General features: G+C 33.7%; 2 protein-coding genes across 2 annotated transcripts; both read right to left on the bottom strand.

The window, feature by feature from the left end:
- Nucleotides 1-1,811: 1,811 nt before the first annotated feature.
- LOC133327169 (protein Skeletor, isoforms D/E-like) lies at nucleotides 1,812-2,717 on the bottom strand (the record flags this gene model as incomplete). Its single annotated transcript, XM_061535735.1, has 1 exon — nucleotides 1,812-2,717. A coding segment is annotated over exon 1 (906 nt), but the record flags the coding sequence as incomplete, so codon positions are not given.
- Nucleotides 2,718-2,784: 67 nt separating this feature from the next.
- LOC133327170 (protein Skeletor, isoforms B/C-like) lies at nucleotides 2,785-27,580 on the bottom strand. Its single transcript, XM_061535736.1, has 9 exons — nucleotides 27,492-27,580; nucleotides 16,747-16,896; nucleotides 16,283-16,633; nucleotides 15,789-16,048; nucleotides 7,834-7,933; nucleotides 3,691-4,473; nucleotides 3,432-3,625; nucleotides 2,991-3,377; nucleotides 2,785-2,860 (listed from the first exon to the last, which is right to left on the bottom strand). Exons 1-9 carry the CDS (start codon nucleotides 27,550-27,552, stop codon nucleotides 2,819-2,821), a joined length of 2,328 nt encoding a protein of 775 aa, XP_061391720.1. The 5' UTR covers nucleotides 27,553-27,580; the 3' UTR covers nucleotides 2,785-2,818.
- Nucleotides 27,581-53,357: the final 25,777 nt, after the last annotated feature.

The following is a 53,357-nucleotide window of genomic DNA, read 5'->3' as shown; positions in this document are numbered from 1 at the left end:
AACTTATTGGTGGCGTTTGGTATTAGAGAGTAGTAGTAGGTGGTGGTTTGGAGATGCTGGGATTATTATTTTTAGGTGGGTGACGGACCTATTTCAACTAAAAATAGAAAAAGAGAGATAGAAAAAAAAAACAAAAATTCGAAACTAATGCCTCTTGTGGTTTGTTTTTGGAGAATGTTGCAAGTTCATGTGAGTAAGTATGTAAATGAATGGGGGTGAGCGTGTTAGTAATGCACCGATCCGATCTATGATGTTTTGTATTTATTGTTATTTATCAATTGTAATTTTGTGGCACTGGGGCGTGAGGAGGAGGGTGAGGTTAGCGGAGCCGGTAATATGGCAGGATTTGCATTTTGTTGACTAACTGAGGCGGGGCTTAAATCGGGACTGAGTGGCGGTATTTCACCACGAAATGGTACAAATTGTGGTGTATTCCGTATAAGCTGTTCAAGTTTAGAAATTCCCCGGCCCTGATTGCGACCAAAGAAACGTGCCGAGGAATATTCTTCATCGTCCTCATTGCTGCCATCACTGCCTGCATCCAATTTGGGTGGTAAAACCAAAGAACTATCAACCACCGATTTACCATCATAGGTAATGACAGCCCCATTACTGGGTTTATCCGTTGGAGGAGGAGATCTACTATTATCGGGTGGCAAATAATAAGCCTCAATACGTTCGGCAGCTTGGGCCTCAGGTTCTCGGCCAAGATAATGGTCGTCTTCCTCGCCTTCATTCAAATCGAATAAATCCTCTATGTTATCCTTAGGCCCAAATTTGTGTTGTTGTTGTTCCTCTTCTTCATCCAGATCATCCTCATCGTCCATGCTGACATCATCCAAATGTTGATTGTTATAACGATTAAAGGGTTTTTGTGTTGGGGGAGTATTTTTTATAGTACTGGTACTGATAGTACTTGGGCTGCTGGTAGTTCGGGTTATTTCAGGTTTTGGACTAGATGGCGATTTTAATTTCAACGAATATTCCTTTTCATTGTTCATCAGTTCTTCATCTTCTTCTTCCTCGTTATCATATTGATTTCCATTTTCCTTATCGTCCCCTTCTTCTTCGTCAGTGTTTTTCTTCGTTTCCGTGTTAGAAGATTTATTCATTTTAATTTCCAATTGATTGGGCGCCACATTTGTCTTTGTCAATTTATGATGCAGTGGAACTAATGGAATCTCCTCCAGATTATTTTGTGAAGTTTCCTTGATTTCCAATTCCGCCTCCGTTTCATCCGAATCCTCATTAAGTATATCCTGCAGGGTGGCATTCCTAAGTTTAGCTGCCTCGGGTTTCAAACTTGATTTCAAATGTGAACTTATGGCTTGAGGTGGAGTATAAATGGGATCCTTTTGTGCCAAACTTGTAGGACTCTGTGATGTTTGTAACTGTAAGCCGGAAGATTTCCGAATAATTATTGTGGCATTGGTACTATCCGGTGGTGAGGGTATAAACATTGGTTCAAAATGCTGCGTCTGGGTATGCTGAGACTGGGCTGTAAGGAATAGAGTATCCGATTCCATGGCTTCATCAATTTCCAAACCAGGATCTTCTCTGCGATTTGCAATTTGTTCTACAACTTCGGGAGGTGGCATGGGTCCATCATGTCGTAGTATGGGTTTGAAACCACTTTCCACTACCACAGTATCGGGTTTGAAACCTTCATTTACGGCCGGTTTCATTGAGGCAATTTCAGCGGCTGAGGGTTCCTCCGCCACTTCATGGACATCAAAAGGACTCTTGAACACACCCACAGGATTTAGATCACTAACCATGGTGGGTGTAACAATTGTGGTGGAGGATATTAACAGGGGTATATCATAGGGTTTCACTTTTTCCACGGGATGTGGAATCTTTTGATGAGGCTTGATCTTCTCTCCATGCATTTTCGTAAGGAGAGGTTTTTGTAAGGATCCTTGTGGTGTTAAGTCGCCATATGGTACTGGTATAATGGGTTTCTTGTGATGTCCATCGGTCTTGCGATGACTGGTAAGTTCTGTGGGCTGGCCCAGTAGTAATACCGAGGCTGCCAATGGTTGTAGGGGAAAGGGATTTTCTTTGAAAAATGGTCTCAGCAGCGTGGGTACCGGTTTACGATAATGATTGACAATGACCGAGGGTTGAGGTATCGGACCATTACCATGCATCATCAAACCAACACCTCCTCCTCCTCCAAGGCTGCCAGGTGGATGTCTTGGCAAATGTTGTGGCAATATCGGCTTAGAACCTGGCAATTTCTTTAAAGGCCCTGGAAAAGGTCTTGGCCCTGGTAGTTTGACTGGATGAAAGATCGGTGCATTAAACGGTGGCCTTAAATACTCCGATAGACTAATGGTTTTCTGTGGAGGTAAATTACTGGTTAAATTGTGTGGGCCCAAATGGTGATGGGCCATGTGCAACTGTGTATTGGGGTTAAGGTGTTGTGTGGCCATTAGGGCCGGTGTCAATGGGTGTTTACTAATGGATAATGATGATGGTGCCGAAGCTAAGGATGGTGAAGATGATTGTGACTGTGCAGATGATGATGATGGTGATAATTGTGACTGTGCGGCGGATGATGATGATGGAGGTGAGTTATAATTGTTGCTATGTAAATTAGTTTCGCCATGCAAGGTCTCCGGTGCAGCTGTGGGTATGAACGGTGGCTGGGGTGGTGGTCCCAATGGTTTGGACTGGGAAGGTGGAGTCTTTACTTTTGGATGGTTGTTCAGCATCACCGGTCCCAGTGGTTGTTCACCTGGCTGCTCTCCACTCGCTGTTGGCGCCACCTGTTGTTGTTGGTGCTGTTGTTTCTGTTGCTGTTGATGTTTTTGCCTCAATATGCTATCCTCGAGAGCCTCAGCAGCGCGGATGCCATCTGAAATCAATTTAGTAATTTCCGTTGATTTGGTTATTTCAAATGATAATTTGGGCGGAGTTCCGTTCATATTGTGATTCTTAATTAAATCTGATTGGTGCTTTAACAAAAAATTTTCGTTGGGGCTGACCTTTGTTTCATGACGTATCGATTCTTCGGCCTCCAATTCATCATCCGCACGCACAGGAGCTGGTACACGTACCGAATGTTTTTGGGAAGCAGCGTAACGGGCATCATCACAACTATCGTGCACGTGGATCTTCCAACCGAGATAACGATGTGTAAAGCAGTGATAGTAGACGGTGTCGGGGGTATTGCGATCTGGTTTCCAGGTAATGACACCAGGCTCACCGGGATCACATTTAAGGGAAAGGGTACGTTGATAGGCACCGAAGGATTGATAATCATCGGCTGGGGGACCATCAACATCGGGTGTCCAGTTACATAGGCGACCAACACCTGTAGGTGTTACTTGGCCCGAACGTGAACGATGGACACCGGCAAAGATGCGAATATTCTGGAAAAAAATACCAACATTAATAATTTATTCTATCCGTGAAACTCATCCTACCTTCTTTTCTTCTTCCAACTTGTGTTCATAGCCACCGACGGGATCATCGGTAATGTAGAAGGGATGGTATTTGGCAGGGATATCAGGGTTATTGCCACCTTCCACCACAAAGGTGTAGGTCTTGCCACGAACCACATGGATTTCGGGAATCAAGAGGCCATTAATGTACCATGAAATACCCCAGCCAACGTGACCTTCAATAAAGAAAACCGGGAATTAGAAAATAACAACTTCAAAATGCCTCCTTTCACCTCCTTACCAGTTATTGCCGAATAACCATGTTTACCACCGGTGGGACCCATTTGCGCATAGAAAACACCATCCTCAGGTTCATAGCATTGAATGGGTGGTATTTCCCAGGCACCGACATCATTTGCCACAGGCTTAGGTGTGGGCACAGTTCTGCGTTGAGCCACTTGATTACCACCATTTTGAGTTCTACGGTTCGCACTCTGCAAAGCCTGGGCACGATTGTTATCATAGAATTCCTCTTCGGGTACAACTTGGCCATTTCCACTAGGTTTACCAGCTGCTGGATAACCCTTGCCCGGAGTTACACTATCCTCATCATCGTCAGCATCAGTACTGGGTTCCGGTGTGGTACCCTCTGGCGTGGGACAATTCCATGTTGGCTGACGTCCAAAATCAATATAATGTGTATGTTTATTGAAATGTGAATGGAAGGAAGTTTCATTGCGTTCATTTAGAGGTCCAATAGCCCAAACGATAGCTTCAAATCCATTACGGGAAATAGGTAAATCTAATTTATCGGTAGCATTCAATGATCGCTGATAGGTGACAATTGAATAGCCATTAACCATGGCAGCATTGAGTAGACGCACCGAATTGGTGTTGTCTTGGATATTTACATCGGGACATGAACCACGACGTCCAGAACATTGTGATTTATCGGTGAGATAATAATCGACAGCATAACCCTTGCCGGTGTCTTTTTCGACCCAACTAACCACAACATCGGAACCAATCATCACACTGCGATCTTTGTTGGGGGAAATACCGAAGGCCATGTAGTGATTATCCTCTGAAAATGAAAGGAAAATAAGAAAAGTTATTATTTTAATATTTTGAAGTTATTTGAATGTTTTGAGGTATCATTAATTGAAGACTCTGTAGTTTGGAAGCTCGGAAATATGGGATAAATAGAAAAAAACTATCGGGAGAAAAGGAGAGAGGAGAAACGTATTTGCTGAAAAAAAGAAAGAATAAGGAAAACATGAGCGGGACCAAATCGAGATGTGCAGGAGTCAGAACGAAGTCCGGAAATTTTACCAACGAGTAAAACAACAAACCGAAAGCTTCATCTCTACAGATACATCCTCCTGTAGAGATGAAGAAGGAAACCTGGTTACAGATACAGACATCGTGTTGAGGATCTGGAAGGAGCATTTGGAAAAACTTCTGGTATCAAATAGAAGCGGTGAAGAGGATACCCCAGAACCAATAATATATGACGGTATAGAGTGTATACCACCTATCCATGATGAGGTCAGAGTAGCAAATAATCGGCTGAAGAATAATAAAACAGCAGGTTCCGATGGATTACCAGCCGAACTATTAAAAGCCGTCTGATCAGGAGCATGCACCAACTGATTGGTACAATTTGTTTAGAGCAATACATGTACAATGATTGGAACCTCAGAATCCTGTGTCCTGTACACAGAAAAGAAGACAAAGCCGATATGTGCCAACTATAGAGGAATAAGTCTCCTATCCGTCGCATATAAAGTACTATCCAATGTGTTGTGTGAACGACTGAAGCAAAGGGCCGACGACTTTATTGGGCCATATCAATGCGACTTCAGACCTGGTAAATCCACCATTGACCAGATTTTCACTCTCTAAATCTTGGAAAAGACCCACGGAAAACATATCGACACATTCCAACTATTCGTCGACTATGAAGCCGCATTGGACAGAGTGTTTATTGCCATGTTTGCGTTCGACATTCCTGCAAAATTAATACGGCTATACAGGATAACTAATTGGCACAATGTCAGCAGTTAAAGTAGGAAATGACCTCTCGGAGTCCTTCAATACCGAACGAGGATTCAGACTAGTTGGCCAACAGATGCTTCTATGGTCTAAGTAAGCATTTTAGAAACAAGACCACCTCCCGCCAGACCAAACTCTCATTCTACAAGACGCTGATACTACCCGTGCTGTTATATGGATCTGAAGCATGGGTACTTGCGCGAGCAGATGAGACAGCTCTTGGAGTGTTTGAAAGTAAAATTATCTGAAAGATCTATGGGCTGATCTGCGTTGACGGTGCATATCGCTGCAGCGAAAACGTTGTGAGAATGGATGTGGATGCCCCAGATCAAAAGGCATATAAAAGCGAGCCTACCGATGGCTCACGCAGAAGGGGAAGGCCACGAATTAAATCCAGTTTGAAGAAAATATTTCGGATTATGGCACATCGGACATCGGCATTGTCAGACTATCGAGCTGCAGCGAAAACTTTTGTGAGAATGGATGTGGATGCCCCAGATCAAAAGGCATATAAGTCGACTTCAACTTTTTGACTTTTCAATGCAAAAATTCGATTAAGCGATTAGTTGAAAATCGATTCATATCTTAATGCTTAACAAACGGTATTATCACAGGCATGTTTACACAATGTTTGATGCATCCAGAACAGAAAGTGTAGATCTTGCGGGGAACTTTGGAACAATTCCGATGCCACCTTCTAGCTTTTGCAAACCTTCAGATCCAACTCTTGGGAAATGAATAGTAACCTAAATAACATGAGGGGGTATGAATGGAAAATACTGAAGGACTTCACTAAGAAGAGTATCTAGAATTATAGGTAGAACAAAATACAGTTTTTTCTAACTTGTTCCTTTCTAGAGCACACAACACTCCTTGATTGCCTTAAATGTATGTCCAACTGCCTGCCATGTGGTGGAGTTATTCACCTACCTATGAGGATAATTTTAATTTGTCGTTTATAAATGTATATTTCTATGCTTGTATTAATAGTTCCTACTTATATTTATCTTCTTTAAATTAATTAGTGGCCTATTTCCCAATTTCACTTATCCAATTTTGAGCTCGATTAATCCAATTTTTTTTACAAAAATTTCCTATTTATTGATACGGATTCATTATTTAATTAATTCCTAGTCTTATCTAAGAATTCCTTACACCACACTCATTTCATGTATTCTCTTATCAAGTCAAAATGTATCTCTTGATTGCAACCACATTCCATTCGACTCCCATTGTGGTGCCAAACACTGTGCCATGGCATACCGTAATAAGAATTCTTAAAAGGAAATCAGGTGTTTTATGGAGGCTATTATGACAACATCTCTATCATTAGTGGCTATATGGCCGGCTGGCTGACTGACTGGCTACTGGTTTTTCTGATTTTCGTGATGCAGGCCAGTTAGTCATTCAGTCATTGGTGTGCTGCTGCTGCTGTGCTAAACACACCAAGGGAATAAATGTGGTCATTCAGAGTGTTTGGTGGTTTAATTTACACATTCCGGTCGTTTGGTCACCAATAAGTATAAGGTGATACATGCTTCTGGTTTTTTGTTTGCTGCTTCAAGAAATACCATTTAGACGATTGCTGGTGTTACCATTAACTGTTAACTGTGTTAGTTGATGTTGTTGCTGTGGTGCAGTGTTAATCTGTTACGGTGATTTCTAGTTTCTAGTCAGTCATTGGTCAAATGGATGAAGGATGGTTCGATGGTTGTTATAACCTGTTAAATGAACAAAAATCTATTTGCTGAAGTTCAATAAACGGAGCAACAGTAGCAATAGATTGTTTCATTGGCACACTTTGGAATGTTGCTTTCAAGTTTGTTGCCATATTTTGCTGCAGGCAGGTAGGCAGCAGTAGTAGCAACAACTGCCACTGCCACAACTCTACAACATTCGTTGGCAATTCACCAATTATGGTGTGTGAAATAAATTGCAAGCAGTAGAAGAGGAATTTCGATACTTTCATTGGATTCATTTTACAGATGCTGATGATGTTTATCAATCTAGAATATGTATGTATGCGTGTGTTTGAAATGTTGTCAACTATGTGAGGAGGACTTGTTTTAATGGAATTTATTGAAAAGAGTAGCAGAGACAAAACTACTTTGTTACGACCAGTAGTCGTACTCGTATGGACTTATGTGACAGTGTGGCCAATATAAGGAATCCAGCTGTTATTTGGTTTTATAATATAAATTGAATTAATTCAAATTGGCAACAAATGCGTTAATTTTATTGTGTTAATTAATTAACACAAATTTGCCAATATATTTTATTGGACTTCAATTTGTTATAAAATGTTTTTTGTTTTATTTTTGCTATATATCAAGTATTGTGTAAGTATAAATTTAATATGGTGTTTAATATTATATCATTGTCAACTTACCCAATTTGGAAACCAATTGCACAACAATGCTATCACCAGCCATGGCCCAACGGACTTCAAATGCCAAATCGTCATATAATACTTCACAATTTAGTTTTGACTATAAGAAGTAATAATAAAGAAAAAATTAATTAGATATTGGAAAATATTCGAATATTATATAAAAAAGTTTTTAAAAAATTGGTCCAATTAAATGTTAGTAAACTACAATAAGATGAGTTAATAGTAAAGTAGAACCCATTGTGTAATTTGTGGAGAAGACAACCAGGTTACAGATAAGGCTAACTATAAAAACAAAAGACTTAAGACACATACTGCACCATACCTCATTATTTGTTCATTCAAACTTTATTTTTTTCATTAACATGGTACAAACGTCAAAGTTTGTATATTCTCAAGCACGAAGAACCAACGAAAGAAATAACAAATAAGGAAAGGATATTATATATATTATTTTTTATTACGGTAGCACACCTGCAAGGAATTTAATCTATAAGAAGCCCAATGTAATCCTTTATTGATAGTATCCTGCTACGATAGCATGTCCAGGCTCTGTTCTTGAGGTTATATGGAACGACGTTGAACTCAAAAATTGATGATTTTACTGCTATCGAAATTTGTTGATCAGTACGAACTGATCTCATCTATTTGTACTGAAGAGTTGCTTTTGTTTTGTCCAAACAAAAATTGAAAATTTTCCTCTCTAATGATTTCATTGTATATGTACAATATCATGTCGACGGGACAGATTATCATCTTTGGTGCACCATTGAAATGAAACCGGTCGAAATTAAATATGTGATCTGGATCTTACCACACGACATTGTAGACTTACTTCAGTGCCTATCTTGAAATTTAGTCGCAATCCGACAAATTTTGGGTGTTTGGTGAACCATATAAATTAAATTGTTCGAACATAGATATTGGAGCAATATCATTATATGTTTAATATGGTTCATCGTCCAAAATATAGTAATGATCGGACACTTCTTAGATATTTGCCGCAACAGTTAGTTAAAATCGATCGAAAATAAATATAAAAGCTATATCTAAATCTGAACCGAGTTCAACAAAAATTAATACGCGTCCTGTTAGGCTCTTGCTGCTACACTGTGCAAAATTCTCTCTCAATCGGACAAACGTGGAGTTTTTGGTGCACCATTTTGGTGATATCGGAGGAAAGTACAACTACAGTCGAAATCGTTTATAACAACATATTGGCTGTATCTAAATGTCCCGCCCTAAATCTAAATCTGAGCAGATTTTCACCAATTTTAATAGGGTTGATGCTTGGGCCAAATAAAAGATATTTTTACCAAATTTCATCTTATTTAAATCATGTCGGGTATAAAAACTAAATCCATTGAATTTTTAAGTAAAAAATGGTGTCCACTTATATAGGGAATTCGCGAGATGAAAACATTGCCCAAAATATATATCTAATGAAGCTCACAACCTCACGTTGGGCGCCATTAAAATGTCAGTTAATTGACTCCCACGAAACAAACCAGTTTTACCGCGTCAGTTGGTGTGGTCGACAGATATATACCATCTGCCTGTGACACTAATACTGACTCTTCTGGGTAGGTACCAGTGATGATGGACCTATATATCCGATTGTTGCGCTGAATCTAGGGATAGTACAACTATTTTAAAATGTTAGGTTTAGGCTAATAAAATATGTGAAAGTTATCTAAATGTGAATATATCCATAAACATGTCATTCGTTTGTTACAATGGGACAAAGGTATGAAAATCGACTACAAACAAATATCAATAGGTCATCCGTTGCGCTACGTCTGTACTTCTAGAAAACGCAAATACGTAATTCTATACTCAATTCTGTACGTTGTGCAAAATTTGATGTCAATCTGACTAACATGAGAAGTTTGATGTCCAATTTGCTTAAAATCGGGCGAAAATATATATGAACCGATTTCAACGAAACTAGTCACAGGTTAGGCTATACTAATTTCAGTACGTTTTGTTCCTATCAGATATAGATATATTGGTTAAATGATGCGTCAATTACTTAAAATCAATCTATAATATAAGTTGCTATATCTAAATCTTAACCGAATTTCACGAAACTTGGCACACATCATTCTGGACTAAATTCAGTACGCTATGTCAAATTTGGTGCAAATCGAAAGATATATAGGGACTTTGGTGCACCATTTGCCTGAAATCGGACGAAAATATATATGGGAGCTATATCTAAATCTGAACCGATTTTCCTAATAGGGTTCGTCCTTGGCCCAAGCAAATAAGCTGTGCCAAATTTCATCCGAATCGGATTATAAATGCGAACTGTACTTTGTTTACAATTTAACACCAACAGACGGACGGACGGATGGAGGAACGGACATGCATAAATCGACTCAGAAAGTGATTGTATGCATATTCTCGAAAGGAACCATGGGTCTATCTCGTTTCCTTTTGCCTGTTACAAACATATGCACAAAGACATAATACTCTGTACCACAGTGTGGTGAAGGGTATAATAAGATCTACATGAAATTCCCAAATTTCACAGGGGGTAGGTAGCAGTGGGAGTGGGGTTCCACCATCGATCTACGTTTGGTATAAAAATACCATGTATGTATACAGTGAGAATGTAATTGGACATTCCATGCACTAGATATTAGATTTAGACTTTTAAATTTCTACACTTTGCGGGATAGATTTCAGAGGAAATTGACCGATGAATTCTGACTTGATCTAAGTTCGGTTAAAGCATAACGTTGGACTAAATCGGATAATCAGTTTTATTGATATTTGATTTAAAAATTTTCAAAAGGGAGCCACCAGAGGGGTGAAAACGTCGTTATGATCGGTCGAAAGAACTCTTAATACCCTCAATGAGGTGGACATTCAAAGTACCTAAATCGATTGTGAATCTTATAAAATGATGGAAAGTGTTTGGTAGGAAGATTTAACACCCAATGAGAAGCTAAAATAATCAATTACAAATGTTTCCCCATGAATTATCAATTTTCTCATTTTAAAGGGGATTCCATTTTCGATATTAATTTTGTAGACTTGTTACATTGTATATAAGCGCTTGAAGACTTAGAGGATAAGAAAAAATCGAGTTTACTTGACGCTGACACAAAAAATCAGCAATATCTTAAGAGTTATAGGTTCGAATCCAATAAAATTTTTATTGAAACCGAGATCAGGGGGATTCCCATAATAATAAAGATAAAAAATATTTTTTTAGACTATGCCAGAAATTAATCTTCAATCTGACCAAATTTATAAAAAAAAAAATAAATTGGTAGTGTTATATGTTTGTGTATCCAAAGACATGGGTCATGGTCTCATAAAAACACATGTAAATCTAGATAGCACACAAACTAAACTCCAAAATAAGTTGTAGTTTTATGAAGATGTACAACATTAAAAAAATACAAACAAAAAACGAACAGTTAACAATAAATAAAATAAACATAAAAAGGTAACGTGTTAACAACATCAGCCACACAAGACAAACATAAAAGAAACAATCACTGCAATGGTGTGGAGGTGAATGTTTTGGATGGTATGGCGGATTGGTTGGTTGGTAATTTCTGTGCAAAGATGATCACCTTGACAATGTTTATTGCCAAAATAATTAAATTAAACTGCAATAAAAATTGAATACAGATATCAGCAAAATGTATGCGAATGCATGCACGAGGAATGACACCTTTTGAACAAACCTTGCGGCAGGTCGGATCATAAATAAGTCAAATAAAACTGAATACAAAAAAAATGAAACACAAATAACATGCAGATGCAAAACATAAAATGAAAAAGGCTTGGTTGTTAAAAACACACAAAAGATAATAGTGGTAATGGTTAGTTGATGTTGTCTTAACCGTGTTTACAATATGCAATACAATACGATGGCTATGATAATTAAGCTAATTGATAATTGCTTTAGCTATGGTGTAGTGTATTGTGTAGTATGCAATTTTGTGGCATGTATATTTTGTGTTTTGGGTGTCGGTGTGTAAAGGTGATGATGTTTTTTTAAATATTTTTTTTATGTTTTGAATAATACAAAAAATTTTGTTTTATATATAATTTTGATATCCAACTAGCTGCTATTGTTGTATGAAATTTGAATTTTAAAATTTTTAAATACAAAATGAAATAAATGTTTGGAAGAAAGAAAATAGAATTTTGTGTTTTTTTTTTTTTGCCAAAATGGAATTTTAGAAAAATATTTTTTGTTTGTTTTTCGAAAAGTAATGAACCGTAGGAAAAAAGTTTTGATTGTAGTTATTAGTAATAGTTTTTGAAATTTGTTTTAAAGCAGACAGGCATGTGGATGGGTGTTGAGAGGAAAGGCAAAAAAATGCAAGCAAGACATTTTTAATAGCAATTCTTATAATCTGTAATTGTGTATGTATCCCAATTTCCATGTGTGTATATATTTCACTTTGTATTTGAATTTTTTTATATATTTATATAAAGAAAAATTTCTTTTCAATTTCACCAACAATATGTGGCCTACATATGGCAACTCAAAATTATATATAAAACCTGTTTTTGCATATTCAAACACATTTTGTTAATCATTTTTTTAAATATTTTCTTTATTCATAAAAACAAGTTTTTTTTTTGTTTTTTACAAAGAAATTATAAAATAATTAACTTAAGTAGAACAAAATCTTAAACTATATAAAATATATATATATATATATTTTTTTTTTTTTGTGGTAGAATTTGGCTGAAGTATTTAAATAGAAAGGATAGAGGAAAGGAAGGAGTATAGACATTTGAACAAAAATTGAAGTTTTGGGAAGAGGGTGGAATTTTAATTGAGTAATAAGGACATTGCAGAAAAAACAAATATCGAAGATTTTTAAAATTTTTAGGAAAAGAACGGCCAATTCTCAATTTTTATGCATTTTCTATGAATTTACAAAATGTTCGTCAGAATTTAATTTAAGGATTTAGGTACTCCGAATATTGTTCGTTAAATTTAAATTATCCGAAGCGGCTGAAAAAATTTTGATTGTACACAGAAAAAACAAATAAAAAATTTTTAAAATTTTTAGACCGGAAATAACGGAATAACTGTTTAGTGTCATTTTCTATGAATTTATAAAAATACACGACTAATTTAAATATAACAGTATTATAGCTTTGTGTGGCTCATGATTTTATAATGTCCTAGACCAGGCATGCTCGGCCATACACGCTACCGTTACTGAGTGTCGATGGTTTAAAGCGCATTCTCTTTTTTCGTCAGTCGTTTTTAATGATGATTTCTCAGTTACACTCAGTACACTTACGCTCAATTTTGTTATGCCCACCACTGTCCTAGACCCATATTTTAGTAGTGTCGATCTAGGCATGTGTGCCTATAATTTGCAAACACGCTACAGGTTACAGTTATGGACCAATCGTCACGAAATTTTGCATATAGGTCCGGTTCTGACCAAAGAAAACCCCAATCGTTTTTTTGTAAAGATCGGTTACTATTTAGGGGATCAAATGGACGAAAAACTTTATTTTTTTCTGTTTTTCTGGTCAGCCTTAAAATTTTACACGGAGAAATTGATCTGACCAAGGAACAAACATGACTCTTTTAGGGATCCGTCCATATTTAGCGGTTCAAATGAACATTTTATTGGGTATATTTTTACCCCAGAAGGACAGTTGACAGTATATCCACAAGGAGTGATGTACGTACACGGATTCGAGTGTTATACTGAAAACATTACCACCATTACCCTACTAGAGGGCGGAAATGTCGCGATGATCGAATTAGTTGGATCTGACCAACTAATTCGAATGAATGTTTAACAACTGATCGGTAAAAAGAACCAAGACTTTGGTCTACTCCGGAAAACCATAATTTGGAAGAGATGCCAGGGTACGAGAGAGGTCTATTAACCTCTAATTGGTCAAGAGAGTGCAAACAAAAAGTTAGAGGTGAGTGGTGGTTATATAGGGTGTCGTATGGTCGGTTCCGCCCGAAAATAATATTTCGCCCACTTTTTTTATTAACTTTATAATTTTTCATAATTGTGACAATTTGAGGGGGAGGTAGCAGAGATGATGGACTGTATAACACAGAAAAATTTAATATTCACTTTATGTAAAGGTCCATCAGTAAGCGTTGACCGACTGGTACCACCTTCGAATTTGATCTAGGCTTGTTACAAATTTTCAAAATTTTGACCCTTTGTGGGGGAGGTACTTGACGGATTGGACCAATAAGTCCACATTCCATCATTCCATCTAAAATAGTCGTTGTGCAAAATTTGGTCAAAAAATGGGATAGTCCATTCGCAGGATATTACGACTTTCGTTTTCAGCTACATTTTCGTTGCTTTCGTTTTCAGGTACCAGAAGGAGTGGACCATTATTCTCCAATTCTAAAAATGATTTTAGTTTGGAAGAAATATTACGGTGTAAACATTTTGTAATCGGACAATCGCTTTAAACCTTTGTGGGGGAGGTAACAAAAGGAGTGGACCAATATTCTCCATCTCCAAATATGATTTACATTTGGAAAAAATATTAGGTTGGGGAAAAAGAAATCCGTCGAAAATGTCGATAAAATCGGAGAAATGATCGAAGTTGACCGGCATGTCGTAACATCGCCCAGGAGCTAAAATTCTACAATAAAACTGTTTTAAACCATTTACACAAATCTTGATTGAAGCACCTCAAACTGTGGTCAAACCAGGACTAACGTCCAGGAACGTTCTGCTATAACATTTGTTGGGACTGGAAGTTGCTCCCATATGACCAATCTTAATTCTGATATCTACTGTCAACAACTGGAGCAATTGACCAGAAACGGCCAAAATTGGCCAACAGGAAAGGTGTCGTGTTCCTCCAGGAAAACGCTAGGCCACACACATCTACAGTGACTCGCCAGAAAGCAGGACTTCTATGAGAGAGACATTATGAAGTTACATTTAAAATGGTAACACATCATACAATAAAATGGTGTATATTTGAACAAACCCAAATTGAATATTCCGAAGCATGTTACATAAAGTCCTATAGTTCATATAAAAATAGTGGATTTATTTTACTCCCTTCGAGAGTTTTTGTGAAAAAAATTCCTACATTTTCACTGATTTTTGAATAAATTAATTTTTTATATTTAAAAATACAAAATTAAATTTGAGTTTTTCCATAAAATTTCAAAAAGAATCCCAAATAAGATTTCAATGAAATAGTTCGAGATGTCATATCGGTGATGCGTAATGACATGTTCTCTGTTGACAAAATAAACTTCTTATAGAAAAATATTTCAGAGAGGATATCAGGTCCACTGGCGAAAACTGAAACTCGAGGCATGAAATAATACTCTTTCTCGATTTTAATAACATACATGTCGAATAATTCAATTTCAGTGATGGACTTAAGGACAGTCTTAGATTTTGAACTTTTTTTAAACAGAATATCCTTCTCTTTGCTCTGGGGGACTGTGTTTTGTTTTGTTATGTGTTTTTTTTTTAATATAATTTTAATTTAATTTTAAGATATTTATCTAATCACCCTTCTTAAAACATCAAACTTTTGCTCAAAATAAAAGGAAAATAGAAAAAGGAGAAAAGATTTCAAATAAATATTTAAATAATGAAAAAAGGATAGGAAAAAAGGAAAAATAGAGGAAGGAATAAAGGAAAAACAAGGAGGAAAGGCGCACATTTTAAACAATATTCACTTAAAACTAATATAAAAAATAAATGTAAAATGCTTGCTGTCAGACATCATCACACAGAACACAGTGGTTATTTGTAAAAAAAAAGAACACATCAACTATGCTAGATAATGTTTTTGTTGTTGTTTGTTTTTAGGTATGATTTGTTGTTTTTGTATTAAATAATTAAAAACTTAAAGTGTGAACACTTTTCAAGTGGTTGGGTTAATTCATTTGCTCATCATCATTTCTAAACATCTAAATTATTTAGTATAGCATTGGCATGTTTCTTTACCTGAGGACTAATACCCAACATTTTCAACGATGGTGGAACATTCAATGGCTTGGGTATACGAATGTGGCCGAAATCTACAGTAAAAGCTTCACACCAGACACCAAAGTGACCAATATCGAAAATGGTCAAATCATCGGGCAGAGTTAAGACAATGGTTTTGTGATCATAACGACGTAGAGGATTCTCTTTGCCATTTTCATCGGGAATACGTAGGCCGTTGGGTGTGGGACGATCACCTTGACCAACCCAGAATTTGGCATCTATAAAAAGGGAAGAATAAGGAAAAAAGAATCAGTAAAATGTAATTGAAATATGAAGCCGGTAAGTCACTCTAAAATCCCTTGATGATGATTTCGATAAAAAAAATGTTTTATTAACATTTGTTATATTTTTAAATTAATCAAACAGGATTTTGGTTGTAACTCACTCGAATCGAATTTGGCAAATACCATATTTCCCAAGCCCAGTTATACTATTATTTTATCCCAACTTACCAGGTGCTTCACCATCATAACTGAAATTGGGCACCAACAATGTCTGGGCATCGACCACAACAATGGGATCCGATTTTACACCATGGACACCAGCCAATCCTGTAAGTTTTTGTGGCCGTGGGAAATCCAAATTATTGGGAATGGTAACATCTCCAAAGTTCACGGCAAATTCATCACACCACACCGAAAACCATTTAATGTCCTTGAGAGAAATACCCTCAGGCAGGGTTAGTGTTATATCCTTGTTGCGATAACGTTTTGTCAGGGAGGCAGTAGCTCCACGTTCGTCTCTAAGGCGTGTGCCACTAACAGCACTTGGCTTACCAGTGCTACCCACATAAAAATAGGCAGCTTAATAAACAGAAGAAAAAAAGAAACAAAAACAAGATTAATTGTCAGATACGCATTTTTGTTGTTGTGTTTATTATTTTGTTTTGTTGATTCGTGGTTTGTTTGCTACCTACCTGGTGCTTCACCATCATAATTGAATTTTTTCACAAATATTGTTCTGGAATCTACGGCATAGACATCGCCGGAAACGCCATGATGTAATCGCTTTAATGCGCCAATTTTTGTGCCATAATATGGAAATGAGGCTTGTGTGTATGAGACCACTGCGAAATAAATCGAAAACGAAACAAACAAAAAACAAGAAGAAGAGATTAACATCAACGTCATTTATTTACGCAGACACAAAAATGTAGAACGTAAAATATATTCAAATCTATTGAAATTAAAATTAAAAACAAAAAATACACATCAGCATACATCCATCAAATAACATCATTAACTTGTTAATGTATTTTTTTCCACAGCGTTGGCTAGGAAAACAAAAGACTTAAGACACAAACATGTTTTGTTTTATTTTTTTATGTTTTCATCAACTCGTGTGGCACATTTCAGTTGTAATTAGGATTTATTAATCATCACAGCATTTATGTTTCATTTTGTTATTTTATTAGCTTTCATAGAAAAAGTTTAACAATATATTCTATCTTATTTTCTAGAATCGGGGTATTTTTATTATTGATCATAAATCTTTTATTGTTTTTCTCATTTGAATGACTAGATCTTAAGAACGAAACATATTTTTTTGTTATTTAATGAAGGGGAATATGAAATGAAGAGGAAATTTTTAAGAATACGTTTTTTTCCAGATTATTTTCTTTATAAAATGAAGATTGTATAAAATGGATTTTAATAGGTATAAGCGTGGCTTTTATGGATAGTTTTTTTAATTAAAATTTTTAAAATCTTCTTAGATTTGTTAGTTTGCTTAAGGAAAATTTCTTAAAGTGTATCGGAAATATAAAAGGAATTTTTTAGGATATTTCTTTATTTTATGAATAAACAAAAAATATTTTATTTTTTAATGACTATCATTTTTGTCTATTTTCGAATTAAGACAAATTTTATTTATTTATTTTTTTTAAATTTTCAAGGATCGTTACAGCTAGCTTTTTTTGTATATAAGCTTGAAATAAAAAAGAAGCTATAAACATGTATTTTAAAATATTTAATATTTATTTATACCCTCCACTTTTTATATTATGTATTTTTATATATATTAATTTCCTGCCCTATACAGTAAATATATTTTGGTCAGGGTAAAATTCTATGACGATATAGCCATGTCCGTCCGTCCGTCTGTTGTAATCACGATATCTTCTGAAGGAATTGAGATAGATCGCCAATATTGTGCATAGAGTCATCTTTTGTCTGTAGACAGGTCAAGTTTGAAGATGGGCTATATCGGCCCACGTTTAGGCATAGCCCCCATATAAGGATATCGCCCAATTTTCGATATTTTGTTGTTCTAAGACGATTTAGCCATCGGTTGTAATCATTCCGCTTTCTAAGGAAATCGTGATAAAAAACTCGAACTTGACGATAATGAAATACTTAGGCCAGCATTCCTGAAGGAAAGAATTGAGACACAAAACAGAAATATTGGGTTAGGCATAGCCCTCATATAACTACAACCCCAAATATTCGCTAATTCCTTCAGTATGTAATCTAAATTGCAGAAGTTTGAGGATTGTATATTCTACCATGCGTTATCTACGCTTTGGGATTTTCATAAAAATTCCTGAAATTTGTATTTGTTGTACACAATGGTTTACATAAAGCGGTTTTTAGAATTATCGGTATAGGTTCACTTTTTGGTATGTTCCCTATATTTTCATTTCAAGCATCTACCAGTATAACTATGGTGGAGGGTATCCAATGTTCGGCTCGGACGAACTTAACGCTTTTTGACTTGTTCAGAACTATAAACATAGATTATTTTAAAAAGTCTATTCGGCGTCTATCAGATTATTTAAGGAATGTGATTGGAGTTATATTAGAGATTATTTTTTAAATGTTTGTTAAGGTACATCAGATACATACATATGTACGACTAAATAATATCAGAAATATAAGCGTGAATTTTTTAATAATTTTTTCATAAAGACTATCAGAATTTTTAGGAAAACTACTTCAAAGAGTATTAGAACTATAATAGTGAATTTTCATGTCTATTTTTTAATGTACGAGCATTTTTCTAATATTATAAAGTCCTTTTAAATCTATAAGCGTACATTTAATTTAAATGTTTTGTTTTCGACTATTTGATACCATTCACCACTTTGGGTATATACAGATATAAACTAAATACTATATGCGTCATTATTTAGCACACATCATTATATACTCAATATGGTATGGTATTCCCAATTTCGTCTTAATCGGATAAACATTGGTAGTTTAATGTATCATTTACCTAAAATCGGATGAACATATTTAAGGGAGCTATATCAAAATCTGAATTTCAACTTGAAAGAAATTTAACACACGCCATTCTAAACACCATTCAGTACGCTATGCAGAATGTTTTGTCAATCGAACATATCTTGGGAGTTTAGTGCACCATTTCTGATGACTTTATTTTATAAACTTTTTAACGGGGTTTTTTGGCAGATTACTAATATACCAGGAAAGCCAACTTCCACTTATGTTGAATGTTGAGGGTATACGAAGTTCAACCTGGTCCAATTAATTAAGAATATTTTTATATTAAGAACATTTTCTCAAAGACAATCATAAGTATTAGTAGAGCGTAGGTTTATTCATACTTTCGTCAAATGTTCTTTTTACATTTTCTTAAAGACTCTCAGGGATTTAAGATTCAATTTTTAAAAACAAATTTTATTTTTTACATATTTTTTACTTTTTTAGAATATTTTCTCAAAAATGTTTTTTTAAGAACATTTTGAAGGATTTTTAATGGGGGTTTCAGAGCATAAGCGTACATTTTTACACCCTATAATTTAAATTTTGTATGGCTCCAAGAGTTTGTAGCACTATGAAATATTGGTCATAGTCCCATCGATTTAGCTCTGTGTGTCCATTCGTCCGTTATAATCAACGTACTGGTCGTAGTAATGGCCCAATCGTCACGAATTTTTAAATGTAGGTTCGGTTCTGGCCAAAGACTTCATTTTGTGGGTTTTCCGATTACTCTGGAAGAGACAATTCTGACCCGAACATCAAGATTTAGACATGTTTATTTAGTGGTTCAAAAGGGTCAATACTTTTGTGTGAAAAATCACAAAATACATGATGCAGAAAAGTAACCTCTTTATAAGAAGATAGTTGGGTTATATGTAATATTTTTTTACACTTTATATACAAAATAAATCTTGTATCAATTGATTTCATTTAACCCGACTAAGATAAATTCAAACAATTCCTTTTTAAAAAAGAGGGCGTTGATATATTCACCTGTCAAACCGAAGATTATAATAATTAATTTAAATAAAACTGGCGAACAAAAAAAACGCAAAGTCATGTTTTCTGTCGTTTCTTGTTTTCTCACAAATTTGTTAACTTCATTTGAATTGATACAAGAAAAAATAAAAACAATAACATGAAATTAAATACATACAAAATACAATAACTAAATTAAAACATACAACGGCACATCCATTCATACCCCCCATTAATAAAGTCATTCGAATAGTTGTAAATCATGTTTGCCATTAAAGAAATAAATAATTTATTTATTTATTCAGCGAACCATAAAATGGACAACATGCACAAATGCCGCTTGAAAACGAAAACTCCCACCCAATTGCAAAGAAACGAGACACCGGTGTCTCATGTGGTGTGGTCATGGCGATAAATTAAAAATAGCCTTTACCTTGAAAAATAAAAAAAATGCACATGTGCGATGTTTTTTATTGCTGTTAATGGAGAGATTGAAGATTAAGAGTTTGTCCCTAACATACTGACATAAAAATATATAGAGTTTTTTTTTTTAATTTGGAATGGATTGAAAATATATTGGAAACCTAAAATCTACAAAGATATTACTAGAGCTTATAGAATATATCATTTCACAATGAAATAAAGAATTTTTAATGGGCGAATTTTAATTTTTTTAGGATAAACTTTCAAGGAGGAAAAACGGTTCCATGTGGGATACAAATATGGAACAAGTTTAGTTTAGGGGCCCTTTTTTTCTTGCGGAAATATGTATTTCCGGAGATATATACCTCCAAAGCTCCTTTGGGACCCTTGAATTTTCTCTTGATTTTTTAAAAATCACTGAGTCAATATGGGTGTCTATTTAAAACATTTGAAACTCTGATTACAAAAATATAATATTCCTATCAAATAAATCCATACTTTTTGAGATATGGGTCTCCGAAATTCCCCGGGACCCTTTTACAATTCTGAAAAGCAATATGAGTGTTTGTGGTAGCCAAAAATTATATACCTCCAATTTTATAATACATAACATCGGTCGGGACACCTACGATGGGAACCTAGACAAGAACCTTAAAACGGGGTGGTTAAAATATTCTGCCAAGAGGTAAAATCGAGCGGAACCTTTATATTAAGGCTATGTCAAAGCATGGACATATATAGACAATTCATACTAATTAATTTTTAATACCAAACAACCTGGGAGAACACAAATGTGTATTCTCAAGCAGGACATAACAGAGACCAGTAAGTCTTCCATCAGAAGGACACAATGTCTTCTACAAAAAAACGTTATTTCCATAATAAAACCTCCTAATCTTTTATAAGAATTTGCCTTGACTTTCTATAAGAAATTTTCATCTCCCTAAAGAGGCCTGAGGTCTATTAGTTCTCTAAAGGATATTTATTGGTTTTCCAAAAAGCAGGCCTATTGATCTTCTATATGGAACAACTATCGCTCTTTCTTAAACCCTCTTATCTGGACTCTACAAGACCTTATTTTATATCTCCAGAACTTTTAGAAAAAAACCTTTTATAAGAAGACCTTCTAGTGTTGTATAAGAAGACCTTCTGGTGTTGTATAAGAAGACCTTCTGGTTTTCTATAAGAATATCTTCTGGGCTTTTATAAGTTGTTCTGATTTTCTATAAGAAGATATTCTGGTCTTCTATAAGAAGACCTTCTGGTCTTCTATAGGGAAACCTTCTGGTCTTCTATAAAGAAACCTTCTGGTCTTCTATAAGAATACTTTCTGGTCTTCTATAAAAATACCTAGTGGTCTTCTATAAAGAGTTTGATTGGTCTACCATAAGAAGACCTGTTGGTACCTTATAATGGAAGAATTATCGACTTCTGGTGGAGGACCTATATGTTTTCGATAAGAAAAACTATTAACCTTATGTCTTTTTGTGTTATAGGGAAGATTTATTGGTTTTCCATTATATAGATCTATTGATCTTCTCTATGGAATAAATATCGATGTTTCATAAGAAATACTTATTATTGACCTCCTTGTAGAGGTCGGTAGGTCTTATTTATAAGAAAAAAACTTAATTATATGAAGTATACCTATTGCCTAAAATTCTTAGTAATTATATTGTTATATCTTTTGTCAACCTAAAATTAAAAAACGCTAATAATAATTTGTAATTACATGACAAAAAATCGGCTTAAATATCGATCAAAGAGCACTTTAGCTAATAATTACAAAAGAAAAAAACAACAACTAATATTCACATAAAAACAAGTTCCAAATTTATAAACATATACTCTTCAGATATCATACAGACGAAAAAATACCGAAGGTTCAACCAGGCTAATGATAATAATTTTCTTAAAGTCGTTTAGAGTTGCATAAAATCCACTAAAACTAGAAACCAATAAAACGGCATTGCAACGAATGGCCCAGATGCATATTTACACTCATATACTAATACATGTGTATGTATGTCTAAACATGTGTGTGACCCACTAGAGTTAGTTAGTTACTTTTGAAGCTAAAAGGTGTTATTTAAATGTCAACCAACATAGATGGAATACCAATGAATGTCGTTGGCCTGAAGACACACAGAGAGACGGACAAAATTTTTTGCTGCTGCTGTTGTTGATTGGAGATCAATGTTCCAATTAATTAAAATTTTTGCAAAGTTTGTCGTTTTTTTTTCATGCAAACAAATAACGGTGTGCGAATTTTGTTATTAATTTGTATAGTGTTTGTGTATGTGTGTGAGGTTTTTGTATAAATCGCGGTAGAATAAATTAATATGTATATTAATATGTCTTGTATACTGGATGTTTCCATTTCTTGTACAGGCCTAGCCTGTGGCTCGTCTTAATAAATAACAAGTTTTTTTTTTTTTGAGATGCAAAGAATCCATGACATTTCGATTATTTTCTAGATCTTTTCGAAATAAAATATAATTTATTGCGCCTTAATGAAATGTTTATGATTAGCTATTTTTATGTGTTCTTTTGTTTTGTTTACGGTTTTTAAATTAGGTTAATCATTGAAGAAATATATTTTGAAAGGAAAGTTATGAAGATCTATTGTTTTTTTAGATTCATCTTAAGAAATCACTCCTGAGATAATAAGGTGTAAAAATCTAATTGGAATTTATAAAATTAGGAAACTTTGAATGTCTCATACTGGTGAATTAATGGAACTCTAGTAAATTATTCTATGATATTGAGAAAATGGGAGGGACCGTCTTTTTTAAAATTATTAACTTTATATCATATAATAATTTTTTAAGGGATGATATCGCTTTTTATTACTTACATAGACCATTTTGGCACACTATCTATCAAATATAGACTTAAGGATGATGTAATAAAAATAATACTGAAATGTTTGAAATTTCAAGAAAATAATTGGTCAGTTACACTATTCTAATCCTTTGATAAATTTGTCCTGTTTTCTGGATAAAAAAAAAACAATATATAATCATGTGGGTTTCACTGCGACTTTTTACCAGGTTTCAATATTATGTTTAAAGGAATATTATTATACCCTACACGACTATGTTGTCAGGACATGTGTGTCCGTCCGTGCGTCTGTCCATTATATATTGTTTTTTGTAAAGATCGTTTAATATTTAGGGGATGAAATGGACCAAATACTTAATTTTTGTCGGTTTTTCTGGTCGCTCCAGAGGCCGCAATTATGGTCCGAACATCGCGAAATTTTACATTGAGAAGGGGATCGGGCCAAAGAATAAGCCTGTCTGCTTTGATAAAGATCGGTCATTATTTAGCGGGTCAAATGAACTCTGACTTTTGTGTTAAAAATTACAAAATTTGAATTCTATGGCTTATATATTTACTCCTGAAGGATATAAACCCGAAAAGTTGATAGTATATCCAAGAGGAGTGGTTGACCTTTAAATTGATATCAAATATATTGATGTATCTATTCGGATGTCGGAGTTACACTTGAATATTTACAGGTGTTTACGTATTCAGATATATTTTAGTAACCCACTACCACACTAGAGGGCGGAAATATTGCGCTGATCGCATTGAAATGTTCAATGAGGATCCAGGTATGGTCAAGGGCATCGGCTATAATTCTCGGTGATGATCAGAATAAAAGTTTGGGATGAAGTGGACCGAACATCACAACTCAACCCACCGTGAAGGGAATCTGGACAAGTAAGTAGAAGGGCTGTACTGAATATTTGTAATATTCGGAACATGTAAGGAAGATGTGCTGTTGACTTATAATCGGGCAAGTCGGGGCAAATTTCACGAAATAATACCCAGGCTCGGAATAAACATTCGAGTTCCATGATAGTCGTGTATATAGGCCATTTGAAGATTTTAGATAGAATAATATTTATACCCTCAGCTGTATGTATGTCTAATGAGAGCGTACACCCTTCAATATGATGGAAGTATTCCTCACTGAAATAATGCCTTTAGACATAAAATGTTTTTTACTCAAATCCGGGTCATACAATTTTGAGTCCATTTTCTAATGTGTGTTTTGCTGGATAGCGCGCACTATAAATATCGAAGAAAGTAATCGATTTGGTCAACATACAAAATTTGATTTTTTTTTAATTCAGCATGAATTAAAGGAATCGATCATAGTTTAGGCTTTAAGTAATTTTAGGTATATAAAGTCCTAGACCCCTATTTTTACCGAAGTAAACGGATGGCAGATGTCTTCTAAATTTATTTATAGGACGATCAGAACATTTGGTGTTTGTTCGCAGGTATTATATATTTTGGAAAAAAAATTAATATGTTTCAGAACCTGCAATAATGTATAATGTTTTTTACTACGATAATAATTTTTCCTATATGATATCGAAAAAAACTCTCGACTCTGCAATCCTGGTAAAAAACATCCTTTCGAGAAAAACTCCTTTGGTTTGATTAAATCGGACACTCCTCTATACGCTTCATATAATATTTCCCTTTGTAAAACGTTGACATTTTGTGCAGGATGAAGCAGATGGTATGGACTTGTATACCATTTTTTAATAAAAAAATATTATAACGGAAGAAGTTTTGTTTTAGTTTAAAATGTTAGCAATTTTATGGATCCAGAAGTAGTAGACCGATATATTCCATCGTTGGAAGGAAATATTATTATATTACCCAAAATAATGAAAATCTGTCCTCATGTTGGTCACCTACATAAAAATCATTTTGATTATTTCACGTATATTTGTTTAACCGTTACGCATCATTTTCGATGTGTTCAAGGACCTAGCCCAATGTTCTAAACTGAGTGTATGCAAACCTGAGTGCCTTTAGTTTGGTAGTTCATTCTTTCCGGCCAGCAATTTACCATGGCGTTGCCCGCATATAAATGCGTCGATTGATTTAAGGAATTTTGAATGTCCATCACTTCCAACGAAAATGTTTTCCAAGTTGATAGATTGTTTTCACTCCCCATATATTTCAGAAAATTTAATTTGAAACCCATTCGAAAAACGCACAGAAGAAAGTATTACACGAAATGTACAATATGAAACATAAATATTAAATTCTGAATTTAAATGTATAAGGAATTATAAATAAAAAACATGTTAATTATAATTATACACTAAAACAGTAAAAAAAAACTTTCTTCTCATTTTTAATCTGAACCTCGATTTCCTGTTCGAAAATATTCTGTTTTTGATGACTTGTCACTCAAAAATCTTCTTTTTAAAGAGAACAGATTTTGTACTTTTTTGAATAACGTTGGAATTTTTTCAATGCACGTGCATTTTGTAGACATTTGAAAATCACGGAAATTTGAAATCGGAATTGGGGGGAGGGGTTATATGAGGATCTTCCTTAATGGAACCCCCCCCCCATTCTCGATTTTAATTTTTGAAGATTTCCAATGTGCTGGTAAATCAATACCAATGCTTGTTAAGGTTTGTAACTTTACACATATATATTTGAAGATTTAAAAGAGAAGAAAAATAATTTACAAAAAATTTTTGTTATTGTTTTATTGTTGTTTTTTGTAATTAAAGAAAAGTCCTTATTTTTGATGGCGGGCATGATAACTCCTCACTGGAACATCGGAATCAGAAAATTCCAACGGTGTTAGAAAGAGTACATGTCTGGCTCTCGTATGAACTAGGATTATTGACTTCGCTCTAAAATTAACAAAATGGCGGACCTTTGAAAAAAAATTTGGAAAATCGCCGATTTTTGACCAAAAACCAAAGTTAAAAAATAAGGAAGATCTTCACCGATTGGCTTTATCCTAGTTCATACGATATCTATACACTCACAGAGAAACGTGTAAAAATTTGAAATCGATTGGGTTTTTAGTTTTGAGTTATCGTGCCCGCCATTCGCAAAAAAAATGTTTAGAGAAAAACGCGTTTAAAGTTTGAGAAGCCCTTCAGCCGTCACTTGATGCTGACACAATAAATCGGCTATATCATCAAGAGTTCTTGAGATTTTCATTTGAAAATTTGTATGGACATTCTTTAATTAGTGTAGAATCGAATTATATCAACAAAATTTTTGACCCCGAGAATGGGGGGGGTCCCATTAAAGTGGACTCATATACCGACAGTTTTCAAAATATGCGCAAAATCTCGAAATTGGACACTGCTCAGTAGAATAGAATATTTTTTTGATGCAGAATATTTACATTTTATGAAGAAAATAGGCATGTGAGACATACGAAATAACAACATAAATATACACATAATTTAAACCCGCTCCTCATATAAATATGTATCGCCATCAAAAATCACATATTTCATAACACCATGATCAAACAAATCAATATTTCCTCGCACTCATTTATTTTATCGGTTTGTTCCTGACCCAAAAAAAAAAATCTACTAATCAAATTAATAAAACGGTAAAGGTCAACAGTATCTGCAGTAACATCAACAAACAAATTGCACATGTCTATCAAAAATTCATCGAAAGAAACTAATGAAAGCAACAAATCAAAACAGTGGAAGGTCTTCTTCAAAAATTGTATCAAGGAAAAATTGATTTAAACTTGAATGGCAAATACAAAAAAAAAAAAACACATAAATTAATTTCAGTTCAAGATATTTGAATATGCAAGAAAACGGAGAAAAACACACACACACAAACAACAACAAAAACAAAAAAATTAAACAGCTGCCACTGACATAATCGAGGTTACTTTGTAAGATAGCGGCAGCAGCATACAAAAAGTTCGTGTCTTAAGTCTTTTGTTTTGTGGTACCCCCACAAGATAAGCAACCAAAAAAAAGCATGAAGAAAAACGAATAAAACAAAACAACTTTTTTTGCTAATTGTGTTGTTTCAAATGTTACAGCAACAATAAAAACATTTTTTTTTTTATTTTAATCTGTGGGAGAATATAATTATTCCGATATTTTTTTGCATGATGTTTGTTTTGTGGAATTGTTTATGAGATTTTTTGAACAGCTGGATTTTTTTCTGTTTTTTTCATTTAAATTTTTTTTTTTTATTTGCATAAATATTTTATACTTACAACTTAAACAAATTAATCCAAATGCATATAGCATTTTGGGTGTAATCAGTGGATTTAACATTTCAGCAATGTTTTATATTAAATATTCTGTGGTTTAGTATTTAAGGTCCTTTGTGACCGTTAAAGGATATTTTAGCACAAACTATAAAATATAGAAAATAATTTATTTTTTTAAATAAATTAAAACACTTTATTAATTTTTATTTAATATTATTTCTCATAATATTTTCTTTTAACTCCAAGGATTTCGTTATCCTTTTGTTATCTCTTTTATTTCTATTATTCCTTTGAACTGGCTTTCTTACATTCACCAATATTAGAATTTTGCAAATTGATTGTCACACAAACACTTGGAATATTAAAAAAGTAACAGAAATTATGACCAGTTTAGCGTTTTGTTTCGGCAGCTCACTTCTTTTTTATCCAACCGATCACTGCGAACACCCAAACCGTACTGACAATTTAAATGCCAACTTAATAATAACTTGGCTCTTACAGATGCTGCCTAACTACTGACTAGATGTCTGACTGGCTCGCTGGATGGCTGGCTGGCTGCTCGGTTGGCCTGGCCTGTTGATTTGCTGCCTGGTTTAGCTTTTTGTGTGGCTAGTTTTGTGATGCCAGGCAGCCAGCCAGCCCGATTGTTGGTGTTTGTATTTGAGTTGTCTGGACACAATATAATATTGTTTTGTGTATTTTTTGTCTCTACATTCATACATGTGTAGTTTTGTTTAATTCTCCAAAACTCCATTTCTTTACACAAAGCAAAGATGAAACAAAATAAAACAAATGCTTAGCACAAAGTTCAGGCAACATTAATTTGTATGAATAAGCCATTACGGTGGCACGGTACATTTATGACAGTTATTATAGAGGGTAATTTAAAAAAGCACATAGTGTATATACAATAAAATGTAAATGGTAATATTGCCAAAAATTAATATATCTAAAGACGAAGCTCAGCCTCCATGAATTACCTATTCAAAATACCTAAAATCGCTCTAAACATGTATATGGGGGTTTGTCATGGTAAATAGTGGACCTTCTAGAAGACCTTCGTTCTTTGAAAAAATGAAAAAAAAAAATACTGACAGATTGGAAATGTTCGTTAAGATCTTCAGTGTACCGAACATGGGAATGCAATGCCGCTTGAAAAATTAAGCTAGAACTATTCAAATACATCCAATTGGGCAGGACCTCTTTATAAGAAATATTTCAAAACATGAAGTTTACATTTTAAGTAAAGTACAACCTCTTCTGTTAAAAAATGCGAGAGGTCTTGAAAGTACCTAAAATGGGCGGACTTTTATATGGAATATATACTGAATTTTTTAATCACCAACAACTCGGAATTTTAATTTACAATTGGAGATTGCGCCTAAGCTCTCAAAAGTCCTCTTAGTATACCGATCGTCATGTTTCGATATAGAGTGTGTCTTTCTGTTGTAGTATGTAATCGGTTCTGGCCAAATACGACACTTATATATTGATAGGGTAATATGTAGGGAATCAAAATTAATCAAAATTTTTATTTTTTCATTTCCATATTTTGGCCGCTGCGTGACGGCTCGCATTCTCATCGTGCACAACGATTCGTCTTCTTTTCGTTTTATGAGATTTTTCAAAGATTTCAAGCAATTACCGAATTTACCTTCTACGTTGATCAATCGGAAAATACTACACTGCCAGTTTTTCAAACGAAACTGGTCTTTGTTGATTTGACCCGCTAAATATTGGCCAGATCCCTTTTCCCGTGCGCTGTGCGCTTATGTTCGGCTTATAAATATGGCCTATAAACGACTTAAAACACACACACAGCCCACAACCGGCCTACATGCAAAAATTTCGTGACGTGACGTCCATAATTTTTTACAAATTACAGGGGACAGACGTACACATGTCTAGATCGACTCAGCTAGTCTAGATATGACGATCTGTAAACTAAAAGATGGCGTTTCGTGGTGTCTCCTGACAACATAGTTGTGTAATGAAGAATTTACACAACTATATATTTTCGTGTTTAATAAAAACACGAAAATATATTTTTAAAAAATCCACGCCTATCGAAGACTTATTTTTCTTTAATCACGCCTTTTGAAGACATGAAAAATATTTTTAAAAATCCGCTGCTATGGAAGACATGACAAATATTTTTAAAAAAATTCACGCCTGACAAAGACTTCAAAAAATATTTTTAAAAATATCTGTGCCTATCAAAGACTTCAAAATATTTTTAAAAAATTCACGCCTATGAAAGACTATTAAAAATATTTTTAAAGAATTCAAGCCTATCGAAGACTTCAAAAAATCTTAAAAAACACGCCTATCGAAGACTTGTAAAGAATATTTAAAAATCCACGCCAACTTGAATAAAATCGATACTTGATAGACACATGGTTCCTTTCGATAATATGCATAGAATTACTTTCTGAGTCGATTTATGCGTGTCCGTATGTCTGTCCGTTCGTCCGCCCATGTATTTTTATGAACAAAGTACATATATAGTTTCATACGATTTTATGGTGCACCAAACTCCCAAGGATTGTCCTTTTGAGACAACATTTTGCACAGTGTACTGAATTAGGTCTGGATTCATATATGTCAAGTTTTGTTGAAATCGGTTCAGATTTTGATATAGGTCCCATATATAGTTTCGTCCGACTTTATGTAAATGGAGCACCATACTGCCAATATTGGACCGATTGAGACAAAATTTTGCACAGAGTACTGACATAGGTCCAGATTGATGTTTGTGAAATTATATTGATATCGGTTTAGATTTAGATATAGCTCCCATATATAGTTTCGTCCGACTTTATGTAAATGATGCATCAAACTCCAAATGTTGGTCCGATTGAGACAACATTTTGCTCAGAGTATTGACTTAGGTCCATATTGATATATGCGAAGTTCTATTGGAATCGGTTCATATTTAGATATAGCTCCCAAATCTAGTTTCGTGCGATTTTATGTAAATGGTCCGATTGAGACAACATTTTGCACGGTGTACTGAAATACACCGTGAAATATTGTAAAGGGCATTGCATCGAAAACGTTTTTTATTCATATTTTGCTCTATGATTGAAATTCATTTTTTTATAAATTTCAGATTGGTATGTGTTTGGGTTGTTTTAATTGTTCAAATATCAATGTACTTCACGCAGTTAATTTCGTCCGATTACATTTTAATGGTCCTCCAAAGATGCTATGTCTATTCTATTTAAAGGATATTGTACATATGAGCATCTCTTGTATGTGCCAAAATTGGCGAAGGGTATCAAATATTGGACTTCTGAACTTTCCTGAAAGTTTTTTTTAATTCACGTCTAAAATAAAACTTCAAAAATATATTTTTTTTAATTTTTAATTAATTGGCGAAGGGTATCAAATATTGGACTTCTGAACTTTCCTTAAAGTTTTTTTTAATTCACGTCTAAAATAAAACTTCAAAAATATATTAAATTACCACGCCTAACATTGGGCTTCAAAAATATATAAAAAATCTGCGCCCTAAAAAAAATTAATAATATCTACGATTAAAAATCTACTTTAAAAGAGTATTTTTGAAAAATCCAGGGCTATCGGAGATTTAAAAAAGTCGTATGCTATCAAGTTAATCTTTAGAACCCATCCTCGGAATTAATCAATAAAATCACAAACTCCATTAGAATCATATGGTATTTACGTATTATTCAAGCAGATACTTTATCTTTTGACACATTGTGGGGAATGTAACAGAAAGTGTAGACCGATTGTTCCCATCGTAATTGGATGTTCAGTTCAATTCATATGTGATGTAGTTTTTTTCACATTTAGACGTTTTATGAAGAAGGTTTTATTGATGTATTAGATGCAAAGTCTGTTTCTAATCGGATACTCCTTAATTAAACGTTAACAAAATATTGACAAATTTTGGGGGGAGGCAAAATAAGGAGTGGACCGATATTCCCTCATCTTCGATCTTGAAATAGTATGATGTGCAAAATTGGATGATATCCTTACTCTTTTCTAGAGTTATCGTTCGCAACTGCCAGCTAGACAGACGGGCGGAAGGACGGATATTTCTAAACTGCCTGAAACAGATTAAGTCCAAAAAAAACTTGATGCCTAAAACCGATATTTCGAATTTATCCTATAATTGTTAAACAAATTTTTTGAGATTCCTCCGACTTTGAGTGTTGTATTCTTTGGTTCAATTAAATACAGTTACAAACAAATCAATCAATCTACGATGCACATTATTTTTCTATCCAGTAATTAATATCAATAAACATGAATAAAAACAACAGACAACATACTCGGACATACATAGATAGTTCGTGTCTTTAATGTGGTTTGGTATGTATGCATAAATCTCATCCCCAGCGACGACTTTTCATTCAGTTTCGAGTAAATAGTTTTTTTCTATTTTTTTTTTTTCGTTACTGGTCACTACTGGATGTTGGCAAATTTTTCTATGAATATTTCTAAACATTTCTAACCAAACAAAGATGTTGATGCTGCTGCTTCTGCTACTGCTGAGTTCGCGAGGAGCGACATCGTCGTCAGCTCACAAATATGTTGGTGTACATTCATTCAATTACAACAACAACAACAGCAAATGTAGATATCGCCTATGAAAATGTTGTTGATTTAAAACGGCAGCCTCTGATGTTGAGATGTTTTACACGGGCTCAAGTGCTGATTTCTTGGCTAAAGAAGAATGTTGTTGTCGTTGTTGTGGTTGTTGCTTTATTTGTATTTCAATTTTACTTGCGGCTACTTGTCTTGTCTGTCAAGATTTGCGTTGTTGTCTTTTTTGTTGGTTCAGCTTGCCAGGTTTTGGTTTTTTGCTCATCTTAAGAAGAACAGAAGATGAACAACAAAAACAACAAAAAGCAAAACGCTGAAGTTGTTGTGATTTTAAATATTCAATATGTTTTATTTGGTGAATTAACAACAAAGAAACTGAAATGCAGTGGAATATTTTTTTTCGCTTCGTTTTTTCTACTTATTAAATTTGTTGGTTGTTAATTTACTTTTTGTTTTTATTTTTGTTGTTATTGCAGATGTCTCTCGCGCATTAGTTCCACTGACATAAATTTGTTTTAAATGAAACAAGTTTTTCATATGAACAACAACAACACCAGCATCAGCAATACAGACATGTTTTTTAAAAGTGTGTAGCAGATTCCACAAAAAATTTGAATTTCAAAGAAATCCACCAAAAATCCCCAAGTCACATTCAATCTCAATTTTGAGATGATAACAATAATAAAATTGTTATGTTTTAAATTGAAATGCGTTTTGAAATGAGTTTGAATATTCTTTGTTTAGCTTCTAGAAAAAATATTAGCTTCACAATCAATATATCATCAATCTGCTCCACAAAGAACGTGATCGAATTATGTTTTTTTTATCGTCAATATGTCATGTCAATTGATCACCTCAAGTAATTTAATTATCCGCGAAAGCTATTCCTAAAAACATCGATGTATGTATTAGTAAACAGACACTGAAGATAGAAAATTTTTGAGTATACCGAAAATGACAAGATACCTTTGTGTGGGGCTATGAAGAAATATGGACTTATACCGAAAATGTGTTATAATGGAGGTACCGTAATGCCAAAACATTCTTTAAAATCCACGCCTATTGATCTTCGATGCCATGGAAAAAATATTCTTTAAAATCCACGCCTATTGATCTTCGATGCCATGGAAAAAATATTCTTTAAAATCCACGCCTATTGATCTTCGATGCCATGGAAAAAATATTCTTTAAAAATCCACGCCTATTGATCTTCGATGCCATGGAAAAAATATTATTGATCTTCGATGCCATGGAAAAATATTCTTTAAAAATCACGCCTATTGATCTTCGATGGAAAAATATCCAAAAAATATTCTTTAAATCCAAAAAATATTCTTTAAAAATCCACGCCTATTGATCTTCGATGCCATATTCTTTAAAAATCCACGCCCATTGATCTTCGATGCCATGGAAAAAATATTCTTTAAAAATCCACGCCTATTGATCTTCGATGCCATGGAAAAAATATTCTTTAAAAATCCACGCCTATTGATCTTCGATGCCATGGAAAAAATATTCTTTAAAAATCCACGCCTATTGATCTTCGATGCCATGGAAAAAATATTCTTTAAAAATCCACGCCTATTGATCTTCGATGCCATGGAAAAAATATTCTTTAAAAATCCACGCCTATTGATCTTCGATGCCATGGAAAAAATATTCTTTAAAAATCCACGCCTATTGATCTTCGATGCCATGGAAAAAATATTCTTTAAAAATCCACGCCTATTGATCTTCGATGCCATGGAAAAAATATTCTTTAAAAATCCACGCCTATTGATCTTCGATGCCATGGAAAAAATATTCTTTAAAAATCCACGCCTATTGATCTTCGATGCCATGGAAAAAATATTCTTTAAAAATCCACGCCTATTGATCTTCGATGCCATGGAAAAAATATTCTTTAAAAATCCACGCCTATTGATCTTGGATGCCATGGAAAAAATATTCTTTAAAAATCCACGCCTATTGATCTTCGATGCCATGGAAAAAATATTCTTTAAAAATCCACGCCTATTGATCTTCGATGCCATGGAAAAAATATTCTTTAAAAATCCACGCCTATTGATCTTCGATGCCATGGAAAAAATATTCTTTAAAAATCCACGCCTATTGATCTTCGATGCCATGGAAAAAATATTCTTTAAAAATCCACGCCTATTGATCTTCGATGCCATGGAAAAAATATTCTTTAAAAATCCACGCCTATTGATCTTCGATGCCATGGAAAAATATTCTTTAAAAATCCACGCCTATTGATCTTCGATGCCATGGAAAAATATTCTATAAAAATCCACGCCTATTGATCTTCGATGCCATGGAAAAAATATTCTATAAAAATCCACGCCTATTGATCTTCGATGCCATGGAAAAGTCTTCTGATATGACTAGTAATTGTTTAGAGGAATACTTTTATTACTAATATTTTTCTCTGAGTGTATGCTAAGACCAAAGAAATATACCTTGTATTTGAATTAATGATGCGTTCATTTGATCTAATGGAAGATGATGCAGAAAAAAAACATTTTACAATTGAAACAATACAGACATTTAAATATTTATATGTTAGTAGGAAACAACTTTGTGTTTATGTAAATTATTGGTAGTTTTTTTTCTTAATTGGTAATATATGCAAATTATTCTTGTATTGCAATGTAAAAAAAAATCATAAATTTCACAAATCTTTAAAGAAGTTTGTAGTAAATATTTTTATATTCAATTAAATATAGATGTTTTTTTTCTAAGGCCAAACCCATTTTGCCCATCATGATTCTTGCAGTTTTCAGTGTGAGAAACTTTGTATTTAAAAAATAATAATTAATAAATTTAATTGTTCAAATTAAAAATTAATTACAACAGTGGTATGAGAAAATAACATTGGATAATTATAGTGAAATCATCACAATATGTTTATAGGGAAATCTGTTAAAGTCTAATTCAAAAAGTAGAATGGACGTCATTATTTAACAAAAGGTATTGCTTTGATTAAATAATGGCTTCCATTCTGTGTTTTGTGGAGAGTATACAGGAATTCGTTCTAAGGCCCAAATTTTATTTGACAATCACTTTTCAATATAAATTATTCTTTTGTGCGGCACAAAACAAACCCCAAATCTTGCTTTATTTTATTTTCAATGACTAGCAGTTTTTGAGTTCGTATTACCTTTCAATCAAAATACAAAAAAAAAAAAACAAATTTCAATGTGATTTAGAACTTCTTTATCATTTTGCGTTCTTTTTTTAATTTTTACCGAAACTAGAAATTGTTTAAAGTTAACTTTATGCAAATTGGCCCACAGGCGCGTGTAGATCATCTCAAATTTGCAAAATCATTAGTTTTAAAATTGTCACACGCCCATTAACAAGTGATAGCTGGATAAACAAGGTATATTCCACTAAGTTTTAAACATACAAAGTTATATTCTGCATAAAATTAAAAACTTATTGATTTATATTTTAAGGAACGCAAAATGACTCAATTTAGTTGACATTTCAATCAATTAACAAAATCTTCGCTTCTTTCTTCAAGAAAACTCGATAAGCGAGGATTTGTAAGGGACTCTCCATTTTTCGCAAGGACTAATCAGGGTGGAATTTTAAAGAATATATATATATATATATTGGATAGCAGACCAATAAGCGTGGATTTTTTAAAAATATTTTCTAGCAGACCAATAAACGTGGATTTGTAAGGAATATTTTTTTCAAGGACTAGCAGATTAATAAGCGTGAATTTTAAATTTTTTCAAGGATTAACAGACCAAGAAGCGTGAATTTTGAAAGAATATTTTCTTAAGGACTAGCAGACCAAAAAAACTAACAAGCGTGGATTTTTAAAGATTTTTTCAAGGACTGGCACACAAATAAGCGTGGGTTTTTAAAGAATATTTTCTCAAGGACTAGCAGACCAATAAGCGTGGATTTTTAAGAATATTTTTTCAAGGACTAGCAGACCAACAAACTTGGATTTTTAAACATTTTTTTCAAGGAATAGCAGACCAAAAAGAGTGGATTTTTAAAGAAAAAAATTCAAGGACTAGCAGACCAATAAGCGTGGATTTTCAAAGAATTTTTTTTCAAGGACTAGAATATCAATAAGCGTGGATTTTTAAAGAATATTTTTTCAATGCCTAGCATACCAACAAACGTGGATTTTTAAAGAATATTTTTTCAAGGACTAGCAGACCAAGAAGCTTGGATTTTTAGAGAATATTTTTACAAGAACTAGCACACCAATAAGTGTGGATTTTTAAAGTATATTTTTTCAAGGAATAGCAAACCAATAAGAAGGGATTTTTAAATATTTTTCCAATAGGCATGGTTTTAAAAAATATTTCTTATTTTGTTTTTGCACATAGCAGTGAGAAATGTATTGTAGTTGTCTGCAAATGCCTTGTTGACCACGAAGTCAGGCGCCAACGAAACGAACTTCTCATTGGGGTCGTATCGCTGGTAACGTAAGAACATCGAATTGTCACAAGAGACATTTGGGTTTGAAAGGTTTTTTGTAAAGAAGCTATTAATAGCTTCTGGGGAGAATATCCCAACAAAAAACTAAGGGAACTGATGAGGATCAGTGGCGAGATCCGAAACTATAGTCTTCCCTGCCTTACCCCTCGGCGCACAATGCCATACATTCCCCACTAATAAATACTTGTTTTTTATAAAAACAAAAAACTGGGATTAAGCCTGACTATTTTGCAAAAACAAAATACAAATGGTATCCCAAATAACCCGCCAACACTACTGAAAATTTTTCTTAAATAATCATGGATTAAACAAATATATCTTAAATATTCGTGGATTAAAAAATATTTTCTCAGTAAAAAAGAATAAAAATATTTCTTTCAATAAGCGTGGAATAAATAAAATCTGTAAGCGTGGATTTAAAAATAATATGTTTAACCTGGACCTGGATTTTCAAGAGAATTTTTCAAGGTCTAAGAGTGAATTTATAAAAACTACATTCCCAAAGCAGTATTATTATCCCTTGAGAAAATATGTGTAAAAGATCACGATTATTGAGGAGGTGGTTCTTTGAGAAAATATTTTTAAAAAAAGTCACGCTTATTGTTCTGATAGTCCTTTGGGAAAATACTTAAAATGACGCACTTGTTCAGCTGGAAGTCATTAACAAATATATGTATAATATTTTAACATTTAAATTCTAATAATTCTATCGCATACGACAACTGACCAAAACAGCAGCTCAGAATGTATGAACGATTGACCGACCAGCCAGCCAGCATTATGCAAAAGAATATTTCATATGCGAATGACGGTCGGTCAGTGGATTAATGGGCTACAGAATTAATTGAGTGGAAACGAAATGCGAATAGTCCATTGGGGTAAACAGGAAAAAGGAAATGTTAACACACCAAACCAAAGCAAAGACAACATGTTTGTGGTTGGTTGACTGACTGTCCAGTCAGTCGGTTGGGCGATTGCTCGGTTGGTTGATATTTAAGGTTGTTGAGTTGTTTCGTTGACAGCTTAGAATTTGAATATTTGAAAGCTTACAAATTTCATAGACAGACAGGTTGGCGGCGACCTTGGTTCACAAATAAAATATATTTGTCGTTTATATCTACATGTGTTGTATTTTTATTGCAATTATTTGAGAGTTATTTTAGAATGTGTGTTTTTTTATTTAGTTTAGAAATGATGACAATAAAATATAGTATTTTGTCACCTATTTAGGTGAAAAGTAGTTAACTGTGCAGGTAGTTATAAATGGAGAGATTATATTTTCGCATTCATGGTCAAATTCCATTTTATAATAACTGTAGAAAATATTTTATATAAATTTTAAAATGAATTTTTAAATGTATTTAAAAAGACTATAAGGACAGTAGGAGTGGAGTTTTATACCCTACATAACTATGTTTTTAGGGTATTATAGGCTTTTGAAGCACCAACGCGCCTCGAAATATTAGTCCATAGAATTTTAAAAATATTTTTAAAAGAACCTTCTGACCAATAGACGTAGTTTTTTTAAAAATATTTTTGGAAGGACCTTTAGGCCAATAGTCGTCGATTTTAACGAATGTTTTTGGAAGGACCGATTTTTAACGAATATTTTTGGAAAACCCTTCAGACCAATAGGCGTGGATTTTTACAGAATATTTTTGGAAAAACCTTCAGACAAATAGGCGTGCATTATTAAAGAATGTTCTTGGCAGAGCCTTCCGATCAATAGTCGTGGGTTTTTTTATGTTTTTTTAAAGAATGTTTTTGGCAGAGCCTTCCGAACAATAGGCGTGGATTTTTACATAATATTTTTGGAAAAACCTTCGGACAAATAGGCGTGGATTATTTAAGAATGTTTTTGGCAGAGCCTTCCGATCAATAGTCGTGGATTTTTTTAAAGAATGTTTTTGGCAGAGCCTTCCGTTTAGTATGCTTGGATTTTTTAAATAATGTTTTTGGCAGAGCCTTCCGAACAATAGGCGTGGATTTTTAAAAGGATTTTTTGGCAAAGCCTTCCGATCAATAGTCGTGGATTTGTTTAAAGAATGTTTTGGCAGAGGCATGGATTTTTAAAGAATTTTTTTGGCAGAGCCTTCCGATCAATAGGCGTGGATTTTTTTAAAGTTTTTTTTTAAAGTGGATTTTGTAAAGAATATTTTTGGAGAGATTTTGGAAAAATATTTGTATGTTTTTTATACAGAATATTTGTGTTTTAATATTTTTGGGAAAACTTAAAAACAAAAGGTCTAGAATTTTTATTAAAACATATTTTTGGAAAAAGCGCCATAACAAATAGCCTGTATTCAATTTAATATTGTTTAAAGAATGTTTTGGCAGAGGCGTGGATTTTTTTAAAGGATGTTTTTGGCAGAGTCTTCCGATCAATATGTTTGGATTTTTTAAAGAATGTTTTTTGCAGAGAGCCTTCCGATCAATAGGCGATGATTTTTTAAAGTTTATTTTAAAGTGGATTTTGTATATTTTTAGAGAAACTGTCACAATCATATGCTTGGATTTTTTAAGATCCTTGACAACTATATTCGGGGACTTATTTTTTGGAAGCAATATCTTTCAGTCTGTGCGTTAAGTCTTCACTATACAAATTAAGTTTTACATAAGTTTTCACTGGACTCTTTAATGACTTATTTGGTCTATGACCTCTTAGGCCCAACTCAGGCAAAAAAAAACGCATTGAAAAAACCAAATAAAAGGCTATTTCATACCGACTATAACTGATGCTGATGAATGGGTGCAATGTTGAAACACTTATGACAACATTTGTCCAAGTCATGGAGTTCAAATGTTATGGCGTTAACGCCATGCTGCCCTGTCATTAAACACGAAAACAAAAACTGTTTAATTTACATGTTGGGTTTTTTTGTTTTCGTTTTTCTTTTATGCACCATTATGTGCCGTTTTCTCCATCCGTCAGATACGCAATGACGGGATATAATGACAAGTAATGTAAGTAATGAAAAATACACCGATTTTTTAGCGGAAATCATATTAAAGGAAATTGAAGACGTGTTTTTTTAATTTCAGAATTGGAGCTTAGATAACTTTTGAAAATAATTCAACTAAATTCCTTAAAATATTTGTTATCTTAATTTGCATTTTAAGTGACAACATACGTTTCTGCAAAAGATGCGTATCTGGTGGCTTCACTCAATTGTTTCAACATTCAACATAAATGTTTTACATCGTTTTGTTTGCTGCAAGATGACTGGACTGTTGATTGTAGATTACATTTCTGTAGACCGCTGCTTGCCATACAAAAAAATAAATCGAAAGAAAATGACGATGATTTTAACTTTCATTTTATTTCCATTCAGGAAATGCAAATTACAATTTGACATTATGATGTCAGATAACATTTCATTAAAATCCAAACAAAAAGCATACAACCATTAATGAATGGAGCAATATGCAAGCAAAGTGAATTTAATGAAAGTGAATTAAATAAATGTGTGGGTTTGTTGCTTAAGTCTTTTGTTTATGTACATAAATTGTATTAAAAAGTAGTTATATTTATTTTGTTATAAAATATTTTCAAAGTCGTGGATTTTTAAAGAATATTTTTCCAAGACATGCCAGGCCAATGGTCGTGGATTTTTAAAGAATATTTTTCCAAGACATGCCAGGCCAATAGGCGTGGATTTTTTAAGAATATTTTTCCAAGACATGCCTGACCAATAGGCGTGGATTTTTAAAGAATATTTTTTCGAAGGCATCAAAGACCAATAGGCGTGGATTTTTAAAGAATATTTTTTCGAAGGCATCAAAGACCAATAGGCGTGGATTTTTAAAGAATATTTTTTCGAAGGCATCAAAGACCAATAGGCGTGGATTTTTAAAGAATATTTTTTCGAAGGCATCAAAGACCAATACGCGTGGATTTTTAAAGAATATTTTTTCGAAGGCATCAAAGACCAATAGGCGTGGATTTTTAAAGAATATTTTTTCGAAGGCATCAAAGACCAATAGGCGTGGATTTTTAAAGAATATTTTTTCGAAGGCATCAAAGACCAATAGGCGTGGATTTTTAAAGAATATTTTTTCGAAGGCATCAAAGACCAATAGGCGTGGATTTTTAAAGAATATTTTTTCGAAGGCATCAAAGACCAATAGGCGTGGATTTTTAAAGAATATTTTTTCGAAGGCATCAAAGACCAATAGGCGTGGATTTTTAAAGAATATTTTTTCGAAAGCATCAAAGACCAATAGGCGTGGATTTTTAAAGAATATTTTTTCGAAGGCATCAAAGACCAATAGGCGTGGATTTTTAAAGAATATTTTTTCGAAGGCATCAAAGACCAATAGGCGTGGATTTTTAAAGAATATTTTTTCGAAAGCATCAAAGACCAATAGGCGTGGATTTTTAAAGAATATTTTTTCGAAGGCATCAAAGACCAATAGGCGTGGATTTTTAAAGAATATTTTTTCGAAGGCATCAAAGACCAATAGGCGTGGATTTTTAAAGAATATTTTTCGAAGCAGGTTTTAAGTTTTTAATATTATTTTGAAACCAGTTTGAGATTCTTCTAAATACTATGTCAAACGATTGGTACCAAACAACTGACAATTGCTTGTAATGACAACTTTTTGTTTACTTTTGTGGTTATATTTAAACGAATGTTAACTTTCGAACATTGGCGGTGTTGTTGGTTAGCGGGTGGAAGGTACACAGACAATAGCTTGAAATTGTAATTAATTGCAAACATGACATGAAGCTGTGGTTACGGCGTGGATGAAGATGTGGATAATGATGTTGTTGGTTTTGTCTGCTGGTGGCGATGGTGTTGGTTGTAGGTAAATGTTGGGCACTCGAAGTATTTAGAGATTTTATACGGATGACCATGTTTCAGCTATTGATTGAATGAATCGACAAAAGCAATAACAACAAGAAGAATGTACAACCAGCTGGATGTTTACCGCTCTAATAGTCAAATTGACTTATTGACGATGGATAAATTATGTTTTTTTGTTCGTATCTACGAGTTGTTATTGTCGATACTACGGTAGTTAGTCGGTCTATGAATGGCTTTTAGTTGTTAGCGGTTCTAAGATGTTAGCTGGCCAGTGTCCGTCTGTCCGCCCGTTTGGAGTGGATCTATTGATTGTTTGCTTGAATTTTACGGTAATGACTGTATGCGAGTACTTTGGTGGTGTTTGCGGTTTACGATTATGCAAATATTTGAAATGATATATTGAAATAAAAATACAGCATGCAGTTAACAACCATACAATCTATAAGAAGATGAAAACACAATCAGCAATCATAAACGTCCTTGACTTGCCAAAAAGTGAAGATGTATTGTCGGATTTATGAAAAAAATAAAATATTAGAATCTTCGCATACCACGCAGATAGAAAGTGATAGTGAACATTCGGAATACACTTTTTAAATCAACAATAATTAAATTAATTTTATATATAGATAAAACTGTCTAAGCATTATTTATTGTATAGAAAAAAATCGTTAATCCCTGAGGACAAAAAGCGTGCATTTTAGAAGAATAAGACACAAATTAAATTTAAAAAGAAGACATGTCACCTTCAAAAAGTATGTCAAAATCGCCTAAAATACCATCTGGATCAATAAATTGTCTTTAATAGCCTTTAATACTAGCTAAAAGGTTATATAACGAAAATTGCAATATCCAGACTGCTTAACTATCACAATGGAACTCGTCAGGTCGTAGCAGACCTCTTTTTATACCCTCCACCATCGTATGGAGGGTATATTAGTTTTGTATTTCCGTTTGTAACGCATCGAAATAATCATTTCCCACTCTATAAAATATATATTATTGACCAGCAAAAAAATTATATGACGATTTAAGCAAATTATAAATATATGTAATTTTTTTCGTATAGCCCTCATATAGGTTCATTTTTTTCTGGTAGTCCCCATATAACGGTAACCTCAAATTTTCGGTATTTTGGGGGTTCTGATCGTATTTTTCGAGCGAATTGGCTATAATTTAGTACTTCGAGTTGTTATTGGGTAGAAAATCTCTCCACTAAAAATTATAAATAAAGGTCCATTTTTTCGGGTAGCCCCCATATAAGGGTACCTCCCGAATTTTCTGTATTTCGGGGTTCTTGAGCGCGCTTTTCAACCGAATTCGCTGCAATTTGGTTTTTTGTAGTCACATGTGTTAACAAACATCCCTCCCAAAAATTATTAATATTCGTCCCCTTTTAAGGGTTGTCCCAATATAACCCCCTTTTTATATTAAAAAGTTATTATAAGTTATTGAAACTTGAAATTTGTATTTCATGTATGTCGGCAGGATTCAGGCATCTCCGCCATACAATGATAATTCCTGAAGGGAAGAATTGAGATACATAACTAAAATATTGGATTCCAAATTTATATATATCGGTCAGTAATTAGGCCCTCATATATTGATAACCCCAAATATTCGCTAATCCCTACACTATGTAATCAATATTGGTTCCCCTTTAGTCATAGCCTCATATAACATTGCAGTCTAAATTGCAGTAGTTTGAAGATTTTATACTCTACCATGCGTTATTAGTATCAGTCCACGCTTTGGGGTTTTCAGATTTTAGGAAAAATCTCCATTAACAAAATTACTGAAATTTTTATTTGGTATACATAATGGTGTACATAAATCCGTTTGTAGAATTATCGGTATAGGTTCACTTTTTGGTATTTTCCCTATATTTTCATTTCAAGTATCTGTCAGTATACCTATGGTGGAGGGTATCCAAAGTTCGCCCCGGCCGAACTTAACGCTTTCTTCAGGTGTTAACCCTTAAAACAGAACTACTGAATTTGATCTAACACGCATAGAGTTATTTAAATCGCATCCGCTCTTTCATAGGTTAAAATTGAAAACCTTCACAGGTTTTCAAAACTCAGTAGATAGACCACATAATTTACAACTCCCGGGAACTGATTTTCTTAAAAAAATGAATTGTCTCTCGATCTCAATGTTTATCCCTCCGCCATAGTATGGAAGGTATATTAATTTTGTTATATATATATATATATATATATATATTCTTGATCAGCGTAAAATTCTATGTCGATTTTGCCTTGTCCGTATGTCTGTTGTAATTACTCTAGCCTTCGAAGATTGGCTATATCGGCTCACGTTAAGGCATAGCTCCCATTTACGGATACCCCCAATTTTCGGTATTTTGGGGTTCTTGAGTTCGTTTTTCAACAGAATTCGCTGAAATTTGGTAGATTGTGTTCTTATAGGGTACCAAATTTTTGAGAGCATTTTTCCAACCGAATTTTTTCAGGTTGTCCCAATATAAGAACATCAATTGCAGTTTTTTGGTGATTTTATACACATGTTCCACCCTACCATGCATCGTCAAAATCGGTCTACATTTGGGAGTATTGCGATTTTAACACAAAATTCCATAAACAATTTCTGAAATTTGTGTTTGGTGTACATTATGGTACAATCGTTGATATCGTTATACTTGTTGGTATGTTTCCTACATGTTTATACCTATAGTGGAATGTATCCAAAGTTCGGCCCGGCCGAACTTAACGCCTTTTCACCTGTTTTCTATATATCCGAGTCTGACAAAGAAGCAACTCGCAATTAAAGGTCTACGTAATCACACCACACCAAATAATTATTTCTCCGTATCGGTAATTGACCAAACCCTATCAAAGAAGAAAATGTTACAGTTGCAGGAAAGGATTGTGTTTACCCAGAATTTTTTCAGCACAATAGTCCTCATTAAGAATATTCTTCACTCGGCGTATTTATTGGTACTCTCTAGTCTTATAATTGGACTATTCAGAATTATTTTTCTTCCAATACTGGCTTGTTTCTTAGCATCAATTTTTTGTTCCTAATAAAATCCCTTGACCACTTCAGGCCCTACTTTTTATTGTAAAATATTCATTCTCAGGATTCATAATAGTTTGTCTTCAACAATTTTATCCAATGGGAAAAATGAAAACGCACAATTTGTCTATGATATCTCAAGACTATTTTTAACAGAAAACCAGTAAGTATACAAGAGAGGCTCCTAATTTTTTTATTTTAGAATTTTTGAAGAACCAATCCATACACATATCATTCTGTAATACAGCAAAAATGTATTTCAATCGGTCATGCTAATCCATTTATATGAATCGGATTGATTCATCCATCAATCCATTTATATGAATCGGATTTGATCCATTTATATGAATCGTAAAGAAATACTATTCGGTATGCTGCAATACAGACGTACTGGGAAATATGTGGGTCTTTGGAGCTTGGCGGTCGATTCGTCTCGCTTTGGTCCTCATCTTGCGGTGCTTTCTTTATAATAGATTATTCTCAAAAGAAATTTCGAGGCGCCAATTAAAATATAATAGTCCATTATAATTCAGTTTAAATAATTAAAAATGTCGTTTTAATGATCAAATTCATCTAAACATAATCGTCATCCAAACCGATGCTGTTGTTGTAGTTGTTCATCTTCATTATGTGATGTTAATCATTTGTACTACGGAGAGATACAAAAAAAAATATGACGATGATTATGATTATGACGCTGATGAACTCTCGTGTCATTTTTCCATAATTTTGTGTTGTATTCATTTTCAAGGTCAATTCGATTGTTTCGAATTTGTGTCTGTATGTCAAAGAAGCAGATGAAGCGTTCGTCTTTGTTGGATTTCTTTTTTGGAAATCTCACTTCAACAAGGTGGAGAGTTTAATATGCTACTGACGTCGCAGCGCGTTTGGGCATAATTAATTTAATAGTCAAACACCGCAACCACCTCTTGGATTGACAGCAAGCCAATTGAAAATGAAACCCAAAAGCCGAAATAAAAATCTCATCGAAATGAACTTGAAATTGGAAATTGACTAACAACGGCTGCCTGTTTCAAAGAAACATCAATGACTATGCTGGTGATCACGACAATGATGATGATTTTGATGTGAAAGTACTCATCCAAGTGATGGCAGCTGACTGCAAAGAAGTCAATGTCACCGCCATCAGATTATTTTTTGCAAACAACAAATTCAATGTAGCAACAATTCAAGAATTTCAGTTTTTTCTATTGTTGTTGTTTGCTGTATAAATTATTGTTCATTATTTTAATCATAAACATATGCGATAATAGATTTGACATCAAAACGGAGTTTTTATTGTTTTCATTTCAGTTTGCAAAAAAATATATTTTTATTATAATTTTTTGTTTTCTATTTGTCACATTTATTATTTGTGTCGTCAGATTTTTTCTCCGGCCGCTAATCATCATCCAATCCCATTGTCTCAAATTATGTGATAATAATTTGACAAGTATGTGTTTCGAAATGAGGGCTCGTCTTCCATAGAATATTAATTAAGAAAAAAAAACAATGCGTGTGTGATTTTCTATAACGTCAGATCATTTTTTTGCATAAAATATGAATTATTAATTTCAATAAACTATGCTAAATTTGCTAAATGATATGAGTAGATCATCAATGAAAAAATATGTTTTATAATCCACACTTTGTTGAATTGTGGAAAAAACATACGAATAAGACCCATACTTAATATTCTTATTTCCTCCCAGAATACGAAAATCCATTCTTTGTCAGAATAGGAGAGGAATATTTTTTTAAGTTTACAGTTTGATAGTTCTCGAAAAACATATTAAGAAAAACAATTTGAATGTTCCCTAAAAATGTTTTTATAAAATTCGCTGTCCAAATATTCTGAACTAAAACATATCTAACCAGTAAGGAAAGTAGTAAAGTTGGATATGATACCTTTCACCACTTTGGGTATATTCAACAGATGAATCCTAACAGACGTCGCATTTTTAAAGGACCAGTAAAATGAAATTGGATCCATAAACATGTCATTCTGCAACCAATACTAAATTTTTCATTTGGTCAGATATAGAAGCTATATCTAAATCTGAACCGATTTCAGGAAACTTAACATCATTTTAGACCTAATTCAGTACCTCATGCAAAATTTCGTGAAAATCGAAAGATATATAGGGACTTTGGTACACCATTTACTTTAAATCGGACGAAAATATATATGGGAGCTATATCTAAATCTGAGCCGATTCAGGAAACTTAACACACATCATTCTAGACCTAATTCATTATGCTGTGCCAAATTTCGTGCAAATCAAAAGATATATAGGGACTTTGGTGCACCATTTACAATAAATAGGGTTCGTCCTTGGGCCAAATATGTGACATATGCCAAATTTTATCCAAATCGGATCGTAAATGCGACCTGTACTTTGATCACAAAAATACATGGACGGAGGAACAGACGAACATGCGTAAATCGACTCAGAAAGTGATTCTATGCATATTCTCAAAAGGAATCATGTTTTTTTAACTGAGTATTTTTAATTTTTTTACACGATTTTATTCCATTTAGCACGATTTAAAATTTTATGTACTTAAATTTTTTTGTCAAATTTAATTTTTGCGATGTATGTTCATATGATTAAAGATTTAAGTGAATTCCCCTTTAGCGCGTACAAACAATGTTTACTGGTCAAATCAAATGTGAATAGCACTAATTTAGGGGAATTCCCTTTTTTACACGGTTTCTTCTGGAACCAATCTACCGTGTAAAAACAGACATAGGTGTACTGCAAAAATATCCTTCCGCCCTCTAAGAACCCATTTTATACCCTCAGCCTTATGGCTAATAGTGTATTAAAGGGTATAGATACGGTGAAAATGTGCCTCATCGAAATATTGGTTTTAGACCACATGTTTCTTTGGACCACACCCGTTTCAGAAAATCTGGAGTCGATTTACACATGTCCGTACGTCCGTTGTCTGTCTGGCTGGCTGGTGCGGACAATAACTCTCGAAGGGAATAATCGATTTCATTCAAACTTTGCACATTTTGATATTTCTGGCAAACTTAGTTTAAGTAAAAAAAAAAATATCTTCAAATATGTTTTTCAACATCAAGAAGTCGACATATCAAATTACAGACTATTCGGGTGGAAATGCAGTTAAACATTAAAAATACCGACTACTGCCCGGAATCTTCATAGAAAAAAACACACAACAAAACAACAGATATTCAGGTTTGAAAAATTAGCTAGGTCATTAAACATATCTAAATTTTGTAAGGAAGTTGTTTACTACCAAGATCATGGTATGCCAAATCATAGGCACTTCATATCGCAAAAATATAGTCACTTCAGTTGGAAATATCGAACTATATTTATACCCTACACAACTATGTTGTCAGGGTATTATAGCTTTGTGCAGCCCCAAAAGTTTGTAACGCCGCGAAATACTGGTCCTAGACCCACCTTTAAGTATACCGATCGTCATATCTCGACTAGCTGAGTCGATCTAGACATGTGTGTCCGTCCGTCCGTCTGTCCATTATAATTTGTAAACACGATACAGGCCACAGTTATGGACCAATCTTCACGAAATTTTGCATGTAGGATGGGTTCTGGCCAATGAAGACCCCTATTGTTTTTGGGAAATGTCGGTTAATATTTAGGGGATGAAATGGACCAAATACTAAATTTTTGTCGGTTTTTCTGGTCGCTCCACAGGCCGCAATAATGGCCCGAATATCGTGAAATTTTGCATGGAGAAGGGGGTCGGGCCAAAGAATAAGCATGCCTGTTTTGATAAAGATCGGTCAATATTTATCGGGTCAAATGGACCCTGACTTTTGTGTGAAAAATGACAAAATTTGTATTCTATAGCGTATATATTTACCCCTGAAGGACATAGACCCGAAAAGTTGATATTATATCCAAGAGGAGTGGTTGACCTTTAAATTAAGACCAATTATATTGTTGCATGTGCTCTGATGTGGGAGTTACACCTAAATATTTACAGGTATCTCCGTATTTGTATGTTTTTTAGTAACCCATTATCACTCTAGAGAGCCGAACATAGCGCTGATCGCTTTGAAATGTTTCATGAGGTTCCAGTTGTGGTCAAGGGCAACGCCTATAATTTCGGTGATGATCAGATAATAATTTTGGAATGAAGTGGACCGAAAACTTAATTTTTTGTGTTATTTTCGAGTCGATCTACAACAACACAACCCACGGTGAAGGCAATCTGGACAATAACTGTACTGAATACTCGTAATATTCGGAAAATATGTCAGTGTGAGGAAGAGGTGCTGTTTACCTCTAATCGGGCAAGAGTGTGCAAATATCACGAAATATTGCCCAGGCTCGGAATACACATCCGTAGAAAAATTGAGTTCAGTGGTAGTTGTGTAGGGTATCGTATGGTCGGCCCCGTCCGACTATACTGCTCCGTTCACTGTTTATAATATTAGGTTGGAAAAAAAAAGAAATCCATTATTTATTTACTATTTTTTGTGTAAATGGTTTAAAACAGATATGGTAGATTTTTATGGTCCTGGGCGATGTTACGACTGCCGGTCAACTTCAATAATTTCTCCGATTTTATCGACATTTTCGACCTGTGCGAGGTGCATCTTTAAAATCAAAAATTCCTAAACGGAATCTACGAAACCAAAATTGCACATAATTGGTTGTTACAGTATCGATACTTCACGAGAAACCCATCAGTACAGCCTTCTGCCGAAAATAATAATGGATTTATTTTCCCCAACTTAATATTTGGTAAGAATGTCAACTTGATTGAAAATTGGGAAATACTATTATATGACGAATGTAACTGATCAGGAACCGCTAACAAGGAACCGCAATTTTCTAACATATTCCTTTAAACCCAAGCGTATTGGTATGCAATTCCTACCAAAAAATATTCTTTCATAATTCACGTGTATTTTTCTTCTATTTCTAACTTCATTTAGCGCCATCGTTCTTCCTAAAGAACACCAAAATTGGCAATAACGCTGCGAGGAAATAACCGTTGTAACATAGTGTAGGTCTTTAATAGTGTCTACCTGTTGCAAATTAGTCTTGAATTGTATCTACAAATTACTATTTAATGGATTTTCACATTATCGCCATGGAATAACCCATACCTCTCACGAGCAACAGAAAATCATTTGGCTGTAATATTGAGCCATGTTAATTAACAGTGAACATATGTTTTCTATTATACGAGTCGGACAGCAAGCAACGTCTGACTGTTGTGGGTGTGAGTACAACACATACGGCTGTCATATGTTAACATACAATGTGAGATATCTCACACAGAGTGAGTGTAACGATCGATCCATAAAAATGAAGTGAGAGTAAAATATTACAGTAATGTCAGAACGATGAATGGTAACAACACGTCTGAAAAGAAAATATCTTATGAGGGGTATTTTATAGCTCTCAAAACTAAATGTAATTGACTTTTTATTTTTGTAGATAAGATACATTTAAATGTTATGTGTTGACACCAATTAACATTTGGCAAGTTATTACGTTTGCAACAATCCAAAATATTCGTCGGGTACACCATAAAGAATTTATATTCTTAATGAAAATCGTTTATATGTTTCTTCGATTTGGTCATGTCCGCCTGTAGGTCTTTTTAAATCACGAGCTAATAGCATAGATAGACGACAGCCTTAATTTGCATTAATAGCCTTAATTCAAATTAACTTGTACATTATCCTCATTTTTATGTGTTGTTAATGCACAAAATCAAACTGAATTTATACTGAATTAAGCAATTTCAATATGGCAATGGTGTAGAAAATAAATTGATTGTTGTCAAATTTGTTTACGTTTACGAAAACAAAAATTAAAAATAAAGGCAAAATTCAAAATTTCTTCAAATTTGGAGCTGTTTTATCTTCATTATAGCTGTTAGTTTTCCTTCCTGCCATGTATCAATTTCAAAAAGATGTAATCCTAAAAAATATTGTCAAGAAATGTCAATATTTTCTTCCTACACACAGACAAACAATAGTTTTGAAACAAAAAATTGGTTCATAAATGCAGAAACTCTCGTCTGTCAGGGGTAAATTTTAATTCAAATTAAGAACTTTTTAATGCAAATTAAGGCTGTCGTCTGTCTATGGTATAAGATAGAGCTTTGCACACGTATTGTTTTGACTCAACCCCCTATATAAAGGTCCCGCCCATTTCGGTCTTTTAAAGGTTTTAGTGATTTTATTTTGGTATTCTGGCATTTCGGAGTTTGTTGTGATCTATTTACACCTGGTGTGTTTTATGATTGATGAAATATAATAAAATATTATAAGCCAAAGATTCTGTCGGAAGACCTCGAATTTTTTCCAAAACATTCTATTTTTTTCAAAATATCCAATATAGCCGCATTAAAGGCTGAATCGGTTCCTAAAAAATTACGCTAACGATTAGCAGGTCCTCTAAAACTTCATTTTAGATGCGAATCTAGTTCGAAAGTAAGTGCAAAATATTGTATCACTCGGTCAAACGCAGATTTTTTTGGAAATCGAATGAAACTATGTACGAGGCTTTCATTTGTCCTCAAATATTTTCCTTCTGAACAGAGACACAAAACCCTGTACCACTGTGTGAAACAATTTTCTAAGAGTGAAGAGTTCATTGACATTCGAATTGGATTCGATTTCCATATTTAAATCCAATTTACTACATATATTATGTGATTTCTTCCCCCATTAAAATTTAAAAAATATATTGACAACACTGATCTGTTAAAATCGTGTTGTTGTTGCTTCGTCGTTTACATTCGAAATACTTAGTTTGAGATTGAGTATCTATGTAGCTCTCTGACAGAGATTGACAACATATGCCGCGCTGTAGTTGTTGTTGTTGTTTTTTTTTTCTTTCTTCTTATTCCCAATGTGGTCGAATGGATTTGTTTTGTTTTTCTTTATTCTTCCTCTTCTTCGATCGAACAACAACACTTAGCGACAATTGTGTATGGGCGACAGACAGCTTCTTCTTCTTTCTAGGGAAACCGAACAGCACAACAGAACAGAACTCATTTTATATATTTTCCAAAATCGAATTTAGTTCAGTTCAGAACTAAAAGTTAAACAGTGAACACAACACAGCGGAATACAAAAATAAAAATTATTTGCGATTTTGAATTGAAATAAAAAGAAAATACGTTAAGAAAATTGAAAAAAAATTGTATTGTTGAAATTATTTTAAATTGAAGAAAGAAAGGAAAAAAACGAAAGTGAATCACTTGCTAAATTTGTGTTTATTACAAATCAAATCACATTTCTTTTGAATTAAATAATCCAACACAACAAATAAGAAAATAAAAGAAAAGCCATCAACCACAAACATCAAAATGCATAGTACCCTGTTGGATGAGGTTTGTAAATATGAATAATCGTTTTTCTGTACTTAATATAAAAAGGATATATAAATTTTAATGTAAAAAATATTAAATAATTTGAAATTAACAATATTTTTCAAAATATTTTTATATTGAAAGCTTTTTAACAATAAATTAGAGGGTGGGAAACTTACCTTGGAAATGTTTGTTTTTAACATATGCCGATTCGAAAGGGAACGATTTGTGTGCCTGCAACAATAAGAAAAAAAAACGGTTACACAAATTTCAGCAAAACCCGATTTTTTATTTTAAAACTTAGAATCACTATTTGTATTTCCTCCACTCCATAAAATGGAGTGCATATTGAATATTCCGTTTACAACACCCCAAAATTAATAATAATGATCGGTATTGAAAATAGGATATATCGGTCCACATTTTAAGATATAGCTCCATATAACTATATCATCCATTTTGCGGTATTTTTAGTTTTAGCCGCACATTTAAACTGATATGGCTGTAATTTGGAATTCAGGGTTCTTGAATGGTAAAAAAAAAACTTATTTACAGACAATTTTCAATATAGGTCCATGTTTTGACATTGCTCCCATATACGAGATTTGTATATGCAATTTTAGGAATTTTAATGGTCCTCGTCGCTTTTTCTAAACAATGTTGTTGTAATTTGTCCTTCTGATTTGTTAGAGGGTAGGAAGCTTCTACGAAGAAAATTATAGATATAGGTCCACGGTAGCGATCTATCTTTGTATTTGTAGGTTTTAGCCGAATTTTCCAGCGAAATTAGCTGTGATATGACATTCAGCCTTCGTTAGAATTTTTATGGTTTTCCTCGCCTCGGTAATTAACCATTCCAATTTGTTTGTGGGTAGAAAACTTCTACGGAGAAAATTATCCGATCCACATTTATAATAGACCCTATACAAGGTCCCATTTTATCTATTTTCATTCGAAGTGACTGTAATTAGAAATACCAGGTTTTTAGTCAATATTTAGACAGGTTCCTCCCAATTTAGGTATTAGTTGGTCATAAACCCACTTTCCAATCGAAGTTATTGTTATTTGGCATATAAGGTTATTTTGTGTAAAAAACTTCTTTGCGGAATCTTATTAATGTAGGTCCACTTTGTTACATATCTCCGGTCCGATAAAGCTCCCAGCTAAATTTCCAACCAAGCTTGCTATATTTAGGCGTAATAACAATTCACTAGGTATACAATTTCCAGTGTGGGTCCATGTTTTGACGATGTTAGGTTGATTGATTTATCGAATGTTTATTTCATATTGTCGAGGAAGCTGTGCGTCGAATAATGAAAAAACAATATCAGCCAAATGGTCACCAAGAGTACACTTTCAGGATCAGAAATGTACCATTTTTTGAATAGCTGAATCGACGCTGGGAAATTCTCGCAGGCCTCGACTATAACGTGGTCTCAAACAAAGAAGTCGCAGTGTGTCAGAAGATCTCATAGGCGAATTGTGAAATAATACGGTCCGAAAACTTTTCTCAGTAAAAATTTGTGCTCATTAGCCTTACGAGTTCCATCTTTCACTACTTGAATCACGTTGGACTGTTGACTCAATAAATATCTCTCACATAGCCCCAAAGAAAAAAGTCCGAAGGCGTTAAATCATG

This window comes from Musca vetustissima, unplaced genomic scaffold, assembly GCF_032173495.1.
Source record: "Musca vetustissima isolate MV318-11 ecotype Yass unplaced genomic scaffold, APGP_CSIRO_Mvet_v1 utg57102, whole genome shotgun sequence".
Taxonomy (NCBI): Eukaryota; Metazoa; Arthropoda; class Insecta; order Diptera; family Muscidae; genus Musca; species Musca vetustissima.
This window is presented reverse-complemented; position numbering and strand designations above follow the sequence as displayed.

Excerpts from the sequence above, each read along its gene's own strand:
- LOC133327170 (XM_061535736.1), bottom strand. The coding sequence starts at position 27,552 with ATGTTAAATCCACTGATTACACCCAAAATGCTATATGCATTTGGATTA. Across the intron at positions 16,634-16,746 it reads TTATGATGGTGAAGCACCAG|CTGCCTATTTTTATGTGGGT; the intron begins GTAGGTAGCAAA and ends CTGTTTATTAAG. Across the intron at positions 4,474-7,833 it reads GCAATTGGTTTCCAAATTGG|AGGATAATCACTACATGGCC; the intron begins GTAAGTTGACAA and ends TTTCATTTTCAG.